We start from the raw sequence: 72,089 nt of genomic DNA on the forward strand, positions 1-72,089 counted from the left end.
CGGGAGGGATGTGCAATTCCCATATACCATGTCCACTGATACCCTAGTGTAATTAGGCTGTAGCGGAACTCCGTGAATCATCTGTTCTCTACCGTATGGAAATGCCAAGCTCGTGCTAGCCTCAATGATGGGATCAAAGCCATTAGTGGTGGGAAGTAGGAGCTTGCACTTGGTGGTCTCCTATATGTCATCAATGGGGAATCTATCACTAAGGAACTCTTGTGGATTGCCGTCAACGGGGAGTTCATCAGGAGATTCGTCGATAAGGAAGTCTTCTAGACAGAGGATGTTATCGAGAGAGCCAAGTGGCATGGATGCGCAACTACTTTGGTACCGAGCTAGTGGAGATTCTAGTGTTGTGACGGCATCCTACTGCCTGATAACCGGTACTCGCTCTTCAACTCACTGTTCTAGCCATTCTTTCATTCTTTCCATCCTTCGTTCCATCCTTTCTTTGAGCTTGGCATCTTCGCGCTCAACCTTATTTCTCCTTTGGCTCCTATACGAACCGACATCATTAGGGAATCCCATCTTCCATGGAACTGTAACCCCTACGCCACGCGTGCGACCCAGGTGCTCTTTGCTTCCCAAAGCCAAGGTTAATATATCTTTTCCCCAAGGTGGCTGGAATGATCCTTGAGTGGTTTCTTTTGAGAGTTGCATGATCCTTTTGGCCACTTGTTCAGTTTCTAGCTTCCTGAATGTGACAGAGCCATCGGACGAGCCTACGACCCTCCCTCGAAACTAGTTCTGGGCTTGCCTATCTGGTATATGGGAAAATGGTGTGGAGCAATTCTCCCAAGCTACTTGCCCATCCTCCCTCTCCTAGTCCAACTCTTTGCACGCGTACCTACTGGTGTCGAGCCTATGAGGGTGCATGTTGCATGCCTGGCACTCCTTAGGCTAACTCTACTACTAAAATTTCTCTGATTAGCACCTTGCCACAAACTCTGTTTATTGATCTACCAAGTACCCATAAGCATTGGGGCCAGGGATCAAATTTTGCTTCACATATGTATTGTACAGCTTGCTCTTGAAGGTCTTCCACATCTTGCCCATCTTGGATAGTGCATGTCTTTCCACCACCTCCAAGGATCCTTCAGGGATTTTGAATAAGCCTTTAGTTGTTTCTCCTAGGAATTTTTTGTTCACTCTACGACACAGTCTTCCAGTTGGCATAGGTTATCCTGATCCTTGTCCTTGCAAGTGAGGTGTATGCTTTATGGAATGCCGCCTGAGCTAGGTGGCTAGGGTTAAGGATGTGGCGGCATGGTTACTAGAGCACAGGAGGCGCATGCGTGCAATATATATGGGGCATTAATACAGACAGCTCCAAATTATGACCCGTATGTATTATAACTAATACAAACGAGTTGTAATAATGACCCATATGTTATTATAACCTGTATGTACTAGTAGTACATACGATTCTTTATTTTTTATTCGTCTGTACTATTGATTTTTCAGACAATTCATTAAAACTTGCAAAATTCATAACTAATTCATACAAACTCTAAATGAGATGAATTTTTTATGTAAATTTGTAGTTTAATAAATACTATCACATGGTTTAGGTCTCATTCTTATTCCTCAAACACAAAATTTAACTTTAACACTAAACATACTTGTACCATTAGAAGTTGTTCTACGTTGTGGGGTTTGCCATCTAAGAGTGGAAACTCATCAGAATGATTGTACTATCATTTGTACATGTCGACCTTAAGACCATTTAGTACAGATTAAACCATAAATTTACATACAAATTTCATCTGATTTGGAGTTTGTATGAATTAGTTATGAATTTGATAAATTTTAATGAATAGCTTAAAAAATCAATAGTATAGATGGTCCACACTAAAAACCCATCTTCTATACTCCTGTAAAATGCACGAGTTGTGATAGAACAGAATGATCTCCACCGTCCATCCAAGTTGATCAAGAAGTCACCATGCAAAGATTCTCCCCGTTCCTCCTTCCAAAAATACATTTAACCTCACATTAATTGACTTCCATACATTCTAAAAATACATTCAATATCTTATTATTTGCTTTTCATACCTACACGTCTAATATTTACGTTTCATACATTTCTATATCCTTAATTAATTCCATGTGTGTGAAACACGTGTGCAGTTGCTAGTGTACTGCTATCAATAAACACGGTTGTATTATTATATTTCAAGTTAATTGCTTTTAATTTTCAAAATTTGTAACTAATTAAACAAACTCCAAATTAGGTAAAGATTTTATGTAAATTTGTGGTTTAATCTATATTATCATATGGCGAGGTCTCATTCTTGTTACTGTAACCCAAAATTAAACTTCAACACTAAACATGTTTTTGCTCTCGAAAGTTGTTCATTGTTGAAGGCGTTGCTGTCTAAGAGAGAACTCATCAAACTTATTGTACTCTCATTTCTACTTGTTGACCTTAACATTTCTCAATTATTTGGAAATAAATAGTATAGACGGTTCATTACTATAGAACTATTTGTAATGTTAATAGTACAGATAGTCCATATTGATGAACCATCTATACTACTAATTTTTCCTTATCCATTCACTACATGGCCACATCTCTTCACCTTCTCCCCTCCGCATCTTGTCGAGGGTAATCCCTGACAATGATTCCAGGGTATGTCGTACGGTGGGTGCGTGAACGATGTTTCAGGGAGAGAATATGTTTATGCGTGTAAACGAAGGATTTGGGGACACCGAGGGTTATACAGGTTCGGGTCTCCCGAAGGATAACAACCCTACGTCCTATTTATTGTGTTATAGTAGATCTCACTTGGTTACAGCAGTGTTCTAGCAAATTGCCAGGACTGATCTGTCTTTGTTACAATAGGGTCTTCATCCCTTTATATAATAGGGAGAGGGAGAACTAACATGCAGGCTCTACACAAATGACCTCTGCTCATTCTAATATCTAACTCAGATCATCATTACGGAGTACCGGGCACGCAACTTTGCTCTGACAGCATTGTATCTTGTGCTGCCATGCGTTGTCTTTGCCTAGCCTATAGAACCTTATCCTACTGCATTTAATGTGATGGGACGGAACGGTGCACTTCTGCACCGTCCCCGTCTGCTTGCCTTTGCACGCTGTCCTCGTCCACTTGCCTCTGCATGCCGTTCTTGTCCACTTGCCTCTGCGCGCTATCCCCATCCACTTGCCTCTGCGCCGTATCCGTTCACTTGCCTCTGCGCCATCTCCGTCCACTTGCCCTATCGAATGGCTGACATCCCATTTGTCGTGTGGTGCCGGCCTATAGAGTCTCACATCGTAGCCTTTAATGCTACGGGATGGGACACGCCCCCTGCACCGCCCACGACCTTATCCATCGAGGATGGTGCTTGGTGAAGAGAATTGCTCGGGTAAGTGTCCAATCAGGTCCCGCGACCAGGGGGGCTGGTCATGGGTTTGTGTGAAGATGTGGTGAGATTGGTTGCTGGAGGTTTTGCACTGGTCGGCGTAGCTCATCGACCGATTATATTTTTTAGGAGATGTTTCCCTGGCCGTTTGCACCCTACGTGGGGCCTATATAGCCGGGGTACCCCTTTACTTGATACACCGACAGTAGCCTCCAAGCTCCCTCGTGATCGCGGTTTGACCTGATCCTACCACCTGGGTCCTAGGTCAAACGTAGTTCGCCCCAGGAGTGGTTATTGACGCCGTCCATCCTCAAAGTTTGAACCTTTGAGCTCCACATCACTGGGGGAGGTTTCAAATGCTCTGGGGGGAGAAGAAAGGGGGAGGCATATTTATCGCCGTTTGGACCTGAAGGACTCTTGGCTTTTTCTGCGTGCCCCCCTCGGGTTTCGAGCAGTTTTGAATGCTATTGTAGTCTTTTTAAAGGACGGCTGTTTGAGGGTCCTTCGAGTCCATCTTCTGCAGTATTTCCTTCTTTTGATCACTTTTACGCCTAGAGTCCAGTTTCTTCGTCCCGTCTCGCGCTCGGCTCCATAGAGTAGATGGACCCGGAGGTCATAGCGTGTTCCCCTCCCTTCTTACCAGAGAGGTTGACGATTTTGGATGAATCGGTGGAGGGGTTTTACTTCCCTCCCCAGATCCGCCTGCCGTGGTGCTTCCGGACAAATATTCTGCCGTGGTCGTGATGGCGAGATCAGAGCTGATACCCTCCCGAATGGCACCCGCGACCGGCAAGCTTATGCCGTTCTTCAGAAAGTTGCCCTCTGGAGGGCCATCCCGCTCTCCTGCCTGGGGGGACCCCCTGGCCAATATCATCGATATTTTAGATGATGAGGAGGGGATTGATTGGAACCTTCTGGAGAAGAAAATTAATGAGGAGGAAGAGTTGGAGAAGTCAAAGCGAGGTCTCCGGGGCACACATGGGTCGGTCAACAACTCCAGCAGGGTCTTTGCGTCGGTCGCACATCCTGGCCCCTACGTTGGTCGCCGTCCGATCCCTGGATGTGTGAGCTATCGTCCCAGGGAGGAGTATAAGAGGTTCCTTGACTTGTTCAGGGGCAGATAGAGGCGAGTGTATGGCGTGTTTTACTGAAAGTCCTTAATGACGACTAGAGATGGGTGAATAGTTATTTCTGAAATTTAAAACTCTACAGTGGATCACACAGTGTCCGGAGATTCCAGCTCAATCCGGATACTCCGGGTTCTGGAGTATCCGAGTTCACCCAGAATCTTCGGGTAGCACAGAAACTCACGAAACTAACCTGTCAGAACTAGTCATTACACTGACCCGGAATATTCGGGTTCACCCAGAGACTCCGGTTAACACTTTGATAAAAACCGGCTAAAACACTAGTTTGGAGGATGCCCGGAAGGTCCAGAAGCATCAGGACCCGGAGACTCCGGACCTACTCAGAGTCTCCGGCTAAAACACCCTTGGCTAACCGAGAGTCTTTCTCGGAGTCTCACTCGGAGATTCTGGGACACTGATAGCATCCGGAGTATCTGGACTAACCTGGAGACTCCGAGCTTAGACATTAAAAGCGAAACCGAGACTCTCTCTCAGAGTCTCACTTGGAGACTTCGGAACACTTGCACAGTCCAGAGTATCCGGGCTAACCCAGAGACTCCAGGCTCAGAATTAAAGCCAAACCGAGAGCTGTTCTCGGAGTCTCATTCGGAGACTCTGGGGCACCTAACAGAATCTGGATTTTTCGGACCAACCCAGAGACTCCGGGCTCAGACAACTCTGCCCTTTTTCCCGATGTCTGTGAGTGATGCTGTCTCTCAAAATTTGTTTTCACAAAATACTTTGAGCACTGAGACACTACCAAGACTACAAAAAGCATCCCTCTTTATAGTACGATATTCCTAAACTCAAATTCAAAATTAAAATGAATTGAACTCTTATGAGTTTCTTCATGCCGCTTCTCCTTTCTTTTTGAGGGACATCGACTTCTTTTACCCTTCTTCAATGGGACTAAAACCTGTTCATAAACTTGATAAACCCATTAGCCCCTTAATCATTTGTCATCAATTAGCCAAAACCCACAAAGGGCCTAGATGCACTTTCAATCTCCCCATTTTTGGTGATTGATGACAACCCGATTAAAGCTTATAAAAGATAATAGAATTTAAGGATTTTGAATTTTAAGGTATATGGTGAGCTCCCCCTAAATGTGTTCATTGTCTTGAAATAAGAAATTGAGATAAAATGCACATATTTAAAGAAATTTTGCGAGAGCTCCCCCTATATCTTAGAATTCGTAGGGTGCAAAAGTGAGTGAACATGTATATTCGTGATGCATATGACAGGATATTTCACAAAATCTAAGAAAGAAAGAAACAAACATTACATCAACCAACTCATGGCATCACACTAGCACAAATATAGTCTTATGAATTTAAAAGGTTCAACTACAAGCACACCACACATAGATCAATACAATTATTACAAATGTCTCAAATATCCAACAGAAACGATGAAGGATTTAAGAATGAAGAAAGACAGGACACATAGGATTTCTCTCTCCCTTTGGCATCAAGCACCAAAATGAAAGAGAAGCAGAAGAAAGATTTAGCCGCTGTCCTCTTCAAAGTCATCATCACCACCATCATCAGATCTGTCTTCATTGCCATTGTTCGAAGAGCTTGCTTCGGCTTCTTCTATCTCCTCATCATCGTCGGTCTCCTCATCATCTTGAGCATGAGTGGGACCCTCAGCAACTATTTGAGCTTCATCATATCAAGCCCAAGGGTTCTCAAATTCTGGCTCACTAGCTTCTTCTTCATTGATAATTGGAGAGCAAGGTGGCTGAATACCAAGATGAGTGTGAATCTCCTTTTGCCTTGCTTCAATTTTCCTCATCCTTACTTTGGTCTCTCGGATTTGAGTAGCATTGTGAGTGCAAACTCGAAATATTTCCTTGAGTGCACTCTTGATAAAAGACTGAGAGCCACGAGAGGATGGAACACGCTTGGGAGCCATTCTTTGTGCACTTGGAGCTACAGGTGGAGGAGAGGGTGGAGGAGATGACCTAGAGCTCACAATTCTCATCTGATAAGGTTCGTGCTTCACTTCCTTGAAATTTTTTTTCTTGGTGACCCTTTCAATCATATACATGATGTAAGGCGCATAGGCACAACTTTTGTTGGGAGTATATGAGGTAGCGTGGATTTCCTCCCAAACAAAATCTATCACATTGAAAGGTTCGCCCACATTAGACATCCGAGCTAGAAGGTTTCTTGAAATTCCTTGAACATTTGTGGCATCACCTCCTTTGGGATTCAATGTGAGACGAAATAAATTGTTTAAATACTTGTAGTAGGGCTTCATCCTTGTTGTCATGCCATGTATCACCCTTCCATGATCCAAATACATAAAGTCCATATCATCTGGTGACAACTGATTCTCATTATAGATCTTAGAGTTGTCCAAGTCACAAACGTCGAAACCAAAGATGTGAGCAAAGGTCCGATAAGTGATTCCGTATTTCTCTCCTTCTATCATCCAAAACATGGATTGGTTTTCTTCATGGTCATAGGAAAGTGTAACATAAAATTGTGCAATAACTTCTACACTCCAGTCACACTTCAGACTCATAAAATTCTTGATTTTCTTTTCCTCACACGCTGCAATGACGGCCTTGAAAGTTTGATCATTCTTTTGCTCCATGTAATCCCAATCAATCCATTGCATTGGAGTGACATGATTTTTCTTTGAGAGGATCACGCTCTCATAGAAGTCAGCGTGAAACTCATTCCAAAAGCGTGGGTCTGCCACGCTCTTCTCATACTCATAAGGATATTCATTTCTATCCTTTTTGCACTTGGCAGCCTTCTTCATATAGTCAATCATTCTTCTTGGTATTTCATGCGCTGCGTGAGCTCTGTAAGGCCTGTGTAGCTTTAGAGGCGCTAACACAATGTTCTCTTCTTCTATCTCTTCCTGCCCGTGGATGCTAGAACCAGAATCCACAGCATTCCCTTTTCCACGACCTGCTGTTACAGGGGCTGTTCCCTTTGGTCTAAAAGTGCCCCTTGCCCTCATAGCTTGTAACTTAGTCAATCCACGAGGCACATTTTTAGATTGTGCCAGCTCCTCGATCCGAATACCTCATGATTCAAAACGCTGAGGAGGAGCATCACTTTGACCTTGAGCTTGAGAATCACTTTTGTGTTTCTTCCTCCTCTCATAGCCATATCCCTTGTTCCGATCCATCTCAAAGGTCCTGAGGTATACATGAAAGATATATAAGAGAAGGCACAAGGATCGAATTAGAAAGAATTTGGAATTGAAAGAGTGCTGATAATTCTGACAGACCCGGAGTATCTGGGTCCGGATACTCAGGGTAGCCCGACCCCGGGGCAAGAATTTAGGGATTGAGCGAATCTTCCTCCACATTGTGAAACCCATTCTAGGGATTGATTCTAGGGATCATAAGGAACATCTTCACCAAAGGAATTTGATTCTAGACCAAGCTATTTAGAGATCGGGTGAAAAGTACCTTTTAGGGCTAGATGGAGAATGGAGAGTCAATCCGGAGGGAGGGTCGGAGATTCTAACCTAGAGAAGATGAAGATTCCAAGAAGTTCGCCAAAAATCCTTGGACAAGATTTGAGATCGCCGGAGCTCTCCTCTCACAGTGAAGGGAAGGAAAAAGGAGTGAAAGGATGGAAGGAAGAAGAAAAATGGTCGGGGGTCTCTGTATAAACTGGGTAACCCGGAGACCTTGTCATTTTCAATGGTTGGGTGTAAACCCGCATTGTCGTTTAATTTCTTGTAAAGAAGTTGGTGTCATCATTTTCCAAACATTCGAGGTCTTAGTTGCAAGTATGAGAAATGTTGATTTTGGTTAATGAAAAAAACTATGATAATAGATGAATTATAAAACTCAACTGTTCTTTGTGGGCTTACAAGACACACATCATTTTATTGATTCAACTCTTTAGTGATTCTACTCCAAGAAATAGCTTGAACAAACTTCCACACTTTAGGAGATGCCCTATCTTCCCTTAACGAGCCAGCTTATTGAATAGAGCTGTCACTCCTTACCTTACCTAAGACTCCTTTGGGATATCTTTTGAGCTTAGGAAAGATGCCATTTCTCTTGTTTAGCCAAGAATTAATTGCTCAAGCTGAATCAGCTGGTAGTCTTTCCTTGGCTTGTAGTTTCAGCGAGATTGGCATTAGCTTGGTCTAAAGTAGCTCTAGATTCTCGGTCTTTTGGAAAGGGGGCGAAGTCACTAACTAGAGGAGGGTCTTGAAACCTACCGTACCTCCAAACAAAAGGACTCTTTTTCTTTCTTTACATAGGGCCAGGTAAATAAGCTATGTGTCGAATGTGTATGGGTCGAACCCAATGAACAATTCCATTCAAAGGAATGTTCTAGAGGGGGCCCTTTTCCACTATATTCGTGATATTGAACAAAATGGAAGAAATTCTTCATGATTTTTGGCCTGACCCGGAGACTCCGGGTGGAGTCTAGAGTCCAAACCGAGACCCTTTCCCGAAGGGTGACCCGGACCCTCCGGGTTGAGTGATAGAATCCGGATACTCCGGGTTCTGTCAACTCGATAGAACCAGAAGTTCACAAAACAGTGTCAGATTCTGGATACTTCGGTATAGCACGAACATTCCGGGATCTAAAGAATTTGCAGATTGAATTAGGAGCTGAGATTCGATGGGGAAAAGATTGTTGGACAAATGAGACATATATTTACCACTTGTGATCAGCCAACAAACAATATTATATAACTATGATCACAAGTAGCAAATTATGATCCAAAGATCAAAGAGTCAAAATTTTCAAATATTATACACAAGAGTTTTTGCAAACCACTATCTGCAAAAACTACAAATCTACAACAATCAATTGTATGCAATATATCAAGCCACGTTGCGAGAATCCAGGATATTAAGCTCACATCTCAACTCGCAAAACCTTCGCTCATCTAATGGCTTTGTGAGGGTATTGACTAGTTGTTTCTCGGTTCTTACATGGAGAATATCGATATCCCCTTTGGTTGAGTGATCTCTCAAGAAGTGGTGACATATGTCTATGTGTTTGATTCTTGAGTGTTGTATGGGATTGTTGGCTATTTTGACGGCACTCTCATTATCACACAAAAGTGGGACTTTGGTCATATTATAGCCGTAATCTCTCAAGGTTTGCCTCATCCAAAGTAGTTGAGCACAACAAGCGCTCGCAACAACATACTCGGCTTTGGCGGTAGATAGGGCTAAGGAATTTTGTTTCTTTGATGACCAAGACACCAAGGACCTACCCAATAATTGGTAAGTCCCGGATGTACTCTTCCTATCCACTTTACAACTGGCATAATCAGAGTCCGAATAGCCGATAAGTTTGAAGGATGAACCTTTAGGGCACCATAAGCCAAGGTATGTAGTATGAACTAAATATCTAAGAATTCTCTTAACGGTCATTAAATGTGCATCTAAGCCCAATATAATGCTTAGTGTATGCATGTGTGTAAGATTTCAAGCCACTCGTAAAGAACCAATCATGGAACGATATACCTTTTGATCCATGGCCTTGCCTTCTTCATTTAGGTCGAGATACCCATTTGATTGCATTGGAGTCTTGATGGGCTTGGCATTCTCCATGTCAAACTTCTTAAGCATGTCCTTGATATACTTCGTTTGACAAATAAAAGTTCCTTCATTGAGTTATTTGATTTAAAATCCTAGGAAGAACTTTAGTTCACCCATCATTGACATCTCGAAGCTCTTGGTCATAATCCTACTAAACTCTTCACACAACATTTTGTTAGTAGAACCAAATATAATGTCATTGACATATATTTGGCAAAAAAAAAATCATTATCAACATTTTTAGTGAAAAGGGTAGAATCGGCTTCGCCTATTTTGAAGCCTTTCTTGATAACAAAATTCATAAGGTATTCATACCATGCTCTAGGTGCTTGCTTAAGCCCATAGAGTGCCTTATGGAGTTTATACACATGACGAGGACATTTGGGACCTTCAAATCCGGGAGGTTGCTCTACGTACACTAATTCGGAGATTGATCCATTTAGAAAAGCGCTCTTCACATCCATTTGATATAGCTTAAAATCATGGTGAGTAGTATAGGCAAGTAAATACGAATTGATTCAAGCCTAGCTACGGGAGCATAAGTCTCACCAAAATCCAAACCTTCGGTTTGTGTAAAGCCTTGAGCAACCAACCTTGCCTTGCTTCTAGTGATGATCCCGTTCTCATATTGTTTGTTGTGGAAGACTCATTTGGTGCCAATTACATTTTCATTTGGTCTTTCCACCAATGTCCAAACTTCATTCCTCTTGAAATCATCATTGCGTCTTCCCCCTTCAATGGTTCCAAAGAGGAAACAAAAGAGTAACATTCACAAAAATTTGCAATTCTAGAACGAGTGGTTACTCCCTTTTGTCTATCACCAAGCATGTTGTCCACGGGGTGATCTCTTTGGATACTTTGATGAACTCTTGGGTGTGGCACTTGAGATTGGGGTTGAATGTCTTCTCCTTCATCATCAAGAAACTTGTTGAAATCATCATGAGCTTGATCTTGACCTTGTTCTTGATTTTTATCTTGCATTGGAGTTGATGTCGATGGCTCTACTTGAATTGATGAAGGTGGTTGACTTGGGTCATTATTGGCCATATGTTGCTCTTTTGATTCTTGAGGCTTAATTTCTCCAATTGCCATCTTCTTTATTGCTTCGCTTGGAATTTCTTCATCACCTAAAACATTAGGATCAACTTTCTCCACTTGGGAGCCGTTAGATTCATCAAATGTCACGTCACGTGCAATTTCAACACAACCGAAGGTTTTGTTGAAAACACGATAGGCGTAGGCATTTGATCCATAACCAAGCATAAAACCTTCATCTACTTTAGGGGCAAATTTAGAGCTTTTTACTTTCTTATTAAGAATAAAACATTTGAACTCTAAAGCAGGATACGTTTGGTTTGTTACCGGTTAGGAATTCGTAGGCGGTCTTCTTCAAGATCTTGTGGAGATACAATCGGTTGGTTGCATGGCAAGCGGTGTTGACGGCCTCCACCCAAAATTGATCCGATATCTTGTATTCATCAAGCATGGTTCTTGCCGACTCTATGAGAGTCCTATTCTTCCTCTCGACAACCCCATTTTGTTGAGGGTAGTAGAGTGCCGAGAATTCATACTTTATTCCTTCTTCATCGAGAAATTCTTCAACTTGAGTATTCTTGAATTCTGGACGGAACCCCGAACGTACACTTCTCCGGGTTCAACTTCATACGATACTTCTGAAGATTATCAAATGTTTCTTGGAGGTCGGCGACTAGGTCTGACTTGATCCGACTCTTGATGACCACATCATCCACGTATGTCTCAACGTTTCTACCGAGCTATGGTCAGAGAATGAGTTGAATGCACCATTGGTAAGTGGCGCCGGCGCTTTTCAGGCAAAAAGGCATTTTTATATAACAAAAGACCCCGAAGGGTGTGACAAAAGTCGTTTTCTCTTCATCCCCTCTACACATGCTAATTTAATGGTACCCTAACCTGGCATCTAAGAAGCATAACAAGTCACTGCCGGTAGTTGAGTCAACCAGCTGGTCGATTCGGGGAAGGGGAAAAAGATCTTTCGGGCATTCTTTGTTCAGGTCGGTGAAGTCAACGCACATCCTCCACTTACCATTGTGCTCCCAGACCATGACTGGGTTAGCCAGCCATTCTGGGTACTGTACCTCCCGAATGAAGCCTGCCTCTAGGAGCTTGTCGATCTCCTGTCGAAGTGCTTCCTTCCGATTGGCCGCGAACCAACGCGCCTTCTGCCTGACGGGTCGTGCGTTCGGATGTATAGATAGCTTGTGCTTGATCACATCCCTGAGGACTCCGGGCATATTAGACAGACCCCATGAAAAGACGTCCGCGTTTGCCTGGAGGAGGTGACGAGCGCGAGTTCCTATTTGGGGTCCAGTGAGGCCCCAATCTGGATGGTCCTAGTTGGGTCGGTGTTGTCCAAGCTTACTACTTTGAGTCAATCGTCTGGGCTGGCGATGACATGGACTTTTACCGGTCGTCCGCTGGGTTCGGCAGTCTCGGGTTGTGACCTGGGAGTTACTCGACCATGTCGAGGCTCCTCTTGTCACAGTGCAGGATCATCGTGGCATTGCCGGCAATGGTGATGGCCCCTGTTGGCCTAGGGATCTTGATTGCCTAGTATGCGTAGTGAGCGACAGCCATGAACTGGGCCATTGTCGGTCACCCGAGGATCGCGTTATACGCAGTCTGAAATTGGCCACATCAAAGAGGATCCTTTTGGTCCTGAAGTTGTCCGACGAGCTGAAGGTGACTGGTAGCTCAATTCGTCTTAGCGGTTTGGCCGAGGAGCCCAAGGTGATTCCGAAGAAAGGTGGGGATGGCTTTAAAGAGCTTCTCGGAATTTGCAGGGTAACTAGTGCATCGGTGAAGAGAAGGTTGATCGAGCTCCCACCATCGATGAGCACGTGGCCTAGCCGGATGTTCTATACCGTGGGTTCAACCATGATGGGGTAGTGACTAGGGCGCCTGTCGTATGTCGGATGGTTGGCCTAGCTAAAGGTGAGAAGGGACCTCCGACCACGTGAGGCATGGGCTCGGGTCTGATGCGATTGCCCATACTTTTCGGACCACTGACTTGTACTCCTTATTAGAGGAATATGTCGCGGCTCCTCCGAAGATGTGATGGACCATGTGGTCAGCCTGTTGGTATCCCAGTGTCGACTGGTCGGGGGCAGCCTGGACTTCATCATTGTCGTTGTGTTTGTGCTTGCGTTCTCCGAGCTCCTAGTCAATGATGCCTCGTACGACCTTGATTTGGTTAGGTCGTGGGCATCTGTGCGATGGATCGGGCAGTAGCCCAGACCTTTTGTCCCGTCCTTCTTTTTGAAACATCGGCATGTAAGGCCAGCTTGTTTGACTGCCAAGACCTCGGGGATCCGGCCTTTTGCCTTCTCTTCTTGTTCTTCCGATCGGGTCCTTTGGAAGAGGCGGGTTGGTCAATAGTCAGGCGTGACCTGGAGTCGATCTGCCGCTCTCGGGCCTCCGCAGCCTGTGCGCATTTATTTGCGAGCTCAAAGAGCTCGATGGTGTTTTGGATCACCCAGGTGGCCAGCTTCTTGACCATTTTCTGATCCTTGACCCCCCCCCCTTTTGAATGCTATGACCATGGGTTCCCTCGTGATCCTTGGAATGGTGTTCTGGCGCTTAGCGAAGCGCTGGATGTAGTCTCGTAGTGACTCATCTTCTTGCTGTCGAACCTGATACAGGTCGTCCTCGACCCCTGGTCGGGCATAGGTTCCCTGGAAGTTGGCGAAAAACTAGTCGCACAGGTCTTCCCAGGAGTGAACCGACCCACGGGGGAGATTCATCAACCAAGACTGGGCGGAACCGGTCAGGGCGGTAGGAAAGTAGTTGGCCATAGCCTTCCCGTGTCCTCCGACGGTCTGCACCATGGTGGTGTAGATCTGTTGGAACTCTTCCGGGTTGGTCAAGTCATCATACTTTTTGGCTAGGACCGACCGGAATTTTTCCGGCCAGCACACCTCCCATAGCCTGGCGGACAGGGTGTTACACCCCATCCTGTAACGGGGCACTGCTCGTTGCTAGGAGACGACGCATGTCCAGGGGGAGAGACGGCAGTCTCTGGGCCCTGGTGACGGGGTGGAGTTGTCTGATGCTTCCCTGCAGGGGGAAGGCATACGGTAGGGCTGTTTGCCCTTTTCTAACACCCGTCGGACCTTGTTCTCGTCCTCTCTAGTGGCCACCTGGCTTTGGATTACACCACGAAGGTCACGCTGGCGCAGGGAGTCACCTAGGTCGGAGGGTTGGCCACCCCGGCTTGGTGGTGGCCTACGGGTACTTCCCGTTGTTGGGGGAGCACGAGATCTATTCCATCGCGGGCCTGGCTGTGACCCATGGCGACCGCGACCCTCACAGAACCTCGTGACAGGAGTGGTGCACGCTGATGTGGTCTGGCACCGGGCGATTTCTGTTAGGAAGGCGAGATCACGTAGCCAAGGTGCCGCTGGCGAGCCTTCTGGTACGGGCACTGGTGGGTGGCTGAGGAGAACCCATAGGGTCTGGAGGTTCTATGCTGGCGTCATGGTCTCGTAGTCGAGACGCTGGGGGTGGAGTGGTGATAGGTCGTGAGGTCGGGAGCCCCTAGGGTTGGGGTGGCGTGATGGCCTGGGTGAAGATGCCACTGTAGAAAATGCCCTGTGCAAGGGCTCCTTGGGACGATGCTGGGAATGCTTGGGCTATCTTGAAGTTCCTGCCTGTCCGGCACCAGGCTGGTTTCCCTCTGGGCGCAAAGCCGAGGGTTCACCGCTTGCGTTTAAGACATGAGGCCCTCCAGCGCCCTCTGCGGAATGGGCCGCCATGTAGACCTCGTGTTGGGTCTCGGAGCTCCCTGATTCCGGCTCAGTGTCACATGCCTGGAGTACACCTGGTTTATCCGGGTGGTATCCCATGATGAATACGTCGCGGTGGCTGAGGTCCTCGGAACGGGACTCAGCGGTTGCCATGGATTCGGCCATGGGTAGCCTGATCAAGTTTTCTCAAACTTACTGAAACGACGAAAGCGTGCCCCCTACCTGGTGTGCCAAATGTCGAGGGTAATCCCTGACAATGATTCCGGGTATGTCGAACGGTGGGTGCGTGAACGGCGTTTTAGAGAGAGAATGTGTCTATACGTGTAAACGAAGGATTTGGGGGACACTGTGGGTTATATAGGTTCGGGTCTCCCGGAGGATAACAACCCTACGTCCTGTTTTTTGTGTTATAGTAGATCTCACTTGGTTACAACAGTGTTCTAGTAGATTGCCAGGATTGATCTGTTTTTGTTACAACGGGGTCTTCATCCCATTATATAGTAGGGGCAGGGAGAACTAATATGCAGGCTCTACACAGATGGCCTCTTCTCATTCTAATATCTAACTCAGATCATCATTACGGAGTACTGGGCACACAACTTTGCTCTAACAGCATTGTATATCGTGCTGCCGTGCACCGTCTTTGCCTAGCCCGTAGAACCTTATCCTGCTGCATTTAATGCGACGGGACGAAACGGTGCACTTCTGCACCATCCCCTTCTGCTTGCCTTTGCATGCCGTACTTGTCCACTTGCCTCTGCACGCCATTCTCATCCACTTGCCTCTGCATGCCGTCCCCGTCCACTTGCCTCTGTGCGTCGTCCCCGTCGACTTGCCTCTGCGCCATCTCCGTTCACTTGCCTCTCTGCGCCATCTCCGTCCACTTGCCCTGCTGAATGGCTGACAACATCCCATCTGTCGTGAGGCACTGCACTAGCCTGTAGAGTCTCACACCGTAGCCTTTAATGCTACGGGATGGGACATGCCCCCTGCACCGCCCATGACCTTATCCGTTGGGGCCGGTGCCTGGTGAAGAGAATTGCTCGATCAAGTGTCCAATCAGGTCCCGCGACCAGGGGGTTGGTCGTGGGTTTGTGTGAAGATGTCACGAGATTGGTCGCTAGAGGCCTTGCACTGGTCGGGGTAGCTCATCGATCGATTAGATTTTTTAGGAGATGTTCCCCTGGCTGTTTGCATCCTACGTGGGGCCTATTTAGCTGGAGTACCCCCTTACTTGATACACCGACACATCTCTTCACTCGCGTCTCGTTCCCCTCACCCTCTCCCCTCTGCTCCGTGGGCATTGGCAACCGGTTCCTGGCTGATCACGGTTGCCATGCCAGGAATGCGAATCACCACAACAGGAAACCCGACGCGCGGAAGATCTGTGACCTCCAGGAAAGGAAGTGGTCATTGTGGAGCATCAACGAGCTTGGAGGAGACGAGCAGACGTGGTGAAGTGAGGGCAACCTTTGAAGAGGTGAGCGGCTACCCTTCAGTGTGTGCTTGTGGGGTGGGTGGAAGCACAGAGAGTTTGCCGATGATGAAGGTAAGTCCTTTCCTACTGTAGATTAGGATTGAATCGATGATTTAGGGCTTAGTTTATTCCGTCGATTAGGGTTCTTGGGTCAGAGCGACGAATCGATTGATTTGTGGCTCGGTTCATAGGAATCAATGGATTATTGGCTAGGGTTAGGTTTAAGGTCTTCTTTTCCCATCTCTGTTGTGATTCTTGATTCCATCCCAGGAGCAATTGATCTGCTTGTCTAGCCTAATTTCGTGAGTGAGCTTCCCACTGCAATGGAAGAATCGGACTGGAGCGGAGTAGATTGATCCACTGGGCTATGGTGTTGGCATGGGAAGCATCCATGGAGGAAGGTCCGCTGGGAAGGGATTCACACCGGGCGCCGGTTCTTGGGCTACACTATGGAGGTAACTTGTTTCGATCATTTTTTTAGGGTGTTAATGGCTTCCACTAAATGTTAATGTTATTTGTTGCAGGAAGAGGAAGAGCAGTGTAACTTTCTAGTATGGACTGCTGAGGAATAGGATGAGTAGGTGCACTTGTTCAAGCATCATCGAGAAAGAGCTATTGTAGACCTCCATTGTTCCATAGTGATTAGGAATGAAGAACTGGAGGCAAAGTAGGTAAAGCTAATGGAGAGGGAAGAGGAGGTTAGGAGGACTAAGGAGGTGGTCAAAATTATGTGCAAGAGGTATGAAAGGAGGACGCTATTTAAGGTGGAGGACAAGAAGAAGGCATGGTTCCTCGTCATGTGCCTTGTTGGGGGTGAACATGCAGCTAATGTACCTGATGCTAAGGAATCAGTGAAGAAGATGGGTAACAAATTAGTGGAATGAGATGAATTTTATGTTGGGTAGTATGTACAATAGATTTTGAACGTGTGCCCTCTTTTGCTCTTTTGGTTAAGCAACTCATTCCCCTAATGGAATGTTTTTGTGGTTAAGTGGTAGTAGGTACCATTAGCAGTATGGTTGTTAAGAAAACCTTAAATGGTGATGTAAATATTAAGTTCACTAGCTTGATGGAATGGTCAGCTTTGATGGAATGTATGTATTCAGTGTTATTTGCCTAAGTTAGTTTGAATTTTAGCCTATCTAAGTTAATTTTCCTAAGTTACTTTGAATTTTGCTTGGGTTAGTTTAAATTTTTGCCTGAGTAAGTTTGAAATAGGATTCTGACAATGTTGTCTAAGCATTAATATTGCCTTATCATGAATTTCAGCATGAATGCCAGCTAGTTTGCATGTTTTGTTGTGTAAGTATGGTCTGTTGTCGGTTGAGCCTATGTCTGTTATTGGTTCAGTCGGTTCAGCTTGTCTAAAATTTGGAAGACATGTAAATAGTTCGACCATGACAATAGAATCCTGGCATACAACTCCTAAACATGATCGAAGAAAAATTAAAGATAATATAGAAGGATGGTTCTCGAGCGGTTCTAGTTTTGGGAGCCGTCTGTATTAATCTTTGCACAGACGACTGTTGAATTATATGTACAAGAGGCGTCCCACTAAATGAATTATGTATTAACCCTCATTATTTAACTTGAACATTAAGGCATCGTGGATGAGGTATTGAACAAGAGAAAAGAGCTGTCATACAAACTAGAAAGATTGGCCCAAAAAACCAGAATGCCTCATCCAAAAAATAAATATTATATTTTTTATCTTATCTAGTTCCTCCTGCTCAATGCCTCATCCAAAAAGTTTAACATTTTACCTTTTTTGGAAGACTTACTGATTAAACAAACTATTAATTGCTCGGGTCCTTTTCCATGAATTGATCATCTAAATATTATTGATCAGGATAGTATAACATTCAAAGGATCACAAACTTCGATCCTAGTTACAAAAGCATATCTATTAACAGTAAAGTGCTTGAAGCCTAACTAGAAATCATTTGATGACTAACAGGAAAACACAACTACCCTAGCCTACGATGCTTCAGCTTCGTGACTTCGTTGGCCGAAGATCTAAAACTCTTGTCATCTTCAGCGTCATGAAGATGTAGATGGGGTCATTTTGGTTTCCACCGCCACATCCAGCTCCACCTCTTCAGAGATTGAGTTCTAAAGCTGCTTGTAGTTGAAGTTGACATTGTCCTCTTCCTTGGAGTAGACAAGGATGTCTTCTTCTTGCTTATCCTCCTCGTTGTTGTTCTCTTTGTCTTCTTCCTACTCCTCCTGCTCACCGTCATTGCTGTCATCATCTTCATCCTCCTTGCTGTCGTCATCATCCTCGGATTCGCCGCCAAGTACCATCTCCCCCTTGTGTGTCCCGGCGTCGCTATCACCGGAGCTCGCTAGTAAAATGAGATTCTTGGGCGGTGGACCCCTACCTAGGAAGTTCCCCCAATCACATGAGTACGGCGATGAAGACCAGTCATCCTAGGATAAGTGGCCAAACCGGCCATTGGAGGTTGCCGGTTTTGGCTCCTCATTTAAAGAGTAATCGCTAACCGTTAGGGAAGTTGAAGGATACGCGGGAGACAAAGAAAGCCCGACCATGGTTGATTCTAAGCTAAGGTACAACAATCGACTGGGATAAGTGGATTTGATGTGATTGAATGGAAGGCAAAGTGGCATCAGGGGAGGGAGTTCAAAGGCGTGAAACATGAAGAGGCGCCCAACGATACGCTACTATCTGTACTATTAATTGTACAGACGGCTCCAATGACGAGTCATCTATAATATTAGAACACGTTCGGTCAAATGGGCACAATAATATTTCAGACAGCTCGAACTATGAGCTATATGTACTAATGCCGATAGTACAGACAACTCCAAAAATGAGATATATGTACTATTAATACAAACAGTTCCTATTTAGAACCATCTGCACTATTAGTTTTAGTATAGACAACTCTAATTACTTGTCATTTGTATTAATAGTACAAACGGTGTACTAAAGCGTCCCGCCTCCTTTGGTCTGATTCTCGTCGTTTTCTTAGACGGTTTTAATTTAAAATCGTATATATTAATCTTTGCATAGACAGCTCCATAGAAATATCTATACGTCCCACTAAATCATTTTTAAGTAGCGGCAAAAAAATCAAACCTTCAAAACTTTCCGTAGTATATCATAAACAATACCTACTGAGTTTTATTGAACCATTAGAAGAAAGAGTGGTACATTTACAAGAACTTAATCCTATTTATGTGATACATTAATAACTTAATATAACCAAAAGAATCACTCATGTACACGATCTCTAATGCAATTCAGGCTGAAACTCTGAACATGGTAATTCCTTCTATCAGCACATGCAGCCTCTTATTATTATACATGCTCAAGAAGAACCGTTCCTGCCAGGTGGGTACGTTGTACAATCTGTCCTGAATAAAACAATATGGTCAGCTTATAGATGATCAAGGTAATCTTTTCAAGGAAGAAAACTTCACTACCAGCTGGTAGAATTCTACCGGCTTTTAGCAGTTTTTGAGTCTACCTTTTCTCAAGTTTCTTTTATCAATTTTTTAGAATTGTTGCTTGCATAAGATGAAGCAAATATCAAGGAGTACATTTCACAATATATGGATCAGCGAGGTACCATTTTAGGGTCTAAACAAGGCCTCATACCATATATATGATGGAAGTTGGCTGGTAGCCGGTATTCTATCCCAGTCGGCACAAAGCTTTTGTGCATGATATATTCATACCAGCATACTTAATCATGCTGTTGTGCTTAACTGCTTATATACTCTTATGTGTACATAATGTGGCGTTTAGTGATTCTTGATCAATACAAACGTAATTATTGATCTTCTTATATGTAAGCAAGTATTTCGTTCAATAAGCTTTTAGACATAAATTATTTGCTGATCTTCCTTCTAAAAAAGTGACGATAATAGCCAGTTTGTCACACATAACACAATATTTAAGAAAAGGTGAGTCTCACCTTAAAATGTATCGATACTTTGAGCAAGACCATCTTTGGGCTTCGCATTTGGCTGAGATTCCTTGCGAGTTAGTTTCAACGGAACATCAAGCTCCGGGGGGCTCTGCACATACGAAGTTATGCAGTTATCAGTGATGTACTAAACAATCATTATCCAAGGTAGTCTTCAGAGGCTCAAAATTTTCAGATCACCATGCAACGAATGAGTGCCCAATTTATATCTTGAAAAAGGGGATGTTGCTTGACATCATTTGCTCCAGCATTTGAACCAAATCGAGAAGAGGGATCTCTCTGAAGTAGTCCATGGATTAATTGCTTCGTGGCAAGACTAACCTGGACAGCCGTTCATTATTAATAAATTGAATAAATAAATAAAAGTATACAGTATATATTAAAGAAGCCTAATATTTATATTAATTTTCAATACTTTTTTCAACAAAGTGTCTCGCTGGATAGTTTTTGGAATTACTTCCATACCATTACAATTGTAAACTGAACATAGGCGTATGTGACTAGATTTGCATACAAGTGTAATAAAAAGAAAAGTGAGGAAGCTTCTTACCGGAATGCTACTAGGAAATGTAAGGTCTTTGTGCAGGATGTTATAAAATGTCTTTTTCCTGTTCTTTCCTCGGAAAGGTGTACGTCCATACAACATCTCATACAAGAGAATTCCTACAGCATGTGAACGGATGTTAGCTAACCTCATAGACAGTATCGACCTAATACACTAGTAGAATAACACATGTAACTAGCTCACACAATTGGGAATACTTGATAGCACATCTACTTAAATGTGCATTTGTAGTGCCGATCTATATAGATTATACACATCAAGCTACATCGAAGTTGGCATTCACATTAGATCTTAGAACTAAACAACTCGATGTACATATTATGTGCACTATACTAAGGTGCCATACCAGCCGTCATCATAGGCTGTTTCATCTATGATATAATTTAATCTATATTTCACAAATGTTTCAATATTTAGTTCATTTCCACTGTTTTTCTAATCTATAATTAGCGAAATTTCAAATTTGAACTCAAATTTTTTGGATGAGATTCCCTCAAAATTTGCTTCAATTCAGTTAAATCGAGCATATTGGTAATAAAAGTTAATAGTTTTGTGTGAGAACCCAGTTATTTGCAGGACAAAGTCTGTTGCAGTATTCCCTTATGTGTATATGAAAATTTCGTTTAGAAACCCATAGCATAGCGCAGTGTAGCACCAAACAGTCAAGTAAACAGAAGTACCGAAGTAGTAGGATAGCTAATTGTCCTGGTGGAAATTCATGTTTCAAGTCTCATTTCAAACAATTTACAGCTTATCATGATCATTTTCAGATACTGATATGATCATCCAACGTTTCAACTAACTTCATACTCAGAGGAAAGGAAAAAAAATCACTTTTCATCTATGAGTTATTGGCTAACCAAATGGGTCCACCAGCTAGTTTGTATGATGAAAAAAAGTAATATTTCCCAGTCATTATTACTTACCAAGAGCCCACCAATCAATGGCGCTTGTATGTGCTGCACCCGTGATGACCTCCTAAAACAACAAAAGAATTACAAGATAATTATGTCACCGATCATTTTCTAAAACAACAAAAGAATCACAGCATGAGAGGGAGTAATCATGTATGATTTCGTAATATATGTGCAACATGCTAAATCTTATCTATTTGGTACAAAATATTAAGGCATGATATGAAAATTACGAATCTGCACTCTATAACTCTCATTGTAACTCTTTTGTCTCACACTTTATTCCAAACCACAATAAATATCATAATTTATGAAAGGGCATGTCTAGAAGAGACAAAGATTTGCCTTGAAAACCAAAATCATCATCTATTTATAACGGTGGGAGTTAAAAATTTGGATATTATAATGATGAAGAACACATTCAAATATTTTGGAAATAATTACTCTGATGAAACAGAAAAGAAAAAAGACGACAAGTTAATAAAGCTACAGATACAAGCAGTATCATACTGGAGCTATGTACTCTTCAGTTCCAACAAATGAATTCGATGGAGTGGCAGGTTCTGAAACAAATGTTGGGGGGAGATATTCTTTAGATTTTCTTCGTCTTGAAGTTGAGTGCTTTATCACCTGCAAACCATTATCAAGGTTACAGTTTTGTATTTAAGTGCAGGACAAGCTCTATTGAAAAACAAAGATACATGACTGAGGCCACCAATAAGTACTCTAGATAAACATGTCATTGGCACCAATGAACAGTTAATCTGTTCTTCACTTCAAATGCCATAAAAGTGGACAAGAAAAGGCTCATTACTAAGGTATGACATACTCCATCGATTTAACGTAAGTGATACTGCACATTCTATTAGCGCATACAATGAAATAACACACTGAACTGACGAGGGATTGGTAAAATCAACAAATAAATTGGAATGGCCTTTAAAGCTTGCTCTCTTGACTTACATGGGGTTTTGAAGAAGTCAATAAGGAGAGGTCAAAATCAGTCAGAACAATGTGCCCATCCTCTTGGAGCAAAATATTTTCTGGTTTGAGATCACGGTATATAATTCCTGCAACAGAAACATGATATTTAAATTACCAACCTTCGACGTAATAGCAGGAATTTCAAACACATCCCTTCAAAAGAATATAGAAGCAGGGCATCAAGTTATAATACTTTAAAAGACAGTAACCGGTACTCAACTGGTTACACCTTTATTTTTAGTGATTATACGGCCTGGCTGGCTAATTATAAGACCTAACCAGCCGTTTTTAGGATAATGTACAGTGTCCTATTAGTACAGTGAAATACTATAAGTTCCTGGCCTCAGTAACATTTACATAATGTACACGAGGAAGAGACTTTGTCCCAAAAAATGTTGAACTATTTTAAACTGCAGATATACCAAGGCAATGGAGATACTCAAGACTGATTACAACCTCCGCAGCATAAAACCTGCAGAAAATATAGATCAAAATAATTTAATAAAAGAAAAGGTAAGTGCAACATTCAGTAGTATCCATAACATAAGATCTACGTATGCAAAGGCAATAACATCTCAAGTGATTATCGTAATTTCTATATTCTCCATTTTGAGCAGTCCCTTGTTTCAGTCTTGTTTCAAGTTCTGTAGTGCAAATAAGGTCACATCAATTAGCAAAAGATTCATATGCTACAAAGTGTCAAAGCGTATAACCCAGCTATAATAATAAATTTAGAACCAGTAGAAATGTCCAAGTAAATGAAAATTTCTGCTCCCTCCATTTCAGAAGAACATTAAAATTTTGCATACTTTCAACAGTATGCAACATGAAATATTGACATTGTTTTTATTATGATTTTATTAAACAAAAATAATATTATAAAAACAATAATGAGATTCAGTGTTGCATTTATTATATTTTTTCCTAATCGTAAGAAAATATCCATATCTGAAACAAGTACACATCATGAGTGGAAGGCCATTTTCAGAAGCACATAAAACTTTTACATCAGAACAGGCATGTTTTAGTCAATGAAAAATAATACATTGAAGAGTCATTCGGATGTACACTTTTCAACGGCTACCTTGCAGATTCCTCTCTGAAAATTTTCATGGGTTGCCTATCAAGCAGTGCAAATAATTCTCCTCCAGGACAAAAGTCTGTTATGAGACAAATATGTGTTGGTGTCTGAAAAATAGATAGTAATTAGTAATATGCCTATTTTTTCAGTTGAAAGTTAGCTGAAAAAAAAACAAACATGGAGGTCAATAGTAATAAATTGTGGAGGACTTGGTTGATGACCTCCTTACAGAAGCCATGTGCAGCTAAAACCATGTGTACCTTTTTCTTTATTTAGCAATCTGAAAATAGTTAAGATAAGGTATAGCCTCATAGGTCATAGGGCTGACCTGGAATGAAGTATACAGTGTTGGTAGAAACGGATGATCCAACAGTGAGTATATTTCTCTTTCGATACAAGCTCGATGAACCTGTGTATTGCAGAAAATGAATCTAGCTCAATAATCCATTGAGTTCACTCACAGGTATAAATTAAAAAGTAGATTACTTTAAATTTTGAAGACACGTCTAAAATGAACGAGCTTGAGATGTATATTTGGAATTGTTCAACCGCATTGCACTAAACGACTTCCTGAAGAAAACCGAATGTTTTCACTCTTGGAAGATTTGCTGCTACCATGACATTTATCAGGTTTTACTGTCAAAATTGCCCCTTCATTCTTCCAGTTTCATAAATTTGAACCACTTCCCCTCCCAACAGGTATGCCGTATGCGCAGTTGCACGCCCACCCAACCACACAGATAAAAACCAGAAGTGTGTATCAAAAGACGGAATATATATTGCCAAATATTTATCTCTAGAAATCACCTTGTTGCGGTTCAACATCACTGATTTGTCCATTGCCTTCATTGCAAATAATTCACCACTGCCTTGCAACTCCACCAAGTGTACACTGGAGAGAAAAATAAAGATATGGTATTGCAGTCACTCTTAAATAAAGATATGGTAATAAACAAGACCAAGGTGCATGCCAGGTAGCCTAAGACATTGGGTTCAGGTGAAGCAAATCCAACACCCTAGCTAACCCATACATGACATAAGCAAATCTACTCAAATAACCAAACACTGTATTTATTACTAATAAATATTTTGAATTTATAATTTTACTTTCATGGTTGTATTTATATAACAAGAGAAACAACCTACCCTTCATAACACTGAATCATCTTATTTTTTTGAGACAGTGGAACAAGGAAATTACTGACAGGCACGGATGAGGTTCTCAGTTTGTTTATGTAACATGGTAATTGTTGCTAGTTCATTGAATATCCTCAAATTATGATATAAGAGTATGGATTGACATCTATCCAAAGTAAAATAAAGTTTAAGGCTACACTGCGCTTTCTGTTGATGTAGTCAAGTGTAGATTTTCTAGCCAGCAGACTTTCAGAAGTAGTGGCAAAGAGGTAAGGTAGTCCCATAGAGTGTAAAGTACTGATAAGGAGATCTCTGTACCTGCCAGTGTCACCACAACCCAAAGGTTTAACAGGCTTAAAGTGCTTCAAGCCAATCTTCTCCCCAGCTTTTGTAATCTGAAGTACCAAAAAGAGAAGTTATTTTCCCTAAAAAAGAGAAGTTATTATGCTACTATGCTAATGAATATTTTGAATAGGATTCAAGACACACATAAATAATTTACACACTGAGGTCTCATGTGCGATACATCGTTTACAGTCAAAGCAGACCAAAAATATGGACCATGCAATGGAATGCCTAAACCCATTTGATGAATGCCTAACTACAAAAGAATAATCGAGTGTTTTGCGCATCGAATATTTTACACATAACCTACTCTGTTCCATTCAAAAAATATATTTTCTGCATAACCTAAATATGTTAAGAATCACATAACAATACTACAAGTTCACAATCTGGCAAGGAAAAGAATAACATTTTATGCAAGAACAGATGCCATTGTACGTATCTATCGAGATAGTAGACATTCTATTCACATCTAGATGTTGTAGAATTAATTCCATGCATGCAAATGTAGGCAAATCATGACATATAATAAGCAAAATGATGTTTTGGCACTGTAGGAAGCTTAGTTATACAAGAAATTACAGGTTGAAAAAGGATTGAACTGAACCATTGTACAGATAAAGTGCAAATGCTATGTCATCCCGCTTTTGCCTTTTCACTCTCCAACACCTTTAAGCATAATAGTAAAGGAATCCTAAGGCAACAGATGAGCATTATATGCATCTCTAAATTTGCATATTATAAGGATGAATTCTCTTGTTTCCAACTCTTTGTCAGTATATAATTATATGAGATGGAAAAATTTGAGTCACCGTTAAAAGTTTAATGCTACTCCCATCAATATATATTTTACAGAATGTATCTTGTCAAACAACAGTTACACCATACCCTTTCTATCGCAATCCAAGAAGAGTTGCATCGTTTGTGTGGTTTTGGAGAAACAGGTAGCGAGTGTATTGCCCACAGGTCCTCTGGTCTCTGAAATAACCACAGATTAAGCTATCTTCCACCATAGAACAAAGAATTGTCTAAACAAAGTGCTCTTATAAAATATTTCTGCCAGTTCAAACAATTAAAATTGTGGTTTCTCTTCTACAATGCATTGTTCTTTTCAAGTTGTTCGATCTCATAGTTGTTTTATTTTTTCTAATCAGAACTTGCATTTTTTAAATAGGTCATTAAATTAGAAATTTGTAAATTATTCTTAAGATCGTCGCTAGAGGCTTGTGAATAGTTGGTAGTGAGCTCTTGTTGAAAAGTGACCATTCAATTTTCCAAAAGAGGAAGAAAAGTAGCAGTTCTTCAAAAAGATTGATGATGATCTAAATCAGTGGCTTTGTCCAAGATACTTCTACCAAAACAGAGCAGCGAAACTTGACTAGACAACTTATCTTTTTCCAATTTCTGACAAATTTTAGGAAGTGCTAACGAATTACTTTCTCTCTTTGTTGTTAAATTAATCTACTTGGCCTAAGAGATTATATATTCTACAATGTCATATCAACCAAGCAACAATTTCATGAGGCAATCAATTTAATTAAATATATTCATTAATTGGAACAAAAACTGCCAAGGCTACTATGAGTTTCAATACTTTTGTAAACATTCAGAAAACAAAAAGTAGATGTACCTTACCAAGTTGGGATCAGGAAGCTCTCTGACTGCTTCATCCACATTCTCTGCTGTAGCTTTAACCTGTATCGATTTCATCCTAAAAATAATTAGTGCAAAGCAACAGTACATTACACACTGCTATAGTGCTATATTATCAAGTACCTCTGTATATTATACTATAACGTATCCAAGTAGCTTTCTAATTGCCTAATCTGCTGGCCTATTTTATGAGTATCATATTAATGAACTTTGAAGCTAAACTCATCCAAAGAAAAGGATGCTGTGTACCATAACCACCTGAATAGAAACCAAACGACTGACTCTTCATTTTATTATTTAAAGTTGATTTATTGGGAACCAACTGCAGTTTTACTTTACGTCATCAAGATTCAAAAATGGAAATTAATAAAGCAAGCTGACATACCAATTTGGCACTTTGTAGCTCAGTATTCTCAGAGAGACGATTCCTAAGGGGTTCGACATGGTCGCTTCCATCAAGTTGAACACCGATGAAATATTGAAGCTCCCCCTGCATCCACAGTAAGACAAATGAGTGCCATCATAATATTGATGCATCCATGAACAAGCGCATGTCCCAAAGCAAGTCGAGAAGGGCAACGGATGCTCAGTACCTTCTGGTCCCGCATAGGCTGCAGGTGGAACAAGTTCCAGAATTTTTTCCCTGGTTCATGACAAACAACAGCAAAAAAAAAAAAAATCAGCATAGCACCCAGATCCTATTCATATATGGACAAAACCGAGGGGAATTAAAATTGGAACTGATCATGCTTTTCGGAACAAATTTGCCATTGGGAAATGCAAATGTTACCGCTCTTGGTGTAGTTGATTAGCTGGACGGTGATCTCCTTCTGCTCCCGGATGGCCTCGCGGATTTTGTCGACCGTGGACATATCGGTCTCTGGCCCTTGAAGAAATCTGTAACCATCGACAAGATCAGACCACTTCATATCCATCTCATGCAAAGCCAAAGCAGAAGAACCAAGAAACGGGATGCAGGGAAACGTCACTAAGAAGGCCATGGAGCAGAAATGCAGAATCGCACCGCACGGCCGGTCATGGCAAAGCGCGCGCAGTCCAAGCACACGCAACATAGCACGGGGAATCGAGGGGAAATCGCCACGAAGGCGGTGGAGAGAACCCAACCCCCGGCACCTGGGCAGCCCGTAGGCTAAAGCAACGGCCGTGGCCGCCGCCGTGACAAGGAGAACGGCGGCGATTCGTGCCCATAGGAGGCGAACTTTTAGCACCGGGCTTCGGTGGTGGTGGAAGCGGAAATGCGTAGCCATACACTGAGCAGGAGGGCGGACATCCGCCGCAAGAATGCGGCGACCTGCAGCATTGAGGTGGCGCTCTCTCCCCCGAGAAGCCCACACGCGGATAGGTAGGGGTGCTTTGTTTACACCTACTACTACATTTCTCCTCCTCCTTGTCCCTCCTTTCTCAAGCCGTAATCCTCATTTGGAGCCCATCTTTGTCACGCTCCCGTCCTAGCCATTGGTTGATGCAACACCCCATTGACAACGCGGAAGGGAAGAAGGAAGAGAAAGCTCACGCCCTGAATTACGAATTTTGAACTTCTGATGCACACCAATTCAAATTGGATTATCTCCGTCGAAAGTTTAGTTTGGTTGGGAATTCTTTCTTTAAATTATAGTAACAACTTCAATGTAAGCTAAAGGTGGTTGGAATACCACACGGCTGAAAGTTTTCGAAAATCTCATTTAAAGGTTCTAAAACCCGTTCTTGAGCTTCAAGTACTGGGTTGAAGGTTCCAGAAGTCTTCAATTGAGTGCTACAGTATCTTAGCTAAAAGCTCAAATCCAAGTTTGAATCCACAAATTTTCTAGTTCAAAGCTATTAAGCTTCTGCTAAAAAGTTAAATTCTTCAGATGGGAATTCATTTTCCCTCATTAGAAAGTTTTCCTTTCTTAGCTCAACCTGTGAACTCGATTTTGGTGGTCACCAGGACATGAGCCAGGAGAGAGAAGAGGTGGCAACTCCACTTGTTATCCACAATAAATTCAGAAAGACAAACTTATTTTTGGCAAAACTACACGGAAAACCCTATATTTCGGCAAATATGCCAAAAAAACACACTTTTTTACACGTTGTTTGACAAAAACCACACTTCTCTTCATGCCCCCTCACTAAGGTCTGCCAACGTGGGGATTCAATCGCTACTGTTTGCAAGTTCTGATTAGACATGCTATTACCAAGGGCAAACCATCAGTTAAGGGGATTCGGATCCCTGACGTCGATGTCACGGTGACTTCATCGCTGACGTATGACAGTTAAGGGGATCCGGATCCCCTGACGTCGATATTATGGTGACTTCGTCGCTGACGCGTGAGCTCAGCTCCATACGTCAGCGACGATGTGCGACGTCAGGAGATCCTCGTCCTCAGTTAAGGTGCACCAATGGAGAGATGAGGTGTCGCTACTCCACGCTTGTCTTTCAACCACACAAACATTTGATTATTTCTTTCTCTAATTTTTAAGTGTTTTTCATGATAAATCTACTTATTTTTTAAAAATGATAAGTCTTACACTTCTTGTGGATATTAGTGGAGAAAGTATTAAAAAATTTACTGCACATATTCTTAAAAATCTATTTGAGAACCGAGAGAATTGGTTGTTGCGCCATTATACAAAAAGTTTGCAAGCTTGAAAAGTAAAAATCCAATGTTTACCGCATGACAAACCAAATAGGTATGTACCTTACTTTATATGTGATAAGTCATTAATAATGTCTAAATTGAGTTGTGTTTGGTTTGTATAAGCTTGTTTATGCATGCTTTTGATTATGATTAACCAAAGTTGGAGAGAAAAATGGAATTGACGATTTTGTCTCTGAGTTAGCAAAAATTGCGCTCACCGAATGGTCCGGTATTCAGTGAAATAAACATATCGGATGGTTTGGTGTTCAAAAGGTTTTTACGCTGGAGTATTTTAAGCCAGAGGCAAAAATTGAAATGTTCACCGAATGGTCCGATGCTAGAGTGAAGTGCACACTAGAGCATTTTTCAGGAGATTCCTTTCGACTCGGTGGAGAGAAGCTTTGTACACACCAGATAGTTTGGTGATGAGGAGGTGTGAACACCAAATGCTTCACCAAAGCATTTTTCCAGAATTTTTCCCTCAACTCGGTGGAGAAAGAGTTTTTGTACACACCAGATAGTCCGGTGTATACACCGGAGGCTTCATCAGAGTATTTTTTTTTAGAGTTTTTGCATCGTGCAATGAAAAAAAGATAGGATTACACACCGGATGGTCCGGTGCTAAGAAGGAGTGTACAGCAGATCATCCAGTGTTCACGATTTTTTTAAGATGAGAATTTCTACAGGAATTTTTGTTTATGACTAATTAGAGATGGAATTGGAGAAATGTGTGTGCTTGTCTTGTCATGTGTAGGTGATGGATGCAACTTGACGGTCGATGGCGGGATGATCAGGGCTAAGCGGGGTGCTTGGTGCCGGACGATCAAGTAGGTTGGGTGGAGTCAAGGGTTATCATAGCTATACACGTGGAGGGCAAGCAAGGAATGAGATGGTGGATGACGACAGCGTGTTGATAAAGTCAAGTGAAAGGGATACCAGTGCAAATGACAAAGCAGCCTGAGGAACTAGGAGCGGGAGAGACTTGCGGACGGTCGTGATCACAAGACGGAGTATACTTGTCGACATTGGATGGCTTGCTTAAGGTGTAAGCAAGTAACGGTGAATCACACTTTGAAAGACGTGCGATGCGGTTTCACGGTTTGTCCTCAAAACCGTGGAAAAGTGTAAATGCACGTGACATCATCGTGAAGCTTGCATCGAGACGAAACTAAGTCTTAAAGGTGCCACGGCCGTTCGATGGACGAGGAAAAAGATGGACGAAAATATCCTCGATGGTAGGTAGAAGTATATTGGCAGAGAGAGGCAAGATTGGAAAAGCAAACTTAGGTGCTACGGAAACTCCCAAGGCCTATAAATACAGGGGAGGGGCTGTGTGAGCTACTTGAGCTAGCCATTAGAGAGTTGTGTGCTAGGGTTTTAGAAGGAAAATATGAGTACTTAGCCTTTGTGTTAGGTAAGAGCTTTTGGTAAGCAAAAATACTTTGTAATCCGCTAAAAATAGGGTGTTCATCTGCTCCTAATGAAGTTGTTGGTTTCTCCCATACTTATGTTCATCTCCTTCTAGTTTCTCATCTATTGGTTCTCTTACTTTGTTTGCAAGTTCTTCGGCGTTTATGGTGAATTTTGTTTTTGTTGTTGAGTTGAAATTTTTCACCTTGTTGAAGTTATTTTTCTTGTTGTTAGAGAGATAAAAATCACATATGAGTTGATTTTAAACCATTTCCATCCTCTAGATCCATCAACTTGGAGACTTTTTTCAACTGGTCCTCATTTCTTTAGATTTAAATTTTTTTCAATCAAGTTGCAAGATTTAATGAGCGATGATACTTGAATTGGTTTCACATAGAACCTAGTGTTTAGATCCATCCAGTGGAGTTATGATCTTTTCATGATCAATGTGATTTTCTCTCATTTCTCTATGTTTCTTGCTTCCACTCTTTGTTTTGAGGTACGTTGGGTGAGAAAATAAGAAAAGATCATCCAAGTATTTGGTAAGACACCTATTCACCCCCTATAGTCTCGATTCTCGGTCCTATAATTAGTATCAGAGTCGAGTTTGATCACTTGTTGATCTTAACTGGCTTTGTGATCCGTATGCAATAATGGAGAGACATGGGAAGATTCCATTCTTTGAAGGTCGTGACTTTTCATACTGGAAGTTGCGCATGGAGGCTTATCTCTTAATCAAGGAAGTGTTATATGAGAGGTTGTAGACTCTAACTATAAAATTCCTATTGCTCGCACTTCTCAGGCCCAAATTTAATAATATGAAGCCAACAACAAGGTTAGAAATATATTGTTCACCAGTCTAAGTTGTAATGAGTTTGATAGGGTTCAGCACCTCCGTACTGCTAGAGAGATTTGGTCTCCTCTTAGTATATTTCATAAGGGCCCTAACCAAATCAAGGCTAGGCGTGAGAGCATCTACAATCAGGAATATCAAATATTTGTACAAGGACCCAGAGAGTCTTTAGATGCTATGTTTGCAAGATTTGATGGGATTGTTAAAAATCTTAGATCCACTAGGATTTTGCCTTATTCTAATCATGAGAGAGATCAAGCTTTTCTATGCTCCTAACCGTAGCATTTGGGAAGTAAGATCTGTAGCATTGAGGAGTCATCTAATTATGATACATTGACTTATGATGAACTCTTCAGCAAGCTAAAATCTATAGAAATAGCCAAGGCGGCTAGAATAGGTCTAGGAAACCCCCTGTCTTAGAACATGGTGTTGGTTTCAGGACCTAGTAGCGGCAAACAGGCAGGAGTTAGTTCTTTTTTGTACTAACCTTTTATCTGGTGGATTTGTTTTGTCTTCTTTGGTCTCTATCACAGAAGAGCAGGTGGACACACTTGATGATGAATATTTGGCATTAATCGTGAAGAAGTTTACCCACTTCTACAATAACCGGCGAGACCAAAGGAGAGGTGACTCTCATGCTTGTTATGAGTATGGTGACACCACTCATTTCAAGGTAGACTACTCTAAGCTCAAGAAGAAGAAAGACCACAACCACGACCATGAAAAGCACAAGAAGAACAAGAAACATTTCTTCAAGAACCGTGATAAGATGACCAAGAAGATGGCCAAGACGACTTCATGAGCTTTTTTGGTGGTGCTCAGTGACATCAACACATCCTCAAGTGAGGGTGAGAGCTCAGAATAGGAGGAGCCACCCGTGAAGAACAAGGACTTCACCAGCCTTTGTTTCATGGCGGACGACAATGACAGCAACCCCGAGCTTGATCCTTCTGAGGTATCACCTTCTTACGACCAGTTTTCTGTTCAGGTTAATACCTTGAGTGATGCTCTTGTTAGCCAAGATAGATTACTTAAGAAAGTGGTTCGAGAGGTTAACTCAAATCTAGGCTAGAATATTCATTGTCTGAGCTTGAGTTGCTTAGGTATAGGGCTAAGGATGAGGATTGTGAAAGTTGTGTGGTTGTCATGACTGAGCTTGTCGAGCTTCAGACTTTACCTGCTCAAGTCACCAGTCGGCTTGAGACTACTGAGAAAAAGTTTCTTAAGGGAGGAGTCTAGATCTACTCTTTTAGGCACTTGCAAAAATTGTCATTTTCTCACCAAGGATGTTGAAATAAAATACAAGTGCATTAAGGAGTTAGAATCTAGATTGGAGAGTGCTGGGTGTTTTAAGAATGTTGAAACTGTTCCACATATATTGTTTTTAAGGACAAACTCAGCTGGGTTAGAGGGCAAGTTTAGAAACTCATGGCTGAGAATGAGTACATCCTTTCTCTTGTGGAGAAGTACTTAGAAGGCAAGGGCAAAATAAATTTGAACTTTGCCAAGACCAAGATATATGCGGATACAGCAGGATTAGCTCTAGGGTTGGGCTTTGAGCGAGTGGCCTACAATGGGTCAAGTAAGACTGTGTTCACCACATTCACTACCCTAGAGTCTGAGAAATCTAAGATCAATGTCACACAACCTATGCCAGAAAAGAACAATCTCACACCATAAATCAAGAAGAGAGAGCTTCCAAAGACACAACCTAAGAGAGCTTCTCATTCTAAGATGAAAGCTCCTATGACAGAACCTAGAGTGACCAACATGTTAGTTCCTAAGAGACGCTATGTGTGTACCTACTGCCAGAGGGAGGGTCACTTAGTTGAGTTCTATTTTTGCCGTATGAGAGATGAGCGACGTGAGTGGGAGTGGAGTACAAGAGACATGTACTGCCCCTCTTTTTGTGTACATGAGCCTTTTCCTTGCTATCACTCACAGGATTCCGATGCTCTTCAATTCTCTTCTAGAGATGGTGCCCAGCGTAGATCATACCATGAGTCATATGGTTTTGGTCCACGTGTCAGAGGCTTTGAGTTACAACGCTTTGGCAGGCCATATTTTTCTCATCGAGGTACTCGCCCCCAGAGTGCTAGGGTTGATTTACATACACCTGTTTTTACTCCTCGAGTGACTTGGTGCTGGATTCCCAATAAGTTTCTTACTTACCTCAACACTAAGTACTCGAGCTCTTCTTACTTGATATAGGAGGCAGGTGGAGTCATGGACAACAAGTGGGTAATTGACTCTAGTTGTTCGCGCCATATGACCAAAGATGCATCATGATTCTCCAGCCTCACCCCGACAAAGAGGTATGAGTACATCACATTCGGGGATGACAAAAAAGGTAGAGTGAAGGCTAAATGTATGCTTTGGTAGAGTATCTGGGATACAATTTGCTTTCTGTATCTCGAGTTCTTGATTCCTCAGACACTTTGGTTTGTCAAATTTCTCGAGTTGGGAGAGTTTTTGGAGCCGTTTATGGGTCTTCTCGTGTTTAATTGCATAGCCTTCTTCTGAGCTTTGGATGCGACATAGGAGGTAAGGGCACATGAGTTTTGATTTGCTCACACGGTTGAGTAGCCTTGGCTTGATTTGAGGATTGTCCAAGCTCAAGGTTGAGAAGAACCTTGTTTTCACTCCTTGTCGGCATGGCAAGATGGTTGCCGTCTCCCACCTACTAGTTAATCTAGTGATGATTGAACGACCGGGAGAACTTCTCTATACGGACACTGTTGGTCCTTCCTGAGTTCGTTTGGCGAGTGAGAAGTGGTATGCACTTTTCATTGTTGATGACTACTCTCGCTATTCTTAGGTGTTCTTCCTTGTAAGCAAGGATGAGATATTTTCACACTTTCAGAGCTTAGCTTTGAGATTATTCAAGGAACTCCCTGGTGCATTGAAAGCAATTCGCAGTGATAATGGTACCGAGTTCAAGAACTATCTCTTTGATGCTTTCTATCTTGAACATGGCATTGAGCATCAATTTTCTGCCCTACGTGTTCCTCAACATAATGACATGGTTGAAAGGAAGAACAAAACTTTGGTTGAGATGGCTAGTATGATGCTTGATGAGCATATGACTCCTAGGAATTTTTGGGCAGAGCCTATTAGCACAACTAGTTATATCTCAAATCGGATTTTCTTGCGCTCGATTTTGAATTTAACTTCTTATGAGTTGCGCTTTAGGAGGAAGCCGAAGGTTTCACATCTGAGAGTATTTGGCTATCGTTGTTTCATCCTAAAGTATGGCAATCTTGATAAGTTTGAGTAGCATTCTTCCGATATGATTTTCTTAGGGTATTCTCTTCATAGTCATGCTTACATGGTTTATAATCTTGACACAAATACTATCATAGAATTATGTGATGTGACCTTTGATGAATCAACCACTTATGCTAGCCCTATTTTTAAGTGTGCAAGTGATCAAGAGATGAGTGAAAGCATCTTTGTAGATGACGACCTTCCAGCTCTCAGTGATGATGAAGATGATCCACTACTTCCTGCTATCACACCTGCTTCTTCTACACAAGCAGAGGGTCCTACAGCCTCTACTTCTACTTTAGTTGTTTTCGAGCCTGCACCAGTAGCGTTTGAGGGAGAGATCGTCTCACAACACGAGGCTCCTCAACACATTCAATGGAGACATCCCCCATAACTAATGATCAGGGACTTTGGTGAAAGGGTAACGAGGTCCAAATCTACTCAATATGCTTATTTTACTGATTTTGCATTTGTTGATTCTTTTGAGCCCTATAATGCTGGACACACTCTTTCTGATTCAAATTGGGTCAATGCCCTGCATAAAGAACTAGAAAACTTTGAGAGAAACTAAGTTTGGATCCTTCTAGAACCACCCTAAATATTTATACCATAGGTACAAAATGGGTCTTTAAGAACAAATAGGGGGAGGATGGGTCTGTAGTTAGAAACAAAGCTAGACTTGTAGTCTAGAATTTCACTCAAATAGAAGGGATAGACTTTTAAGAGACTTTTACACCAGTAGCTAGACTAGAAGCCATTAGGATTCTCCTTGCTTTTTGGCATCCACAGGTTTCAAGTTGTATCAAATGGATGTTAAGAGTGCCTAAATGGGTTTATAGAGGAAGAGGTCTATGTCAATCAACTCTCTAGTTTTGAGCACCGCAAATATCCATAGAGTATAAAAGCTTCAGAAGGGTTTGTATGGACTTAAGCAGGCGCTTAGAGCTTGGTATGATAGGCTTAAGTCTTTCTTGCTAGAGCATGGGTATGTGATGGGATTCATGGATAAAATCTTATTCACCTTAAAGTATGATAATGATTTTCTACCTATTCAGATTTACGTGAATGATATCATTTTTTTTTTGGCTCCTCTCATGCTCTTGTAGCCAACTTTACATAAACTATGAGCAGGAAATTCGAGATGTTGATGATGGGCAAGCTCAACTTCTTCCTTGAACTTCAAATCAAGCAATGCAAATAAGGTACATTCGTTCATCAAATGAAGTACACTAAGGATCTGCTGAAAAATAGACATGAGTGATGCGAAACCCTTGGTGACACCGGTGACTACCTTGACCGCGCTTGATCCGGATGAAGGTGGTGAGGCGGTAGACCAGTGGGAGTATAGGAGTATGATTGACTTCCTCCTGTACCTGACGGCGACAAAGCCTGACATTCACTTCGCTGTCTGCTTGTATGGTCACTTCCAAGCATCACCAAGGACATCTCATCGCTAAGCGGTGAAGCACATCTTGAGGTATCTCAAACACACCCTTGAGTATGATCTTTGGTTTTTTGCATCTTCTTCGCTTTCTCTTCGAAGTTTTTCGGATGCCAACTTTACTGGTTGTAGGATTAATAGGAAAAGTATATCGGGTACTTATCATTTCTTGGATACCTCTCTTGTTTGTTGGTCTTCTTGCAAACAGTCTAGTGTTGCCCAGTTAACTGCTAAAGCTGAATATGTTGCTGCCACTAGTTTCTATTCTTAGATCTTGTGGATGGTTGCTACCTTGAGAGACTTTGATTTAGATTTCAAGAGTGTGCCACTTTTGTGTAACAACACCGGTGCTATAAGTTTAGCCAATAACTCAGTCTAGCACTCCAGAACCAAGCACATAGATGTGAGATTTTATTTCTTGTGAGACCACAATGAGAAGGGGGACATTGATTTGAGATACATAGATACCCAACATCAGCTTGCCGATATCTTCAATAAACCTCTAGATGCCACCAAATTTGCTTTTCTAAGGGGAGAGCTTGGAGTGTGTAATCCTTATGGTATTATGTGAAGGGGAGTTGCTGTTATACATACTCTATCTTATTTTCTGTTGCATTTTCAGTGTATAGCATTTTGTAAGATAATCATAGTAGTTGAGCTTTGAATTGTATGTCTTTAGTATTTTTAGTTGCTAGTCTTGAATTTGGACTGAGTTGAGTAGTTGTGCAGAGCAAACTCTTAATCTTAGGCTCGTTTTGATGCTTTGACATGAAACATTTTAAGCAAGCTAGCTTTCCTAAATATGAAATATAGCAATTTTATGCATGTAGACTATAAAATGTTATATTCTTGATCATCATGTTCGTAATTGATTTGGCTTAGTCAATACTTGTGTTAAGACTAGTTTGATGAATATATTGCTCTAAGCTTCTTGGTAAAGTGGATTGGGAAACATTGCACTTTGTTTTTTTTTCTTTGTCAAATGTTTAGCTCATGATAGAACATTGGGGGAGCTTGTGTTCCTTGTGTTGCAAAGACACTAGTTGATTTGATCTCGTGAAAACTTGATAATTTGTGCAATTTGAATAATGTTGAGCAAGTTTCTTGTGCTAAGATATGATACAATACAGTGGTCTTGATGCCTTGAGGTGTTTGTCATACCTAGTCGTGCGACACTTCGCTTGGATAAGAGATAACTTGAGAATAAAATACATTACAAAGAACTGTAGCTAAATGTTCAATTTTTAATCACTTGATCTAACTAAGTCTTGGTTTTATATGTGAGCATTTGCAAAGACTACTGCCATGAATGCTTGTTTGCCTAGTTCGAGATTGAAGTTTGCTAGTTCTTAATACTTGTATTGCCTCAGCACGAGTGGATGCTTCTGTGATGGTCGCTTTTACCATGATTCAGCTGTGTGAACTTAAATACGCCAACAATTCTTCAAGTTTAGCTTGTGTAGCTTCATGCTTTTATGTCATTGTCTCTTTTTGAGCCTTTATGCGATGGCAAGTTCCACCTTTTACTCTCCATAGCCCTTTGACATTTCTAGCATTTGCAAATGCTTTGTGTATACTTGTGGAAGCTCATTAGGACTTCATGTTTGTGCATTGCATGGTGTTTGTCCTTGATATTTCCATTGCCAACTGGGGAGAAATTATGCACTAAACTACAAAGAAGAACCTTGCATAAATGAAAGTTGTTCATTGTCACCAAGGGGGAGAGAAGAATGTTCTGGTTTTGGTTTGGCTTTTGCTTCGGGCTTTTGCATTCCATCCTATGCTAAGTGATTATGTTCTTGCTTTTCTTTGATTTTTGATCACTTAGATATGTCAATTGGATTATGTGCTTCAACTCATTCTTTGTTTTTAATATGTGTTGTCAATAGAATCATCAAGGGGGAGATTAAGAAACCAAATGGATATGTACATTGGTTTATATGTGATGAGTCATTGATAATGTCTAAATTGAGTATAGTTGGTTTGCATGAGCTTGTTTATGCATGATTTTGATTATGACTAACTAAAGTTGAAAAGAAAAATGGAATTGGCAATTTTGTCTCAGTGTCAGGAAAAATTGCACTCACTGGATGGTCCGGTGTTTAGTGAAGTGAACACACCGGATGGTTCGGTGTTCAGAAGGTTTTCACGCTGGAGTATTTCAAGTCAGAGCCAAAAATTGAAGTGTTCACCGGATGGTCCGGTGCTAGAGTGAAGCGCACACCGGACCATTTTCTAGGAGATTCATTTTGGCTCGGTCAGAGAAGCTTTGTACACACCGGATGGTCCGGTGATGAGGAGGTGTGAACACCAGATGCTTCACCGGAGTATTTTCCAGAAGTTTTCCCTCGGCTCAGTGGATAAATAGTTTTTGTACACGCGTGGATGATCTGGTGTGTACACCAGAGGCTTTATTGGAGTGCTTTCCAAAGTTTTTGCATTCGTGCAATGGAAGATGGGATTACGGACACCGGATGGTCCGGTGCTTAGAAGGAGTGTACGATGTTCACGATTTTTCTGAGATGAGCATTTCTATAGGAATTTTTGTTTATGATTAATTAGAGATGAAATTGGAGAAACGTTTGTGCTTGTCTTGTCATGTGTAGGTGATGAATGCAACTTGATAATTGACGGCAGAATGATCAGGGCTAAGCGGGGTGCTTGGTGACGGACGATCAAAGAGGTTATGTGGAGTCAAGGGTGATCCTAGCTTTACACATGGAGGGCAAGCAAGGAATGAGATGGTGGATGACGACGGCGTGTTGACAAAGTCAAGCGAAAGGGATACCAGTGCAAGTGACAAGGCGGCCTGAGAGATCGGGAGTGGGAGAGACTTGCGGATGGTCGAGATCTCAAGACGAAGTATACGCGTCGACATCGGATGACTTGCTTAAGGTGTAAGAAAGTGGCATTGAGTCACGCTTTGAAAGCGTGCGTGGTGTTTCACGATTCGATCTCAAAACTGTGGGAAAGTGTAAAGTGCATGTGACATCATCGCAAAGCTTGCATCGAGATAAAACTAAGTCATGAAGACGCCACGGCTATTCGATGGACATGAAAAAAGATGGATGAAAATATCATCGGTGGTAGGTAAGAGTGTATTAGAAGATGGAGACAAGATTGGAATAAAGAAACTTAGGTGCTAAGGAAGCTCCTAAGACCTATAAATAGAGGGGAAGGACTGTGTGAGCTCTTTAAGCTAGTCATTAGGGAGTTGTGTGCTAGGGTTTTAGAAGGAAGAGAGGAGTGCTTAGCATTTGTGTTTGGTGAGAGCTTTTGGTAAGCAAAAATACTTTATAATCCGCTGAAAATAGGGTGTTCCTCTGCTCATAATGAAGTTGTTGGTTTCTCTTGTGCTTATGTACGTCTCTTCCTAGTTTTCGTCTATTGGCTTCATTCCTTTGTTTGCAAGTTCTTCAGTGTTTATGATGATTTTTGTTTTTATTGTTGAGCTGAAATTTTTCACCTTGTTAAAGTTGTTTTCTTGTTGCTAGAAGGATAAAATCACATACGAGTTGGTTTTAAACCAATCTGTAACATCCCAACTTTTAGCCAAAAATCAAATTTCAAAAATCTTTGCAAAAGAAATCAATTTCAAAACTAATTTAAAAATCCCAACAAAATATTCAAAACATTTTATCTTCCTCTCTCTCCTTGGGCTCTTTTCAACCAGACATCCTTCCCTGGCCTGTTTTCCCGGCCCATCTCCTTGTATCCCTCTCCCCTTTCTTTTTTTCTCTCCCGCAGCCCAGTTTCCCAGCCGGCCTGTTTTCTTTTCCTCCAATCCAACTCCATCCCTCAGCTCTCTCTCCTTTTTCCTTCTCTCCCGCGTGTCAATCCGGCCTGGCCGCCTCCTTCTTCTTCCTACACTCACGCGTGTGCCCACACCAAGCCACCCCGCGCACTTGTGCCAACCACCACCCGCCAATCACCTCCATTGTCGCCCCGTATCGCACCATAGTTGCCAATTCACACCACCGTTCATCACTCCCCTTTCACTGCCACCACGGATAGCAACCACGACCGAAGCATGCCATTGGCCAAGCGCACGTGCAAAGTGAATGTACTGCTACCTCGGCTGTCGTGCTTGACCATCCTAGCCGCACACCGCGCGTAGTCCAAACCTTTACACCGCCAGCCCTCTGTCACCTTTGACAACCGCGCATGCCATACCGCATGAGCGCCATGGACCCCCTCTACCAACCACTGTAGCACCTCCGCTCGCCTATAAAAGTCATCGTTTGCACCTTCGCTCGCCTATAAAAGTCGTCGCTTGCACCTCCGCTCTCCACCGCCACTCGCCGAGCTAGCCAAGGCAAGATCCACTCCCTTTCTCCCTCGCTCTCTCACTCTCATAGTGTTTTCCCCTTCTGGCAACCATCACCGTCGATGTCCCCTCCAGAAGCCGCCGTTGGTCAAATTGACCTCACGGCGAGCTTCATCGAGTACCACTCAACCTTCCAAGCCCCTCAAACCAGTCTCACTCCCTCTAGCCCAAGCCAACACCATGCAGTCACCTCTGTCGTGCCTCATTTCCGTTATCGGCCGCTGTTGAAGCACCACCGGCCAAGCCGAGCACTAGCATGCCTTCCCCGCACCCTGTGCATGCTCCCAGTACCCTCAAAACCGACCCAAACCATCCCTCTGCGAGTATTCCATGTTGATCGCCACCACCTCCAACTTCGGTATGCGATTAATGTTGTTCCAGCCACCATCGCTGATGACATGCCCCCTCAACACCTCCATCGTGCCTTGCTGATCATCCTAGTCTGCTTCTCGACCCAATTCGAGTCCGAAAGCCGTCAGCGACGAGCTTTCTGGTGAGCTTCCACCACGAGACCCCTTGGTGCCACCGCCTCGCACCGTCCTGGCAATCCCACGGCCTTGTGCCGTCAGCCAGAGATGCCATTGTCATCCCTCTCTCTGTGTAAACCTAATAAGTGGGCCCGGTTGTAACGTCATCTCTATGGCCGTCACCCCCTCTTGGGACGAGTTGGGCCACCTCGGCCCAATAGCAGCCCAGCTGTAGCCCAGCTCCCTTTTAGCTAGCCCAAATGAACAATGCCCACAACACAGTAACTTTTCCAATTTCCCCAAAAATCCAATTTCCGAGGAATATTCATGCCTTTTCTTTTTCTTGAATTTAACTCCCGACCAACTTTCGAAGCCAATATCTCCCCCGTTTCAACTCCGATTTCAACTATTCTTCCACCAATATTTATCTAAATTTAAGCACTATCTATTCATACTAGTTTCATATTTATTTCAAATTTATTTATATTATATTTTATATTTATTGGTATGTCATGTTGTTGTATGTGTGTCACTTTTTAGAAGCCGGAGAGTTCAAGGAGGAGGAGGAGGAGCCGGGAACTCAAAACTTTAAGCAGGAACCTCTTGAGGACTTCAACGAAGGAAAATCTCAATCCGTTTCCCTTTTGATCATATTGAACCCAATTTTATCACCATAACCCGTAGTAGCCGTGCATCAAGTATTACTTAAGGGCATAATTTAAACTGTTGATATAGTTATAATCTACTGTAGATTAGCCATCCTATTTGTTACCATCCTCAATATAATCTTGATAAACTTAGGATATTCGTCTCGGCTACTTTAATTACGCTAAGACAATTACCTTGATAATAGTATGCTTAGGAATGTATACTTTGCTGTTACTTTATGTGTAATCACTGTTAGTTTTATTAAATGGGTGAAACTTGGTGCTTTGGTGTTGCATGAGTTGTGGGATGGGAAAACTTGTTAGAAATTGATAACAACGGAGAACTGGTCAGAATTGAGGCAAATCAGGGTTCCGTTGGGAACGCCTTGGGAGTTGAAGCGCTGCAGATGTGGCAGGCTCCATGAGGAGATATTTGTCTTGGCTCGTTTAAGGACCAAATTGATGTGACATCCTACCTAGTCTTTACAATGCAACCACTCGACCCTGTATGTGGCAGGGCTTAGTCTAAACCCTGTCAGCTAGTCAACTGGTTGTCAGGAGGTAGTTGTGCAACGGGATACCATAGAGCAGGTGCAAGCTTGGCGACGCGGTTGGAAGCCTAGTTGAAGGTCAATAACCCCAGGTTAGCTCCCGTAGGCGGCTAGTGAGATAATGCTGTGGTGGGTAATAGCTTTGTTGAATCGCACTACCACGATGGTGGTATGTGCCAAACTCAGCCTGTGGGTAAAATATACCACTCTGCTGAGGTTAAACTATTCGAATAGCCATGTCTATGGTCATGGACGAACTATGGTTCAGTCACAACAACTAGTTTGGTTTACGTGTATTTCCTTGGTGAGTGTGTGGGCAAGGTGTGCCCGTTTTTAAAAAATAGGTATGGCAGTGTGCCGTAGGCTTTTGTGGATAGGGTGTCCGGCAGCATTAAAACTTGGGCTCTATGACTTTCCACCATGGTCAAACCCCCTTCATTTAAGAATATTGATATGATGCTTTTACAAAACCGTTTTATGAAAAATACCCTATTGCATGTGTAAACTTGATATTTCCGCAGAGACTAACCTTACAATTTATTCCTTATCAATATCATATGCATGTATTTATACCCCTACCGTAGGGTAAGAGTTGAGACTTGCTGATTACATTTGTACTCACTTTTGCTTGTGCTTTCAGAGGATGAACTGGTCTTCATCGATGCAGACGGTGAGGCTGATGAGTAGGTCTCGGTCATGTCCGCCCCTGAGTTGCGTGTGGAGTGGCGTGCCTTCATGCTGTTCCTACTGTGCACTCTAATAACGTGGATTCTGTTGATCACATAAATCCTTTATGTATTTTTGAGATGGTGGATCATTCTCACCACTCCCCGTGTTGTATGACTATAATATCATCTGTTGTAAAACTTTTATTTACCAGTGACTGATCCAGAGACCGGTATAATAATAGTTTTAAGCACGGAATAACCCGGGACGCTTCACAATCCTATCCTCTAGATTCAATAACTTGGAGACTTTTTTTTTATCCGGTTCTTATTTATTTGGATTTAAATGTTTTTTAATTAAGTTGTAAGATTTAGAAAGCGATGATACTTGGATTGGTTTCATATAAAATTTATTATTCAGATCTATCCGGTGGAGTCATGATCTTTTTATAATTAATGTGATTTTCTCTTATTTTTTCTATTCTTTGTTTTAAAATGTGTTGGGTAAAAAAATAAGAAAAAATCTTTCGGTGTTGCTCATTATTCAGATCCATCCGGTGAAGTCACGATATTTTTATGATTAATGTGGTTCATGTTTTTTCTATTTTTTGTTTTAAAATTTAGTAAGACGCTTTTTACCGCTCACAGTCATCGTTTACCATCGCACTGACAAGTCCGGTATTGCTCACCTGCAGTTCCTTCCGAGGATCTCCTCCCGCGTGTACTCTGTCAGCTCCAGGAAGCTATCCGACGCGAAGATCTGCACAAACCCAGCCGTAGTCACAACTTCAACAGCAGAAATGGCGAGATGCCACCGGCGTTTGGTTGCGTGCTTACGATGGGGTTGTCCGGGAGCCTGGGGTCCGAGATGACGAAGTTCTTCTCGATCCGCTCCAGCGTTGTGGCCAGGTCGATCCCCTGCCTGATGTCCCGCTCCCTCTGCGCGCGCTCCCAGCTGTCCCTGCGCTCTGGGTCCGGCTCCGGTGCCGGTGCCGGTGCCGGCGCCTCCACCGCCACCGCGGGCATCGTCTCCTGGTTACCAATCGAGCTCCTCTTCCCCACCTTCAACCTGCCAAGAAACCAATCCATGTCACACGAGAGAAACCACAAGTTTCAGCGTCGTGCAGTGAGGGAGGGAGACGATGTCTCGAGCCTCTGATGACTGACCCAAAGAGGGAGGCGCGGCCGCTCATCTTCCGGCTCAGCCGCGCGTCCTCCTTCTTGAGGTCCCAGAGCGGGGACTTGAGGCCGCCGCCGCCGCCGGACGGCGTGCCGGGTGCCACCATCGGGGATGCCACAGCCGCGTCGCTGGGCCTGGCTGGCGTGAGCGGCGGCGGTGGCTCCACGGGTTCTTGTTCCCCTTGCTCGCGCGCGCGCGGGTTCTTCACCGTCTGCACCACCTCCGTGATCGACGACATCGCTGTCTCCTTCTGCCGCTCTGCGCTCACAGGGGAAGGGAAAGGGTCAGCACCCGAGATGGTGGCGGCGGCGTTGTTGCGGCGAAAAGTTTGGAGGCTCACCGTCGTAGCGGATGAGCGACACCGGCAGCTCGTTGGGCCGCATGCGCTTGTCGCTCAGCCCCTCCGTGTACTTGCTCACCTCCACTTGCATCCTGCCACGGGCAGTCAGCCCATCACAAATCAAAGCAGAGCACGGCAAGAGCAAGAACAGAGCAGATGATGGGCGAGTTCAGCAATGGATTAGAAAGGTGCGTACCCGATGAACTTGATGACCTTGCCGTTGTCGTCGCGGATGGGGGTGACGGTGAGCAGGTTCCAGAACGGCGTGCCATCCTTGCGGTAGTTGAGCAGCCGGCCGCAGAAGCTCCGGCCAGCCTTCACGGCCTCCCGGATCTTGGCCACCTCGTTCATGTCCGTCTCCGCGCCCTGCAGGAACCGGCAGTTGCGTCCGATGACCTCCTTGGGGGAGTAGCCGGTCATGGTGAAGAATCCGGCGCTGGCGTAGATGATGGGGCAGTCCGGGCGAGTGGCGTCGGAGACGACGAACGTCTGCTGCAGGTTGGACAGCGCGTCCTTGAGCTCCTGCGACACCCGCGGCAGCGACGACTCCCCCGAGACGCGCCCGTCCATCGACGACTTGGTGCTGCCCACGCCGCTGTCGCGGCCGCGCTGGAACGAGGGCTGCCTATTGCCGCCGCCGCCCGGAGACGACGTCTGCTCCTCGACGATCTCCTTCCCGCCTGACCCCGACCTCGCCGGCGGGAAGGTGAAGCTACCGGCGTCGGCGCCGGACGGGAACGCCATCCACTTCTCCACCTTCTCGGCCACCTGCTTCGACGTGCTCGCCATGGACGGCGCTGTGCTGTGCCCTCGACGGCGGCGAGATTTGAGCTGAATGGAATCACACCAGCTGTGATTCTCGCAAAAGATTCAGAAAACAATCTCCCGAAAATTGGGTGAGAAGCGAACTAAAAAGTCAAGCTCTTGCGGCCTGTTTTTAAGCTCAGAACATCAGGGACTATCGAACTGGATTGCCACCAAACCTAACAGCACAGTGGTGCAACAAGAAACACCTCTCACTGTTCCATTATCCAAAGCAGGCCAATGAAACAGCTCCTGCTGCTACCTACTGCCACCTACGGAATACTACTTTATTTCTGGGAGTAGTAGCAGAGGCACATAAAAGGAAAGTACTAGGACAATCAGCACGCACGCAATCCAATCCAGCAAGAAAAAGTGGCAAAGGAAACCACCTGCAGGTGAGGCACCTCCCGATAGCAAAACAGGTAGCCAGCAAGCTACTTGCCTAGCTATCTCGCTGTGAGGTCGACAGTCCAATCAGGTGCCGGCTGCCCGCCCTGGAGGCGCCGGAGAGCAGAGGGCAAGAAAGCAGCAGGGAGGAGGGAGGTGGACGAAGCAGAAAGAATGGCGGATGGAGCAGGGCGGCTGCAGCGGGCGGATAATGCAATCCGGCCCGTGAGCGACTCACGGTCTTCCCGCCTCACGCTCCCCATTCCCTCATTACGTGGCCGCGCGAGGGCCACCAGTCGCCTCGCGACCGGCCGGCGCGGCACGGCGTCGGGCTGATCCCGGCCGCCCGCGCGGCGCGAAACCATCGCTGTTACGGGGTGGGGTGCGGGGCCGACGGCGACGGCGACGCGGGAGCGGGAGGGGCGCGAGTTGAGCTGGTGGATCGTGCTGCCACGGCGGTTGGTTCGCTCGTCTGGTCGTCGCTGTCGACGACGGTAACACAGGGGAATCCGAACAACCGAACAATCAATCTAGTACTACGAATCGGAAGGCTCCCGACTCCTCTCTCTCTCTCTCTCTCTCTCTCTCTCTCTCTCTCTCTCTCTCTCTCTCTCAAATTGACATTAATATCTAATTTGGTTAAATCGACAAGACACTTTCAGAGGTACGATGGACTCTTGTTCCAAAATTAATAATTTGAAAATGATCAGGCTTTTGTTGGAGAGCTTTTGCAATGTGTAACTTCTTTGTGCACCCTTCGTTTGCCATGTCCACAAGCTTGCCACCATAGTCGCCGTCGTTCACGAGCACAGGCTAGTTATGCTCGCCGCCGTTCGTGAGCACAAACTCCCCATCGCCTGCAAGCCGTGCTCGCCGCCATCAGCTCCTGTACGCACTGCCGTCCACGGGCACCGCGGGAATTGATGCCGCTGCCACTTCTCCTGAAGCTCAGATGTGAAAGCCCCTGTCTCGCATTTGAAGGTTTTTGAATGGAAGTTGAAAGCTCTCGACTTGGAAGCTTTTGTGTATCAATTGAAAGCTCCTTGTTCGAATGTTGGAAGTTTTTCCATCGAATTGATAGTCTTTTGTCTCAAACTGAAAATTCTTTTGTCTGAATTGGAAGTTTTTCCACTTGAATCGAAAGCTTTTGACCTCGAATGAGCCTTGTTCTTCGAATCAAAAGTTTTTCTTTTGTCATCAATTGAAAGCTAATAACTGCAACTCAGTAGTATTTTGCGCCAATTTGAAAGTTTTGTGAGAAGGGGAGGAAGGGGATGAGCGGAACACCAGCATCGCGAGTTTTAGGCTGGAGGTGGATAACAAGGGGGTGGGTGAGGAGGACGGGATCATTTGATGTACGGCACAATCGTTGATATATAGGGTCTAGACTTGAATGTTAGCCGCTGACCTATGGGGTCGATGCTCGCATGTCAATAGTATGCAGTAGACGTGTAGTACGTCAAAGGATCCCAACTAGGTGAGAAAGGGGATAGGAGGAGGAAGGAATGCCACGTGGTGGGAGGTGGAGATGGTCTTGAGTCCTATTTGTCAGAGGAGAAGAGTGAGGAGGATGGATGAGCCGACATGTGATGCAAGAAGAGGCAAGGAAACGGGCCGTGAGGTAGGAATATAGAGGGTAACCTCACAATAGATATACCCAAAATACACTGCAAGGCCCACCTCCTTGGAGAAATATAAGGGGCACCCATTACCCTTGCCTATACCCAAACCCATACTATTTTGGGTAGGGTATGAGGCTATAGACAATGATACATTACCAATGGGTTTTAGCGTATGGAGAGGGTAATATCCACTTGCCCATATTATATTAATCATAATGAATAAATTAATAAGTTTATTATTTAAACTTTCTAACTCACATTTGCACCATAAAATTATCACAAAATCGATTAAATTTTATTAGATGTGATTAGTTTTGTGGAGAATTTGGGCATATTTGTGTGCCCAGTGGATAAGTGGGCCCACATCCTTGTATTTAAACCTATGTTAAAGTTCGATATTTTAAATTGGTAAAGACTAGTTTCCGAGCATGCGGGAGTTGGCTCTTCGGCCCGCACGCTTGTGACAGCCGCACGATCTAACCATCCCCAGCACATCCACCCGATGCACCCCTTCCATCACTCGATCCCCTTTCCCTCACTCTCTCTCTCTCTCTAGGCAACGAAATCCTAGGGTTTGGGTGCTAGCTAGCCGTCCCTAGGCATGGATCTATTGGATTCGGCCAGGCGGTTGAGAAGGCGTGACTCCCGCACTTCTCCCCATGCCGATGGCGACCCCAATTCATCCTCGTCTAGCTCAAATGCTGTGCCCCATCCAACCACTTCGGAGCATGAGGAATAGAGGATGGCGAGGAGAGCTGAGGTGGTCGTAGAAGGATAGCGGAAGGAGGCTTGGCGGTAACTAGAGAATAGATAGAGGTGCTACGTTTTTGCACCCAGATTTGCTCCACTCTGAAATTGCATCTATTTGCTCTATTTTTTCATTTTTGGTGCATCCATTTCACCTTCCCTTCTTGATGATCCCATGGTTCCCCAAAATATTTTGACTAGTATCTCAACGAATAACCACAAGGGTTCAATTGTTTCAGCTGGTAATAATCTGAAAAATCCTTCATCTATTCTGCTTGATGAATTTTATATTGATGTGAAGCATGGTGAGAAGGTGAGGGCGAAAAGTCTAGCTGCTGCTCCTAGTGTTTTGCCAAGCAAGTTGATATTTAAAGGAATTAATCTACTCGAGAGAGAAGAAAAGAGGAAATCAAGAAAATATATTTGTATTGGCTCCATGCAGATTGAGGTTGAGGATGAGGTCCCAAGTTGATGTGCTAGGCGGCATGGTTCAGAATCTAATCGGTCAGGATTATTTTTGCTAGCTTGATTTGCACAGTGGCTGCATTATTTTATTACTTCTTATGTGAGTCTAATTAGTCGAGTCCGCTCTGTATACGTAATCTGGTCTAGTTGATGTGACCATGTCTGCTCAAATAACTGCAGCTATTGTATCTAGTGATGCTCTAAAAATTGATAAAGCGGCATTTATTGTTTCCAAAGAAGTGCCAGTTATTGTTTCTAAAAATCCTTGCATGGTTTCAAAAATTGCAACTGCTACCATCACTCAAGATAATGTTCCAATAGTGGTCTCTACTATTTTTGAAATTTCTTGTAAGGATCTAAGTAAATCTTTCTTTCAGCTTGGTGCCACCTCTGATTTATTGAAGCAATAGATGACGAAGGGAGAAAGCATACATACTACAAAGAAGGTTGAGATCCTCCCTGCAGCAAAGGAGTTGTTCGAGGTCCTTGCCGGACATGGATAGAGATGAAGGTGGTCTTACAGCATCGTTATGATTCCCCAATTGTGAAGATTGTCTGTGAAAAGAAGGTAGTTGCTGATGGCCAAGATTTTCCACGCATCACAGAACAGGCTATGAATTCATGGAGTGCATCTATTATTGGAGATGTTTGCTTTAACGACCTTCAACAGCAAGGTGTTGCAACCAAACATGAAGTAAAGAAGCATGTTGTCTTGGCTGATAATTTTGCTCCTCCCAAAATGCAACTTATAGAAGTGTTACTAGAAAGACCAAGAAAGTGAAAGAACAAGCTCCTAAAGATGCCTTCAATTCTTTGCTCCAGAAGGTTGTGCACGAGAACACTATAAGTGATGAAATTTCTTCTACACCAGGGCTGCATGGTGATGCTCATAATGAACCTAAAACTGATGATGTTGACGATGTTCCAAAAGGCTTATCTTTGATGTCTCAAGGAATACAGCGTGATGGTACCATTGCTAATATGAAGGGGCAGCACTAAAATATTTTCCAAACAGAGTGCAAAATTCAAGAAAAAGGTATGCAAATTAATTATTGATGGTGGAAGTTTTACAAATGCAATTAGTTTTGATTTGGTGTATGCATTATCTTTGTCTACGTAAAGTCTTCCTCAATCGTGTTATATGCAATGGTTGAATGAAACGGGCACGCTGAAAATTACACACAAGGTGCGAGTTAATTTTTCTGTTGGGAATTATGTTGATAAGGTGGACTGTGATGTTGTGACCACGAATGCATGCCATTTGTTGTTAGGGAGACCATGGTAATTTGATGTTGATGCAACACATGGAAGTCAATCCAGCATTTATTCTTTTATGCACAAGGGTGTATGACATGTGCTGAAATCGATGACGAACAGTACTATTAAGACTGAGGTGTTCCCTACTGTGAGTTAGAAGAAAGAGCCACCGAACGATATCCCAAAGCCGAGGACGACTTTGCTTCAACAGGGAGAGAATGATGTGACTATGTCTGCTCAAATAACTGCAGCTATTGTATCTAGTGATGCTCTAAAAATTGATAAAGATGCAGTTAGTGTTTCCAAAGATGTGCTAGTTATTGTTTCTGAAAATCCTTGCATGGTTTCAAAAATTGCAGCTGATACTGTCACTCAAGATATTCCAACAGCGGCCTCTACTATTTCTTAAATTTCTTGTAAGGATTCGAGTAAATCTTCCTTTCAGCTTGGTGCCACCTTTGATTTATTGAAGCAACAGATGACGAAGGGAGAAAGTATACATACTGCAAAAAAGGTTGAGATCCTCCCTGCAACAAAGGAGTCCAAGAATACCTCAAAACTGAGGGTGGCTTTGTTTAAAGAAGGGGAGGATGATGAGCCCATGGCTCTCCAAAATATTTCAACTAGTATCTCAGCGAATAACTATAAGGGTTCAATTATTTCAGCTAGTAATAATCTGAAAAATCCTTCGTCTATTCTGCTTGGTGAACTTTATATTGATGTGAAGCATGGAGAGACGGTAAAGGAGAAAAATCTAGCTATTGCTCCCAGTGTTTTGCTAAGCAAGTTGATATTTAAAGGAATTAATTTGCTGGAGAGAGAAGAGAAGAGGAAACCAAGAAAATATATTTGTATTGACTCCATGTAGGTTGAGGTCAAGGAGGAGGCCCCAAGTTGATGTGCTAGGCGGATTGGTTCAGAATCTAATCGTCCAGGATTATTTTTGCTATCTTGATTTGCATAGTGGTCGCATTATTTTATTACTTCTTATGTGAGTCTAATTAGTTGAGTCCGTTCTGTATACGTAATTCAATCTGGTTCATGGTGCCTGCGTGCACTTGTGTTGGACTCAAACTGGTGTCTGCATGCACAAGAGATGGGTGAGTCATGTTTTGCTGGTTATGGTCGAGTCTAACTTCATCGTGCTGGTCGAGTCCGAGCTTGGTTCAGGTCGAGTCTAGGGCCTGCGTGCCATATATGTTTAGGGCTGGCGCCCTTTCTAATCAGATTTGGATTATCGTGTATTTCTGGTTAAGGGTTTCCTTTGAAGAACAGATAAGATGACGATCCCCATCTTGAGTACTCTGTTGATCCTTCATTGGATTGTTTAAGTGCATGATCAGGCTTTTGTGTCCTGGGTATGTTGCTTGATTCCTGCAAAATCCAATCTCTCTGATCATGGCATCTATTGGTGCACGGGTGGAGAGTTTCATCTAGGGTTTTGGACTGCAAATTCTGTAAGTCGATCCCTTCATCTATCTTTGCTACTGTTGGTGTTGATATATCTTGGTGCATGTGGATGCTAGTATAAATCAATTTGATAGTAGTGTTTGCTCTTGTGCTTGTGGCTGCTAGGGTTTATTGCTTGCTATCCAATTGGGACAAAATTTAGAGATTACTTGTGTTTATCATTTAGTACTATGAGATATTAGGACAAATTTGAGCATTGCAGGTGTGTGCTTATCACTTCTTCTCTAATATGCATCTCTCTCTATCTCGTTTTGCTACAAAACCTATCCAATCCCAAATCCATTGATGTGGTAATCGTTTTTGGATTTTGCTAGATCCGGTAGAGCAGAGAATAGTAGAGCTGACGTTCACATATAGGAGTGCATTGAGGATGGTGAGGCAAAAGGTGGGGCAACAATATGATTTCAGCGAGGAGTTGCTCAATCATGGTATTTTTTCTATGTGTGCATAGTTCATCTGATGGTGTTTTGAGGTTGTTTTTTTGTCATGATGTGTGATTAGTTGCTTGTGTTTTAATTTTCTTAGGTTTCCAACAATTAATTCATGAGGGAGTTAAGATGGGAGAGAGGTGAGCTCCTGAGATCTGCCAGTGTTCAGTTCTACTGACCTCATTTTGATGCTTTTTTTTTGACGTGGTGTTTTGATTCTGATGTTAATGTGCATGACAAGTTGGATAGAAAAAAGGAGTTCTGAGCTCCAATGATTTAGGCGAAAAGCAGAGTTGTTAATGTGAGTTTGGACATGGTTTCTTTTAGTGTTTGATTGTGCCATTGTTTCCTCCAATGCAGGATGGTGATTGTCACATCCCAAATTCTTAATCACGCATTTAAGTAAAATCATGCTTCTTACGCATTATGCTTAATTTTTTGTAATGGTAATTTGGAACACTAATGCACTTCGTTAAAGGTCAATTGGATGAGAGAACGAAATTTGGGAGAGAAAAGAGTTAAATTCGCAACCAAAACGGACTTCTTTCTCTAACACGTGGGCTCCACACCTCACCCACTCCCTCTCTCAAGTGGGAAACACCCCACCTACCATCTCTCCCTCCTCCTCTCACTCCTCATGTCCCCACCCGAGCTGCAGCAGCAGCAACTCCCTCTCTTACTCTCCCACTCAAGCTCACTCTCTCTTTTCTCCCAAAATCCGAGTTCAAGTGGAGGATTCAAGGTATGCATGTGGTACCATTGCATTATCTAGCTCATGAACTACTCATCTATCCAATCCATTTTTGTTTTCGTGGAAGAATTGAGTAGTTCTTGAAGTTCTTGGTGTTCTTGAGCTTTTTGGAGCAAAAATGAAGTTTTGGTCGAAAATGAGCTCTAGAGTCGTGTTGCTAGTTGATGAGTAAGTTTCAGACCCCTTGGACTGTCCCTAACATGCTCCCTTTAGGCTTGGAAAGGATCACAACTCGAATCAACCAAAAATCCACTCGAGAACAGCTTTTCTGGGCTGACCCGGATATTCCGGACTCATCCGGAGACTCCGGGTTCAGCAGAAATAGTCCGTTGAATTGTGTTCAAAATTGGTTAAGGTTTAGGGTGCAAGATTGGTTTAGAATCTTTAGATGGGGCATATGCACGTTTGTGTAGCACATATTTGTAAAGTGATTCAAATCACCGGAGGAGAAAATTGTGAAGATCTCAAGTCTGTATCACTCGGATAATTCGGTCAAACTCGGAGACTCCGGGTAGTTATGTTATCGTATATCCGAGAGCTTCGTTCGGAGCCTCACTCGGAGTGTCTGGCACATCCCGGATAGTCTGGACCAACCCGGAGGTTCCGGGTTAAGTTAGAGTAGTGGCTAACCGAGAGCTTTCACCGGAGGATGTCCCGAATACTCCGAAACCCGGATATTCCGAATTCACCCGGATACTCTGGGCCAGTCAAATAAAAAGTAGCAACCGAGTACCTCTTCCGGAGGTTCAGCCGAAGGTCCGAACCCGGATACTCTGAACGATTCCGGATACTCCGGATGGCTGTTATTTTCTGGATTTCATTTGGATCATTTAGTATTGCATTGATTCGCATATCTTATACTTCTATCATGTTGTTGAGCTTTGTGGCATACCTTTTTAAACTTCATTCATACTCATTACATTGCACGCGTTGATCCTTTTTAGAGATCACCGATCCGTCGATCCCGAAGGCTGAGGGCGATCCCGATGCGCCCCACCTATTTGATCCAGTGCATCCAGGCAAGCAACTAAGCATATTGATCCATCTTGTGTAATTGGATAAGTCTAAAATTGATGAAATATGCTTATGTATGTATGCTTATTTAGTGAGTCAGTGTCGGGTACCAATGAGTAGAACCTATGCCGATTGCATTCTTCTACCTTGAATACTTGTGTATTTACATTCCTTGTAGCGTCAATATCTAGGTATGAGTTTGACTTATATGCTTAGCCATGCTTAGGTCATTCGGTAGAAATCGAACGACGGCGCATTCCGTTGTTCGCGAGCATAGGACCTTCTTATGATTACATACACTTGTTGAGATTGAGATAGTTATATGAGTGGTGAGTATGAGACGAGGTGTGGGCGGTGCTAGGAGGCGTTTTGTCCTGTCCGGATGTGGATTTCTCCTGGGTAAGCTGGTAGAGGAAACCAGGCACCGTAGACTGCTTTGCACCGGTTAAGCAGCGATCGTCGGTGTTGTTGGCTTTAGCACTTACCTTACTCACCACATGTCGATCTAATGGTAAGGCGAGTCGAATACCTTAGCAGCTGTGGCTTTTTGGGTGTGGACATCAACGGTGTGAGCGGGCGGGCTTGTAGCGGTACTAGTTTGCTCCAGGAGTAGTTCTAGTACCGCCGCACCGAGCGATGCATGATCCAAACGGTTGGGGCTGGTTGGAAAAGGTTGTCACGAGTACCCCTTATGTGCACTTTGGCCGGTGGCACAAGCTGAATGATCCTCGTGTCGTGTGGGTTGAGGAGTATCCCCTGTAGGGTGTATAAACAGTTCGAACTACTGCACTCTCGGTCATGAGCATGCTTCTGTCCATCTGCATCGCTCGTAGAGTTTTGAGTATGGTTTTGTGGTTCGGTATGTGGTAGATGGTGATGTTGGTTCTTATTACTTATACATACACATGTTAGTTATAGTTACATTTGTTCAGTTGTAGTTGCAGAGTAGTTTTCAGAAGTTTTTGTTAAGTTTCAGTCGCTCACACATATGTCTAGGATGCTTAGTGCATATGTTTCACCTAATATGTGGCTCATCATTGCTAATGATCGATGTATAATCCTTGGAGTCGAGCTATGTATATGTGTTCTATATGGTTTAAATCTTGCGAGTACCTTCGTACTCATGCTTGCGCTTTCAGGTACTCCTGTTGTTGGGAAAGAGGCTGTTTTTGGCTACTTCGTGCCTGCCGATCTTGGTGGCGGGCAAGAGTAGTGTATCCTACTCTGAAGGTGGCATTTTTTAGACGATGCCTAAGGGCATGCGGTGCCGCTCTCTTTTGTTATTTATAAGCTTAACTTTCCGCTGCGTAGTTCTTTTATGGTTAGGAGTTGAGGGGTTTTGCCTCCTCCTATCTCGCTTTGTTGTAAACTGTTGAAATCAGTTGCATGCTTAATCCTTGTAATATAAATATTTATTACTCGCTCTTTATTAAAATATATTGTGATGAACATGTTGGAAGGCATGTGTTTCAATCTTTGGATACAAAACACGTGCCGGGACTACCGGAGCGATATTCTGTTTAATCGCTGAAGTCATGATCGTGTCAGTGATCGACTTAGTGATTAATTAAAATACTATTTAGACGGTTCCCCACAGTGATCAAGTGATTATTGTGTTCGATGATGATGTTTTAGACATCATTTTTTAGTGTTTGATTTTGTCAGTTATTTTGGGAGGTGCCACTGGTTATTCTATTCCACCGATGCAGAGAATTTTGTGGAGAGGTCCTTCGACTCTACATCTTCCAGCATCACCTCCCTCCACAAATAGATAACTGTTTGGTAATTCTAGTAATTCAAATAGTTAAATATATGAGTTTCTAGAAGCAAACTATATAAAATTAAAACAACAAATTGTTTTTGCAATTTTAAAGTGGAATAATCTATTTTACACAACACGAACAAACATAGGCACATCTTAGGTAAATTCATTCTTTTTACCCTGAAAATATAAGTCTGAAGCAACATATTTTAGGGCATTTGGCCTAAATTTATTAATAGAACTATTTTTAACTACTTACAATTTTTTTGTTAATGTGAGTTTGTTGGAAAGAGTTGATTTGAGATTTACCTTTTTAGCATGTTTCTCTGTTTGTCTTGATTAGGATGAAATGATGTTCTAGTATATGGTCTTCTTGCTGCTAGTGTTGATGTTCCATGTTTAGAATTTTTTGCATGTGTGAAATGTGGAATGCATATATGCATATATGTACCCATCAAAGGACATTAGTTAGGCAAATGAACTTATGTAGTTTAAGATTTTATATTTACACTACAAAATAGAACCGTTCTTTTCTTTTTTAGGCAATCTCATGCACATTAGTTACGCAAATGAACTTTTGTTTTTATTTCTTTTTAAGTTCAAAGCACTATGATCCACTTTCCTTTTCATGTCATGCATATGTAATTAGTGTACTATATAATAAGCATCATTACCCCACATTTCAAAAAAATGAGTTAGACTAGATATATAATGTGTTGCTGATGTTTTTGAGTTTGTTTCTTTTGTTTTTTAGGTAATGGCGAGAAGAAATATGAAAAAAAAGAGAGAAGATGTTGCATCTACATCACACGGTCTTTCTGGGAAGTAGAAGCATTGGGTATGTACAAACTGATTCTTGATTCGTATTAACACTATTTGTTTAGCAAAATCATGTGGCTAGTTTTGTACTCCATTGGTTTTTTATGCAGACACGTGTCATGCCAAAGCCATTGAGGGCCATTTTTTGTTATATGTAAAGCAAGTTTGCTGAAATATGTAAGCATTTTTTTTCAGAATCAATATGCAATTTCATTTATTCATTAAGCAGTTTAGTACCCCATGCTCTCATGTGTGCATGCTGATTCTGTAGTTTTATTATTTTGTATCAAATAAATGCAATTTAGTTTATTTCTACTATCCTTTTTTCAATTTAGTGTGCTTGAAATAGAGCTTCATCAGCTTTGCTGGTTAAGTTGTTTATAAACAATGTCACCCAAGCAGAAAAGATGATTGATGATGTTGGGTTTGAAGAGTTGCTAAAAAATAGGGACTGATACATTAGTACCTGATGTAAATAAGCGATTGATATTGATTTCTGATGATGTATCCAGCCATATTGTCATGGAAAAAGTAGGCTGATTGGTAATGAAAAAATAGTTTATAGGATTATGGTCTTGCCAAAGTTTAATAAGTATATTGTATGATTGTTCAGAAGCAATTCATTTATATATGACAAGCCTTTTATATGAATTTCATAAGCATATCATGCTTATCAATTATGCAGTTTATCTCCTTTTTTTTGCTTATTTATGTAACCTGTTGAACCTTTTTTCTTTGTTTAATTCATAAAAGAGGAAGCATCTAATGCTATTAGAAAATTATTCATTAGAATCACAGAGGTTATGGTTAACTTCTTATGTATCAGAAAAATTCGGATTGTTTGCATCGTATCTACAAAATTCATATGCTACAAAATGGACTCTGCAAAGTCATATGCTACAAAATGCTTAATCCTTCATGCTACTTTTATTTTTTGCTAGTCCAAACTTGTACTTCCATGCAAGGTAACATCCACCTGTAAGGTGATTTTAGTGTTGAAAACCTTTTTCTATGATATATATCATTTGTGTTTCAAACATGCATATTCTCTATTTCAGACAAGCTTATACTCTTTTCTTTTTCATATTTTTGCACTCAATGGAATCAAAATGGCCAATTCATTGCTTAATGTCCATACATTTTAGGAAAGAAGAGCCAACTCATGTGGGATAAAGAAATATATAGAATTCTATCAGCTACACAGGACTGTAGTCATAATATGTGCTCATCTCTATGTGATTCGTGCACAAAATAAGATCATATGTTTTTTTACTTCAAATTCCATGTGATATGTGCACCTATATGGTAGCAGAACTTCATGTGATGTGTTTAAGGCAAACATATTCTCAATGTTCATCAGTGATGCATTGCACTTGAGATGGAATCTTCTAATATTTTGCTATTTCTAGAATAATGCAAATGATAAATCATGATTATATATAGAGAGAAATTTTTGTTGAGATGATATTTTTTGAGAAATTTTATGTTCAGATCTAGATTTCTCAAATAAATGGTCATATGTATAGGTAATATTTCTCAATTTTACCAGTCAATCCGTTTGATTCTGTGCACGCTCCCCGCGCGGAGGTGCCTAATCAGATAGGTGATCAAATTAGGAAAGACATTAATTAATATGTTTCCTATTCAAGTTGTGCAGGTGCAAAACTTTTAGCATGAACGTGCATGTATTAGCAAAATCTTTTTAAATTTGGGAAAAGTCCATTTACTACCCTAACAATCACGTTTATCCGATTTACGTCCTAGACAAACACTTTGACTCGGTTTACTGTTTCCAACTATTCGATACTAGACATCTTACCCCCCCCCACCCCCACCCCAAACCGGTTTTGCAGGCGTGGCGGCTAATGTGGCCTAATACATGGCAGTGAGTCAGGAAAATTCTTTTTTTGTAATTTTCTTTTGCCACACACTGCACGACGGAGGCGGACTTGCCAAGGCCGCGGAGCACGCGCGCGAGCTGGATGGCGGAGATGATGTCGTTGCCATCAGCGTCGTACACCAGGAACGCATTGCGGAGGTCCTCCTCGACGGCGGCCGCGCCGGTGGTGTTGAGGACTGCGTCGCGCTCCCCCAAGCCGCCACTCTCTCTCCCTCTCCCCTGTTCTTCTATATCACGCAAGAACAGAGCAAAAGCACAACACCGCCCGCCCAAGACCAAATCCAAGCCGCCACCCCCAAATCTTCTCTCTCCCATTAGAGCACCAACTCCACCGCAGCCTCTTCCTTTCTCTCACCAGCGCTGCGCAAATCCAGCACCGTAGACCTATCTACTACTGAAGACCTGCGCTTGACACAGAACTGCGCGGAAAGAAGCAGCACAAATGAATAATCTTCGGAAGAAGCAAGAATCTCCGTGGACAGCACTCATCTCCGCAGCAGAACAAATTAATAATCTTCAGAAGAAGCAGGGGGAGGAGGGTGGTCGCTTTCGCAGCTCGGCCAGCCCGGAGGCGAACCACCACCCGATAGTCGGACAGGCGGTCTGTGCAAGTGCAACGTCAGAGACTCGGAAGCTGTGGTGGAAACTTTCCTCTGGTTCAAATCTCAGACTTAATACGAGTGCTCATATTTATAAAATATTTGTATATATTATTGATGTTTTGCAGTCAATATTGATATAAAAGCTATAAATTGTACTTCTTTCATCTAAAAAATTAGTCAACGTTAGTTGCCACATCAGCAAAACGCAAAACTGGTTATTAAATAGTTGGAGGCAGTAAATAGAGTCATGTTTTTATCTGAGGGTAAATCGGATAAATGTGATTGTTGGAGGAGTAAAATGAATATTTTCCTTTAAATTTTAACCTAGTGTTCACACCAAAATATTTTGGTGAAATCGACTAAAATTTTTCACAAGAAATTCAACTAGTGAATGAGCTACTATGTACGCATCGGTGGGTCCAGGTGCCCCTGTGTAGGCCCCACATGCTTGTACAATAAACTTATGTTAAATTTCAGAATTTAAAACAACAACTCGCGTTCACACACAAAGATGGTTATTTCATACCCCTGTATAATTCTGTTTAACCCATTGTGTAAATTTGGGTATGAGTAATATAATTTCAAATGGATACGGGTAATATTGGGTATGGACATGGGTTACCCATACCCTACCCAATGGCAGAGCTACTGCCTTGGTCATCACGTGCTCGTTAGCCTTGAGAATTGAGTCCAGGACATTACCGCTTGTTATCTAGCAGAAAACCACTCTCTCACAGACACGCATATGTGTCATTTCAGAAATCACACACCTCCACGATATAAATTCTACAGTTCAGTTTCACAGCGATATTATGTACTCCCCCTGAGTTCATATTCCAAAATTAGTTTTATTAACATTGTTCTTTATCTCTAAGGCGGTTTTTTTATTATTTTGGGGAAACTGCATAAATACCCCTATAACTTACTCCTAGTTTGACCTCACCCCTATAAGTCATTTCTCCAAAATGCACCTGCATAGGGTGTTTTGCTCAAAATGATTTAGGGAGAAATCAAATCATGAGTGATGTGAGGAATCTAGTTAGTTAAATGAATGCTTGCTAATCCTAGTGGTATAGTGGCAGTTATATATTCAAAAGGATGCTTACAACTAACAACTGCATCCAAATTAGAAACAAATAAGTGATTTTGATAAGTTATATAGCTCAATGCATGCCAAACAGAACCTAAAATGGGCTAGTGTTATGAAAATATTTAACCTTATTGACAAAGTTTTCTTGCTGTTTCTAATATTGTGGATGGTGGCATTACCACATGGCTGCAGTGTCAACAGGTTTTGCCATATGTGGACATTGACATCAACATGTCTGCGTCGGAATCTAGTCGCCATAGCGACTGTGGAAGTCATTTGGTGGATTTTCTATGGCTGGTGACAAAACCGAGAGTTATGTGGTGGTCCTGGTGGCAAAACCCATCTTGAAACAAACCTTAGGGTGTGTGAAATAATTCAGCAATAATTAATAGCTTGGGGATTAAGTTGGCAAAAATAGCTAAGGGGATTAAGTAGACAAGACAGTTTGAAGGAGTAAAATGGATTTTGTTTCAACAATTGATAATATGTTTTTTTAATGTTCATTATATTTCTAACACCAACAGCTGCGAGTAGCCAATGCATTTAGTTATGTTCATATCGCTGGTCAAATTAGTGATGTATTTTTGTGTGACATACGGTGGTCCTACACAGAGACAGCTACATGCATGATTAATTGTAAATACTCCCCAGGTTGTGTTGGGGAGATTTGTTTTTGCCATGTATTACTTCGTTGTACGTAGCGTTCTTTTAGCATGACTAGCTAGCTTTATCTTATATTGGTACAAAAGAGACAAAACTGGTGCTCTCTATACTGTTTAGTGAAAGAATAGTGCAAGGACCTGCAGCAACTAGAGCTGGACGTACCCCATAGACGCAATATCTCCTCATATCACGTACGTGCCCACGGAACCGATCATGGCCGTATGGTAGCGATCGACGTAATGCATGATGCATGCCCTCGTTAACCTTTTGCTAACTTGTTATTATCGGTGAGAGCAAAGGTTAGATAGCTCCAAGCTTTGCTACAGCGGCGTCTCTCTCGCGTACAGCGCAGCACACGTACCTACGGTGGTCCGGCGAGATGCGCTGATGGTACGGTTGTGTTGAAAATATGCGATAAATATTAAGTTCAAATTTTATATAAGGAAAACTATATAGAATAAACGTGATGCAAATATTAGAACTAGCAGGTCTATCATGCACTTTAGATAAAAAAGATATTTCTCATGATTAAAAGTTGCGCGCACAACTTACTTGTTGGGTTGATGAACATGAGCTTCCGCAAGGATGACTTGGTTAGTGTCGTGGAAGCAGCTCCTCGGACGTAGTCGACGTCGAGGAAGTAAATGTCGGCAATGCGTATCAAAATGAAGACGTGGTCAGTGGAGAACACACCGAGCGGTTATGCGAAGATGCCACCACTACAACAGAAATAGTCATCCGTGCCGCCTTATCAGTGCCTGTTATGATAGAATCGACACTGATAAAGTATCAGTACCAGTTCATAACTTCCCGTGCTCGATCAATGATCGATCTGGATTGAACCGATACTCAGTATCAGTATTGGCTATTGAAACAAAGCGGCACTGATACTTCAGTGCCTGTTGGTAATCATGAGCCGGCACTGATAGTCCATCTATCAGTGCCGGCTAAGTTATATAACCAGCATTGATTCTAGTATCAGTGCCGGTTGTAGACCCCATCCGACACTGATACTCTATCCATATATAAGCGAGACTTAGCCACAGCCTCTCCATTCCTCCCTTGCATGTTTGCTGATTCCCGCTGTCTCACCAATGCTGTCGTCCTTGGAGCCGACGCCGCCTCCCCGTTACCGTCTCCATCCTTGTTGCCATCCTCAGAGCTCCACTGTCCTCATCCCCGGAGGCGACGCAGCCTCCCCGTCGTCACTGTCCCTGAAGCCAATGCCGCCTCCCTATCATTGCTGTCCCCAGAGCCAATGCCACCTCTGAAGCCGATGCCTCCTCATCCCTGTCGTCATCCCCGGAGTTGACACCGCCTCCCCACCATCCTCATCCCCGTAGTCATCCCTAGAGCCGATGCCGCTTCCTCGCCGTCCTCATTCCCGACGCCGTCTCTGGAGCCGACGTTGCCATCACCGTCCTCAGAGCCGACGCCGCCATCCCTGTCCCCATCCTGGAGCCCTGCTATCCCCTTGTCCAGGTAAAACTAAGCAAGTGTACTTAGTGGTAAATAACAATATCCTATAGCAAAAATTGTTTTCAGTAACCTTGTCCAGGTAAAACTAAGCAAGTGTATTTAGTGGTAAATAACAGTGTCCCCTTATCCAAGTAAAACTAATTTAGTGGTAAACATATGTGGTATCTAGTTCCTCTAAAAAACAATCTATGGTATCCAGTACAATTCATATATTGTGTTTACAGCCCTTCGTTTGATTAGTAGCTAGCAATTCTCTATCCTTTCCATCTAATACAGTGACCTCATTTTGCGACATGTTCAGTCAATGCTTGACTGTATTACGTCAAGTGGTACCTCTGAAACTGCCATCACTTTAGAAAGAAGAAGGCAACTTTTTAGTTCAGTTTTGTACTTATGTAGTCATGTTTTGTAAATACTGAAAAACTAGTCTTGTCTGAACACGTACATCAGGGCCACAAGCGTGGGTAACAAATACTGTTATGGATTTAGGAGACCTTTCGAACCGAAATGTAACTTAGCTCCAATTCGGTAAAAACATTCTGCCCTTGGTTTGTTGAAGAACGAAAGTGAGCATTTTGGTTTACATATGCCCGTGCCCCATGGCCAGCATCTAGAGAAGTAAAATTTATTGGTTTACATATGCCTTACTTTTTGTAGAAGCCACGTGGATCTAGCAAGTATCGTGGATGCATCCAAAGTAGTGTCTACATCCTGCCACATGGTGCCCCCGTCCTCCCGGCATATTCCTCTACGAACTCAACGCCCTTCCCTCCCTGACGTCCTCAGGGATGATCAAAATGGTATACCTCACATCTATTTTAGTTGGATAACTGATAATTAAAAAATGTGTAGTTGTTAAAGATATACATGTATTGATGTAGGTCATTCCTCATCTAGTTTGGTTAAATGGAATGATCTCATATAAAGGGTTGTACAAAACCTATTGTCACTACCATTATAGGTGATAGTGGTATAAGAAAGATATCAATTAGTTTTTAGATGTTGGCAAACGAAGAATCTATCTATATTGTTGTCTCTAGCATCCAATCACTTGAGATACATGTGGCTCAAAAAAATGTGGTAGCAGCAGTTTTGCAAGAGATTGAGGATCAAGTTGGGTACATTTTACGTGACTACAACTATTTCAAATTGAAAGTGCTTGAGCAGAATGTGTAGGACATGGCTTCAATGACTATCAGTCTATCGTGGTTATATGCACTTGATACGGTTGGTGCCACAAATTTTAGTCTACAGTATATTTCATATATTATCAAAATTTCTTTTCATATTCATGCTCTTTGCCAATAAGATTTTTATTGGAACAACAGGATGCATTTGGATGTTAGCTTGGGTTCACTCTTACTTTATGTCATGGAGCGGTTGGGTTTCATAATGATTGGCCTGAAAGTCAAGAAAGTTCATAAAGGTAGGTATCAGGCTTATGTAGGGTTTGGTGGAGGAGGTTTCGCTGTTTATGGAACTGTGATGGATCTGCCCTTTCTTGCTCGAGATAGTGCACTCGTTTATGCACTACACTATTTGGAAGAGATATATGAAGTTGATATCATAGATGTCAACTACGAAGAATATATGATTCGACGTGCACCGTAGAATCAGAGATGAGTGTATTTGCAATGTGTTTAACCTATGATATAAACTATGATAATATTTATGTGTGGATGTTGATGAACTCATGATTATGTGTGGATGTGGATGAACTATTTATGATCCATGTGTATATATCTTCCTGTGATGAATGCCTACATATATTTGAATACAAATTTGAAATCGAATTTTGAATGTTGCATTATTGAATCTATAATTTATTTGTGGCTACAGAAGTATCAATGCCGGCTAGTCTAGCCGGCATTGATACTCAGACTATCAGTGTCGGTTAGTTCTTATGGATCGGCACTAATAGTCTGATCATTAGTACTGGATCTTTGTTATGGATCAGCACTAATACTCATTATCATTGCCGGTTCATAAACCGGCACTGATAATCCATGACTATCAGTGACGAGTAATCAATACCGATTCAAAAACTGCTACTGATGGCGTTTTTGAGCCGGCATTGATGACCATTTCTGTAGTAGTGTGCCCAAAAACCTAATTGCCGCCCCCATGCAAGTCTTTACGCGGCACCCGTTTCGGAGATCCCACTCTCCTCTCCCTCGGTGCACGCCTAGAGAAGAGGATGACAAGGTCGCGACAGCAAACCAAACAATGTAGCTGCTCGCGAGAGAGAGGAGAATTGGGGAAATTGAGAGAAAAAAATTAGAGCCCTCACCATGACGTCTTTTTATACCCATAAAATGGCAGTTTCAATTTTTTGTAAATAGCAATTAACGCCCATCAAATCAGGCATTTTAATCACATTAAATCACCAGCACAAACTGCCTTATTTGTCTATGATTTCATATGGTTGTTTAATCACATTAATACAAAATGATCGCAATAAAAGGAAAAAGAATATTGCACGATTAGCTATGAAATTTACACTCGTAGGCACCACACTCATCGCAAGTTACAAGTCAGGTGATTTTTCATGCGAAAAATACATGAAATGCCTATGCGTACGTGTGTGTATAGCCAAAGTCAATCTCTTTCTCTCTCATATGTGCTTCCATTTTATATAAAGGAGAAAGCCAATTATTTAAGCATGTCCAACTCTCCTTGTACTAGCAATATGGGACTAAAGTGTACATGCTTTGGAATTTCAGGAATGACCCATAAATGGGCCAAATTCCAACAATCCCCCACCAATTCCAAAGTAGTAAGCAGAAAAGATTAAAGGTTGCTACACATGGCTGCAGTGTCAACAGGTTTTGCCATATGTGGACATTGACATCAACATGTCTGCGTCGGAATCTAGTCGCCATAGCGACTGTGGAAGTCATTTGGTGGATTTTCTATGGCTGGTGACAAAACCGAGAGTTATGTGGTGGTCCTGGTGGCAAAACCCATCTTGAAACAAACCTTAGGGTGTGTGAAATAATTCAGCAATAATTAATAGCTTGGGGATTAAGTTGGCAAAAATAGCTAAGGGGATTAAGTAGACAAGACAGTTTGAAGGAGTAAAATGGATTTTGTTTCAACAATTGATAATATGTTTTTTTAATGTTCATTATATTTCTAACACCAACAGCTGCGAGTAGCCAATGCATTTAGTTATGTTCATATCGCTGGTCAAATTAGTGATGTATTTTTGTGTGACATACGGTGGTCCTACACAGAGACAGCTACATGCATGATTAATTGTAAATACTCCCCAGGTTGTGTTGGGGAGATTTGTTTTTGCCATGTATTACTTCGTTGTACGTAGCGTTCTTTTAGCATGACTAGCTAGCTTTATCTTATATTGGTACAAAAGAGACAAAACTGGTGCTCTCTATACTGTTTAGTGAAAGAATAGTGCAAGGACCTGCAGCAACTAGAGCTGGACGTACCCCATAGACGCAATATCTCCTCATATCACGTACGTGCCCACGGAACCGATCATGGCCGTATGGTAGCGATCGACGTAATGCATGATGCATGCCCTCGTTAACCTTTTGCTAACTTGTTATTATCGGTGAGAGCAAAGGTTAGATAGCTCCAAGCTTTGCTACAGCGGCGTCTCTCTCGCGTACAGCGCAGCACACGTACCTACGGTGGTCCGGCGAGATGCGCTGATGGTACGGTTGTGTTGAAAATATGCGATAAATATTAAGTTCAAATTTTATATAAGGAAAACTATATAGAATAAACGTGATGCAAATATTAGAACTAGCAGGTCTATCATGCACTTTAGATAAAAAAGATATTTCTCATGATTAAAAGTTGCGCGCACAACTTACTTGTTGGGTTGATGAACATGAGCTTCCGCAAGGATGACTTGGTTAGTGTCGTGGAAGCAGCTCCTCGGACGTAGTCAACGTCGAGGAAGTAAATGTCGGCAATGCGTATCAAAATGAAGACGTGGTCAGTGGAGAACACACCGAGCGGTTATGCGAAGATGCCACCACTACAACAGAAATAGTCATCTATGCCGCCTTATCAGTGCCTGTTATGATAGAATCGACACTAATGAAGTAACAGTACCAGTTCATAACTTTCCGCGCTCGATCAATGATCGATCTGGATTGAACCGATACTCAGTATCAGTGTTGGCTCTTGAAACAAAGCGGCACTGATACTTCAGTGCTTGTTGGTAATCAAGAGCCAGCACTGATAGTCCATCTATCAGTGCCGGCTGAGTTATATAACCAGCATTAATTCTAGTATCAGTGTCGGTTGTAGACCCCATCCGGCACTGATACTCTATCCATATATAAGCGAGACTTAGCCACAGCCTCTCCATTCCTCCCTTGCACTTTTGCCGATTCCCGCTTTATCACCAATGCTGCCGTCCTTGGAGCCGATGCTGCCTCCCCGTTGCCGTCTCCATCCTCGTTGCCGTCCTCAGAGCCCCATTGTCCTCATCCCCGGAGGTGATGCAGCCTCCCCGCCGTCACAGTCCCCAAAGCCAATGCCGCCTCCCTGTCGTCGCTATCCCCGGAGCCAATGCCACCTCTGAAGCCGATGCCTCCTCATCCCTGTCACCATCCTCGGAGTCGACACCGCCTCCCCACCATCCTCATCCCCGTCGTCGTCCCTGGAGCCGATGCTGCCTCCTCACCGTCCTCATTCCCGACGCCGTCTCTGGAACTGATGCTGCCATCACCGTCCTCAGAGCCAATGCCGCCATCCCTGTCCACATCCCCGGAGCCCTGCTATCCCCTTGTCCAGGTAAAACTAAGCAAGTGTACTTAGTGGTAAATAACAATTTCCTGTAGCAAAAATTGTTTTCAGTAACCTTGTCCAGGTAAAACTAAGCAAGTGTATTTAGTGGTAAATAACAGTGTCCCCTTATCCAAGTAAAGCTAATTTAGTGGTAAACATATGTGGTATCTAGTTCCTCTAAAAAACAATCTATGGTATCCAGTACAATTCATATATTGTGTTTACAGCCCTTTGTTTGATTAGAAGCTAGCAATTCCCTGTCCTTCCCATCTAATATAGTGACCTCATTTTGCGACATGTTCAGTCAATGCTTGACTGTATTACGTCAAGTGGTACCTCTGAAATTGCCATCACTTTAGAAAGAAGAAGGCAACTTTTCATTTCAGTTTCATACTTATGTAGTCATGTTTTGTAAATACTGAAAAACTAGTCTTGTCTGAACACGTACATTAGGGCCACAAGCATGGGTAACAAATACTGTTATGGATTTAGGAGAACTTTCGAACCGAAATGTAGTTACTTAGCACCAATTCGGTAAAAACATTCTGCCCTTGGTTTGTTGAAGAACGAAAGTGAGCATTTTGGTTTACATATGCCCATGCCCCATGGCCGGCCTCTAGAGAAGTAAAATTTATTGGTTTACATATGCCTTACTTTTTGTAGAAGCCACGTGGATCTAGCAGGTATCGTGGATGCATCCGAAGTAGTGTCTACATCCTGCCGCATGGTGCCCCCCGTCCTTCCGGCATATTCCTCTACGAACTCAACACCCTGCCCTCCTCGACGTCCTCAGGGATGATCAAAATGGTATACCTCGCATCTATTTTAGTTGGATAACTGATAATTAAAAAAATGTGTAGTTGTTAAAGATATACATGTATTGATGTAGATGATTCCTCCTCTAGTTTGGTTAAAGGGAATGATTGCTCATATAGAGGGTTGTACAAAACCTATTGTGACTACCATTATAGGTGATAGTGGTACAAGGAAGATATTAATTAGTTTTTAGATGTTGGCAAACGAAGAATCTATCTATATTGTTGTCTCTAGCATCCAATCACTTGAGATACATGTGGCTGAAAAAAATGTGGTAGCAGCAGTTTTGCAAGAGATTGAGGATCAAGTTGGGTACATTTTACCTAACTACAGCTATTTCAAATTGAAAGTGCTTGAGCACAATGTAGAGGACGTGGCTTCAATGACTATTAGTCTATCGCGGTTATATGCACTTGATACGGTTGGTGCCACGAATTTTAGTCTATAGTATATTTCATATATTATCAAAATTTCTTTTCGTATTCATGCTCTTTGCCAATAGGATTTTTATTGGAACAATATGATGCATTTGGATGTTAGCTTGGGTTCACTCTTACTTTATGTCATGGAGCGGTTGGGTTTCATAATGATTGGCCCGAAAGTCAAGAAAGTTCATGAAGGTAGGTATCAGGCTTATGTAGAGTTTGGTAGAGGAGGTTTTGCTGTTTATAGAACTGTGATGGATCTGCCCTTTCTTGCTTGAGATAGTGCACTTGTTTATGCACTACACTATTTGGAAGAGATATATGGAGTGGATATCATAGATGTCAACTACGAAGAATATATGATTTGATGTGCACCGTAGAATCAGAGATGAGTGTATTTGCAATGTGTTTAACCTATGATGTAAACTATGATAATATTTATGTGTGGATGTTGATGAACTCATGATTATGTGTGGATGTGGATGAACTATTTATGATCCATACGTATATATCCCTGTGATGAATGCCTACATATATTTGAATACAAATTTGAAATCGAATTTAGAATGCTGCATTATTGAATCCATAATTTATTTGTGGCTACAGAAGAATCAATGCCAGCTTGTCACACTAGCCGGCACTGATACTCAGACTATCAGTGTCGGTTAGTTCTTATGGACCGGCACTAATAGTCTGAGCATCAGTACTGGTTCTTTGTTATGGATCAGTACTAATACTCATTATCAGTGCCGATTCACAAACCAGCACTGATAATCCATGGCTATAAGTGCCGAGTACTAATTCAAAAACTGCTACTGATGGCGTTTTTGAGCCGATACTGATGACCATTTCTGTAGTAGTGCACCCAAAAACCTAATTGCCGCCCCCATGCAGGTCTTTACGCGGCACCCGTTTCGGAGATCCCGCTCTCCTCTCCCTTGGTGCACACCTAGAGAAGAGGATGACAAGGTTGCGACAGCAAACCGAACAGTGCAGTCACTCGAGAGAGAGAGAGGAGAATTGGGGAAATTGAGAGAAAAAAATTAGAGCCCTCACCAGGACGTCTTTTTATACCCATAAAATGGCAGTTTCGATTTGTTGTAAATGGCAATTAACGCCCATCAAATCAGGCATTTTAATCACATTAAATCACCAGCACAAACTGCCTCATTTGTCTCTGATTTCATATGGTTTTTTAATCACATGAAAACAAAATCATCACAATAAAAGGAAAAAGAATATTGCACGATTAGCTATGAAATTTACACTCGTAGGCACCACGCTCGGCGCAAGTTACAAGTCACGTGATTTTTCATGCGAAAATACATGAAATGCATGTGCATACGTGTGTGTATAGCCAAAGTCCATCCCTTTCTCTCTCCTATGTGCTTCCATTTTATATAAAGGAGAAAGCCAATTATTTAAGCATGTCCAACTCTCCTTGTACTAGCAATATGGGACTAAAGTGCACATGCTTTGGAATTTCAGGAATGGCCCATAAATGGGCCAAATTCCAACAATCCCCCACCAATTCCACAGTAGTAAGTAGAAAAGATTAAAAGGTTACTACACTGAAAAGTTTTCATATACCAGTGTTTTTATATAAGTCCTGTACGGGTTGAACTTGCACCTAGACTAACCAGATCTATCTTCTCACGGCTCATGAATGGACAATGCCTTGAATTCATAACCTTTTGCGATTATATTTATTCTGAAAATCCAACTGGTACTAGGCTGCCAAAGAGCCAAATCTTAACAGAGCATTAACTAGTCACGCTCCCCGATCTTCTCATTAGCTCTCTAGAGAACGTCCCCATTCTCATGAATTGCTACCGCACAGTTAAGCTCACATAGGTGTATTCGTTATAGGTATCCTATAGGCCGATACCTTTTTCCTCATTGGACACTAGAATACATTAAGGCTATAAGCCAACCTTCTATACAATAGAGAGCAAATTCTCTAGATACATGGGTACAAATTATAATTAATTTTGTACTTTCCTATTATAGTAACAACTTGTTTTTCCTATTATCAAATTCATGGGATCTCTGATCAATAAGAAATGGGTTACCATTATATGTAACTTAAGTGGGCTTCATCCCATGTCCAAAGATGCACCAGAAATTGCTTTCCGTGCAAGCCCCTTTATAAAGGGGTCTGCTCGATTTTTCTTAGTGCGAATATAATTCACAGCAATTACTCCAAATTTTTTCAACTTTTTAACAGATTTAAGCCTTCGCTTTACATGTCTCCGGGACTTCATGTTATCCTTAGTACTCATAACCTTAGACAACACTGTTTGGTTATCGTAGTATATTAGGATCACCGGTATTGGTTTTTCAGCCAATGGTAAGTCCATGAGTAGCTCTCTAAGCCACTCAGCCTCAGCAGTGGTAGTGTCTAGTGCTACAAGTTTAGCTTCAATGGTTGACCACATCAAAATAGTTTATTTACAAGACCTCCACGAAACTGCGGCACCAACCAAAGTAAACACATAGCCACTTGTGGCTTTGATCCCATCCGCATCAGAGATCCAATTAGAATAACTATATCCTTCAAGCATAGAAGGAAAACCAACATAGTAAATTCCATACGAGGTTGTGCCTCTCAAATAGCGCAACACTCTCTCAAGTGCCATCCAATGATCATCTCCTGGGTTAGATGCGAACCGACTTAATTTGCTCACAATAAAAGAAATGTTGGGTTGTGTGGCACCAGCAGGATACATATGGGACCCAATTGTTTATGAATATCTCAATTGATCTTTCCTTGTGCCTGGATTTTTCCTAAGATTTATACTAGCATCGTAATGTGTAGGAGAAATCTTGATGTTCTCAAAGCCAAACCAACTCAACAATTTTTCAGCATAATGAAATTGATTTAAACCAATTCCATCCACATTTTTTATCAACTTGATATTCAGAATAACATATGCCTCTCCTAGATCCTTCATATCAAAGCATCGAGATAAGAAAGATTTGACCTCGTCAAAAATGGCTGTGCTAATATCAAATATAAGTATGTTGTCAACATACAAGCACAAGATGACTCCTTGACCCCCACCATAACGATAGTATACACACCTGTCCACCTCGTTTGCAACAAAACCAGCAAATGTTAAGGTTTTATCATATTTTTCATGCCATTGCTTAGGTGCTTGCTTCAGGCCATACAAGGATTTTAATAATTTGCACACTTTATTTTCCTACCAATTAATCACAAAACCATCTGGTTGCTCCATATAGATTTCTTCCTCTTACTCTCCATTGAGGAAACTGTCTTTAAATCCATTTGATGAATGTGTAGATCATAGGAAGCAGGTAACGCAATGAGCACCCTCATGGTGGTCAGTCTGGTGACAGGTGAGAAAGTGTCAAAATAATCTTCCCCCTTCTTTTGGGTAAAACCCTTTGCCACAAGTCTTGCTTTATATTTCTCAATTGTTCCATGAGACCTCATATTTCTTCTTGAAAATCCACTTACATCCAATGGGTTTACACCCATAAGGACAATCAGGTGGTCTCCCAAGTCTCATTTGCCATGATGGAGTCCATCTCACCATGGACTGCCTCTTTCCAATACTTATCATCGGGTAATGCATAAGCCTCAGAAAGGATTTTTGGCACATCATCCACGAGGTATACAATAAAGTCGTCACCGAAGGTTTTCCCAACTCTTTGTCTCTTGCTTCTGCATGGAGCATCTGTGACTAGATTGTTATCCTCCTCAAAAACCTCTCGTATATGTGTATTTTCAATTGGTTTAGAGGGAGGAGTCAAGATTATTATTGTTCTCAGATTGGTTGTTCATAGTTTCTGAAGTGCTACCCGCTGGTCTCATAAGAAAGATATCCTCAAAGAAAGAACCATCCTTGGACTCCATTATTGTATTAACAATAATCTCAGGAGTTTTAGATTTTACAATTAAGAATCTATAAGCAGGACTGCTCTGAGCATATCCTAGGAAAATGCAATCATCTATTTTCGGTGCGAGTTTCCTCTGTTTTTGCTCTGGTATGTTGACTTTCACCAAGCATCCCCACATTCACAGAAAACTAACATTGGATTTTCTTCCCCTCCATCCCTCATATGAAGTA

General features: G+C 42.4%; 1 protein-coding gene across 4 annotated transcripts; it reads right to left on the reverse strand.

Moving 5' to 3' along the window:
- Nucleotides 1–19,428: 19,428 nt before the first annotated feature.
- Nucleotides 19,429–45,830, reverse strand: LOC133888364 (phototropin-2-like). Of its 4 annotated transcripts, none has more exons than XM_062328570.1 (22): nt 44,924–45,809; nt 44,728–44,819; nt 44,375–44,645; nt 44,045–44,276; nt 43,897–43,967; nt 27,731–27,837; nt 27,534–27,583; nt 27,326–27,430; nt 26,923–26,982; nt 26,176–26,265; nt 25,261–25,337; nt 24,613–24,697; nt 24,134–24,214; nt 23,809–23,912; nt 23,147–23,196; nt 22,704–22,810; nt 22,251–22,370; nt 21,753–21,804; nt 20,812–20,924; nt 20,442–20,582; nt 20,250–20,352; nt 19,429–19,686 (listed from the first exon to the last, which is right to left on the reverse strand). In XM_062328570.1, the coding sequence occupies exons 1-21, from the start codon at nt 45,514–45,516 to the stop codon at nt 20,251–20,253; spliced, it is 2,703 nt and encodes a 900-aa protein (XP_062184554.1). In that variant the 5' UTR covers nt 45,517–45,809; the 3' UTR covers nt 19,429–19,686; nt 20,250. The 4 variants fall into 4 exon arrangements, with proteins under 4 accessions (XP_062184554.1, XP_062184555.1, XP_062184556.1 ...); XM_062328571.1 differs by having other exon boundaries at nt 19,429–19,681; nt 44,924–45,808; XM_062328572.1 differs by lacking the exon at nt 20,442–20,582 and having other exon boundaries at nt 44,924–45,830.
- Between the last annotated feature and the right edge of the window lie 26,259 nt (nt 45,831–72,089).

Source organism: Phragmites australis, chromosome 13 (genome assembly GCF_958298935.1).
Source record: "Phragmites australis chromosome 13, lpPhrAust1.1, whole genome shotgun sequence".
NCBI lineage: Eukaryota > Viridiplantae > Streptophyta > Magnoliopsida > Poales > Poaceae > Phragmites > Phragmites australis.

Excerpts from the sequence above, each read along its gene's own strand:
- LOC133888364 (XM_062328570.1), bottom strand. The coding sequence starts at position 45,516 with ATGGCGAGCACGTCGAAGCAGGTGGCCGAGAAGGTGGAGAAGTGGATG. Across the intron at positions 27,431-27,533 it reads AGCCTATGCGGGACCAGAAG|GGGGAGCTTCAATATTTCAT; the intron begins GTACTGAGCATC and ends CTGTGGATGCAG. Across the intron at positions 22,371-22,703 it reads TGACTTCTTCAAAACCCCAT|GTGATAAAGCACTCAACTTC; the intron begins GTAAGTCAAGAG and ends AATGGTTTGCAG.